This window comes from Python bivittatus, unplaced genomic scaffold (genome assembly GCF_059951505.1).
Source record: "Python bivittatus isolate LINGU-HERP-01145 unplaced genomic scaffold, Pbiv_v1 ctg000610_np1212, whole genome shotgun sequence".
In the NCBI taxonomy this organism is placed as follows: Eukaryota; Metazoa; Chordata; class Lepidosauria; order Squamata; family Pythonidae; genus Python; species Python bivittatus.
The window spans coordinates 30,848,661-30,920,749 of NW_028277088.1; the positions used below are offsets into that span (position 1 = coordinate 30,848,661).

Here is a 72,089-nt window from a genome sequence, read left to right on the forward strand (position 1 = left end):
AGAAATCTTTTTATGATTCGATTTTTTGGGTTTAAGGAATGTTGGCCCTTCCTGCCAGGTCTTTAGTTATTTAATTTTGGGCTAGGGTGGAGGACTCTTGATTCTGTTAGGTCTTAATCTTTTTAGGTGAGCCCATTCTTACTATAATTTAGCCATATGCTTTGATTGCTGTTTAAGAAATACAGTGGTAGGGTGAGACAAATGGGAAGCTTTGACTTCCTGCTGACATGGGGGTGGGGGGTGGGAATTTGATTTCCTTCTCACAATGAAAGCTTTTTTTTTTTTTGGTGCCTTCCAGTTAGTGTTGACTCCTGGAGACTGCCTGGACAAGTCCCTGCAGTTTTCTTGGCAAGATTTCAGAAGTGATTTGTCACTGCCTGCTTCCCAAGGCTGAGAGAGAAGGATTGGCTGAAAGTCACCCAGCTGGCTTTGTGCCTAAGGCAGGACTAGAACTCACTGTCTCCTTGTTTCTAGTCTGGTGCCTTAAACACTACACCAAACTGGCTCTCTCAGCACCTTATTACTATTAATATGCACCCTCTTCTTGTTCAATGACCACAATCCGTTCCTTAAATTAGAAGCAAAATGGTCACTAAGTGAACATGTGGCACAGAGGGAGGGGGGAGAGAGACTGCAAAGATCATTGGTTGCTGCTGTCTCAATTAGATAAAGTTCTCTTGTACATTTACACCAGTGTTACTCTCATTCTGGCATGCATTGTTGAAAGGCCCACAACGTTTTGTCATAAGTGTATGTATTGATCAGAAAATGATTTTTTTAATTACCACTGTATTTGCAAACAATCACTAAATGAAATAGCCGCTAAATGAAGAATGGCTGTATTTTGCAAAATAATTCTCGTAGAAACCAACTTAGTTTCAAATGAGTCAGGTGATCCTTCATTTATATATTTACGGGCTCTTCCTCACAGCTGTGTTAAAGCATCTTCCTCCAGTCCTTGAAATGGCAAAAAAGTATGCTGGCAAATTTTGCATGGCTCCTATTGCTGAACCCTCTTCTGCCTCAGTACTGTAGTGAAGCCAGGAAGTGGTGCTGTTCTTATAATTTTTATGAAGAACCAGTTAAGGAAAATGAATGGTGAATTCCCTCACTTTGTTCACCCTTCCAGCAAAGGACACCACTGGCAAGAAAAACATCCACCAATTTTGTTCCTTAACATGAGGTGGGGCTAGGAGGAGGATGAATTTTAACAGATGGATAGAATAGCGGCTTACGCCATGTATCAGAACTCGCTTTGGTTTTGTACATATGTTTTCTGCAGCTACATCTGAAGGAGGCCTGGCAGGTGATTGCTGGGTTCCTTTTGGATGTGGGGTTAGTTCTATTCCTCCCATAAAAAGGGACTGTCTTCCAATCTATCATGAAGATAATAGTGGGGAGGGGTAAACACCCTCTTTAAGCTCTGCTTAAAAGATTAGAAGTAGGCATCCTTTGCTCTGTGCAGGAGACTCGGTTTCTAAAGTGGTGGTGAGAAGAGAATCAAAGCTGCTCTCCAGGTCCTTGGAATATTAGTTTGAATTGTCTGAATTATTTTAATCATCCAGAATCTTTGCCAAGGAGAGAGAGGAGTTGGAAGCAGGCACTCTTCTTTTGAAAACTGTCTTGCTCCTAAAATAGACAAATCACTCAATCAAAATGACCATAACAGGAACCACTAGTAAAAAATAAATACAACAACAACAGAAACAATAAGATCTATTTAAATGGAGCATTTGGTTCCATCTGTGCCAGTGGATGCTTTTAATGCTGCCATTTAAATAAACTCTTACTTGAGAGTAAGCCCCCTTGAATGCCATGAAGGATGAGCTTCAGCAGTAGAAACATGCCCTAGCTCGTAACAGGGGAGGCAAAGTTTCCTTTCTAGAACAATCTATGTAATCCTTTGCATGTCTACATAGAAGTTAATTGAACTTAACAAAGTTTCCTTGTTGATGCTTTTTAAAATCTTAAATTAAAAAGAAATAGCGGAAAGAGATTAGATGATATTCAAAAGCTAGTGGTAGAAATACAGCAGAAGAGGGAAACCTGCCAGCCAGTGGCAGAGAAAACAAAGATATCACCACAGAAGGAAGGGGAAGATCCTGGTCTGGCAAGACAGTGGTACAGCTGGGATTTAGATTCAAGAGATCAGGCTGAGCTGCCACGAGAAGAGGGGAGACATCCAGGCATCTGCAAGAGGAACTGTGGTTTCTAAAAGGAGTCCAAGCTGCTCCCCCTTCCTTCCAGCTGTCTGTGTGGAAGCCAGATGCCCCAAATGACCACTGGGGGGGCGAGAGGTTGTTCCTGCAGCAGTCCACAGAGACCAATGGCACCTAGGGAGATCCCAGCCTTGACCATGTCATCAAGTACACTGCCAAGCCCCTTAGATCATTCATATGGCAATACTTGTGTCTGGAGAAGAGGAAAAATGCCATTTTAATATGAACTGCTACAGACAAATGTAAACTGTGTCTCCAATGGCTGAACAGAAGTGACTTGATGAGGACATGCCCTCTAAAAATGGTTGGCAAGGCATCTTTATGCCATGGTTAGTGTTCCACTCAAGGTCTCATTAATTAGGACTACTAAAAAAAACTGACATGCATTTATTTCAGTTATGCAGATAATTTGAATACAGATTTCCACAGCTCTATTTTTTTTTCAGTTAGAAAAAAGGGTAATTTAGTATGGTCACAGACCAGACAGGGATGATTTAGGATTCAAATATGATGAATCTCACTGGAATTCTTTGTGGCACAGAATTCCTTTAAAATCTATTTCAGCAAGTCATAAGCAATTAACCCTGAAGGCAATTCAGAGTTGGGTCTACACCATCGGTTTCAAACTCACAGTCTATGGACCGCAAACAGCCTGAAGACACTGCTCAACAAGGCCAGGTGCTGAAGGAAAGGATGCCATGGTGCATCTCCCAGGAACTTTAGGACTTGGTTGGTCAGATTGGACAGTCAGCTCTCTATGGCCTCTCATGACCATCAGTCTGGGGACCGCTACCCATTCTTACACTCAGTGGAGGACACTGCTTCGGAGATGGGACTTGGTTATCCAAGCAAGGGCAGGAGGGGAGGTGGGGCTTGGCTAGGAAAGGTAAGATGGCAGACTGGGGCTACCCAAAGAAAGGAAGGAAGAGGCAGCCAAGGAGGAGAGCTAGGTTTGGCCTCCTGCCCAAAGGTCTCTCTGCCATGTAAGGAGGGGGAAGAAAAAGAACAGCAGGAACTGAGCAGCTCTGGGAAGAATTTCCCAGATTATTGTATCTTAGATCAACCCTGTAATAAACAAAATATGGATGTTCTGGTTAATGAAAAATGCTGCCACCTAGGTTGCAAAGTGAAATAGCTCTTTCTCAGCTGTTTCACAGTAGTTTTTTTTTTAATTTAATAAATTTACATGTATGATTCATAGTATATTGCAATATTATTTTCTTCATGTTTGACTAGAGACTTTTGCATCAACGTTTTATAGGTTTTATGTTTCACCAATTAATTGTACCATATTTTAAAATTTCAATAACATTTATAAAACAAGAAAAAGAAAAACTTTCTTGTATTAAGGCCCTTGGGCTAAGGAACTATGCTGTGCTAAAATACGCACCATATAAATTGTAATATTTCAAGACTGAGTTGGTAAGATTGTAAGGTAATTGATATGTATTGCTGTCTTTGGTAGAAATATCCAAATAGCCTATTCTTTTGAAGGTGTTTGAAAAAATGGGAGGAAATCACTGAGAAATCTTTTGTAATGAATCCTGCTGTTTGTTTATTGTTCAACTTTCCTAAGTTATATAAATCAATGGAAGATAGAAAAGAGATTCAATTTTTGGATTTTTATCTGACAGATCTCTCACTGTAAAACACTGGAAAATTAAAGCACATTGTTCATTGGCCTAGTGATATTAAAAGGGTGGGAAATTGCTGCAACTGAAAATTCAAGCAAGCTTTGGAAAAACCCTACAATGAATGTAAATTTACTGAAATCTGTTCACCACTTCCTTTCTTTTCCTTTCCACCATATTAACACTTTTCCTAATAAATTGTGGACAGAAATGCTGCATATATGTGCTTAAAAAATATTTGCTTTTCTTCCTAAGATCCCAAATGCATTCAATTTTTCTTTTCCTTTTCTTCAGTTTTTCTTTGATGTCTCCAAAGAATTGTGGGGGGGGGGGGGAACCTACCTGAAATCTTGACAGAAAAGCAGATCGGGGTAAATATATAATACCGAGCTGGCTAAAATCTGTCTAATACACCTGCTTTTGTTCCAGTTAATTTTTGCTTAAATCCTTTTTTTAATGTAATTCTAAGCATGCTTACTGAAAGTAAATCGGATTGCGCGCACCATTACCAAAAAGAAAGGAAATATTTAACATCGACTCGCTAACATTGCCTTGCTGAGCTTCCAGACCCCTCTTCCTCCTCCACCTCCTCCTTTTTGTAAAGGTCTCAGGCTGTCCGTACACTAGTACGACGCGGCGGCGACGTGCGCCGGCTTATTCTTTGTTTACATCCCCCCTCCTTCCGACCCCTCGGAAGCCCTGTCTGCGAGGAGATTGGCTGAACGGGACGGCAGAGGTATCGCGATCTGCCTCCTGATTGGCCAGGGCGTCGGTACTGGCGGTGGAAGAGCGGCCGGGGGCGCGGCCTGGGTGGCTGCGCTGCCCGCCGAGTCTCTGTGCGGGGGTTGCTCCGCTCGGTCGCCTCCTAGGGTGAGGAAGCGATCATTGCTTAGCGCCGGTTCCTGCCTTAGCGTTGGTTGGGAAGTTCCCGTTTCCTTGACGGCGAGAAGAGGAGGCAGAAGGGGAAGGAGGAGAGGGAGCGGAGCATGGCGGCCTCGGTGTCAGAAAAAAGCAATAAGAAGAAAACAGAGAAGAAACTCGCTGCTCGAGAAGAAGCCAAATTGTTGGCCAGCTTCATGGGAGTCATGAATAGCATGAGGAAGCAAGTAAGGCGGAGGAAGGGAGGGAGGCCGGAGGCGGGGGTGGGTGAACTCTGGGCCTCCCGTAAAGAAACCTTGGCGGAGCCTGTCGCCCTGCGGTGTCCAGCAAAAACACGGGGGTGGGTGGGGGGTGGTGGGGGTCGGATCCCTGCTTGAAACCGAGGCACTAAATCTATGGCAGCACCGGCGGAGCCAAACGAGTCTCTTAGTTCGAGACTCTTTAGCGCAGCCCTCCTCAACGTACCCCCTTCCCAGTGTGGGGTGTCCCTAGAAAGGGGGAGTTGAACGCTTGCACCGGATTGAAGGGCTTGACTTGGCATTCTTTTGTTATTCTGCCAAGTCCTCGGTTAGTGTTCTTTCCGTATTGCAAACGAAGGCGAGGTGCCTGATGATGCCTGGCATAAAGCTGCTGGTGAGCTAGTGGCATTTGAACTGAGGGCACCTTGATCTGTCACTCAGCCTCTTAGGTTATTGTAGTTACTTGTTTCTTATACACAGGAATTGCAATACAGCTGATTTCTGATAGGCTAGAAGAATTGTGAACCATGGTGTGGTTGCATACTCCACTCCAAGCCATTGCATTCGTTGGTATGTGAGAAGATAGGTAAGGTATATTGGAAGAAAGTAAGGCAATTTGCACTTGTACTATCCTGCAGATAGTAATTATAGTCCAATGTTTCTCAATCTCAGCAACTTTCAGATGTGTGGACTTCAGCTCCCAGAATTCCCCAGGAGTTGAAGTCCACACATCTGAAAGTTGCTGAGATTGAGAAACACTGAGTTTATACTAAAGGTAAAAAATAGAGTGTATTCTTTCGGAACATATCCTTCCAGATACCTTAGTGTTCGGGTTATGGTAACATGCTCTACACAGGGCTGCCCTTGAGGAGCATTTGGAAGCTGCAGCTGGTCCAGAATGTAGTGGCATGGGCAATTTTTGGCATCTCTCAGTATGGTCTTATTACACTGCTGCTCCATGAGCTGTACTGGCTCCCAGCAGGCTTCCAGGTCCAATTCAAGTTACCGGTTAACACCTATAAAGCCCTACATAGCATAAGACCAGGCTGTTTGCAGGACTGCCTTTTCCCCATTGTTTCAGCCCACCCCACCAAGTCTAACAGGAGGACATGCTCCAGATCCCTTCTGTCAAACAATGCCATTTTTTTGGATCCTGGAATTGTGCCTTCTCCATGGCTGCACCTGCCTTGTGGAACAGCAACCCCCAGAGATCCAAATAGCCCCAGTCTTGTTAGACTTTTGTAAGTCTCTGAAGACCTGGCTATTTCCCCAGGTGTGTGGGATGGGAGGTTAGGTGACCTCTGTTGATTTTTTTTTCTTCCTAGAGTTTTTCCTGCATGTGCAGGGTCTGCTTTTTTTTTTGATCAACCGAATGTTGATCTGTTGGTTACACCAGGAATTGACCAACCGGCTTGTTACCCAAGCCTGACATCTGGGGCTGAGAGAGAGTGGCTGGCCCAAAGTCACCCAGATGGCTTTCATGCCTAAGGTGGGACTAGAACTCACCATCTCCTGGTTTCTAGCCTGGAGCCTTAACCACTAGACCAAGATGGCTTGGGGTTGTTGTTTTAACCAGAGCATCATGGATTATATGCTGTTATGGTGCTTTAATCTTCATATGCCACCCAGAGTTACTCTTGTGAGATGGGTGATTCTAAATACACAGAAATGCCATTTCCCATCAGAGGGATTATTAGTGAAATCTTAATTAGATCTTGTTTTGGAAAGCTGTGATTATAGCAACTATCGGCACTCTCTAGTAGTTTGGGATACCTTTATCTATCACCCTCTTTCCGGAATACAGGAAGATACAAAGTATCATTATGTATTTGGTGAGGATTAAATTAACATAAGACAATATAGAGTGAATGAAGAATACTTGTAGAATTCATGCATTATACATCTTTAAGTATGATTTTATAAAGCAATAGTTTGTAGTACTTTATAGTACTATTGCTCTTTTTACTACACTCTTTTGAGACTCTGCTATGGTAGTAATAATTTATGTTCTTACTAGATTAATTTGCCATTGAACTAGGTTAAGATATGAGAATCTTTTTGCTGTGCAATCTTGCTTAATAAATTCATACAAGTATCTGAGGGTTTTTTAATTCTGAGATAAAACCGGTATATATCTGAAATTTACTATGCTAATAACTGTAAATATGCATAATGTCAGTTATTAGACATTAACTTTATAGGAGATCTAAATGGAGACACTTGGAACATAGTGTTTTGTTCAATGTCACCTTTGTAATAGAGCAGAATACTACAGTGTTTAGTTCTAAATACCTAAACATGTTCAACAGTTGTAAATGAGACCATGATCTTTGGAACATAAATTAAAAGTCCTTTCAGGATTTTGACTTGTTTTAAAAGCTATTAAATAAAAATATTATTAACTGTATTTTTCTCTATTGTGGAAATGCTAATACATCGTCACAATTTTCAAGTTGTGTCCATTTAAATTTGGGAGAATGGCAGTTTTGTTAAGTATTGTTGCTAGGGTATGACGGTATAGTCCTATGGCTTTTACCAAAGTAAGTCCTATTGAAACTTTGAAATGATATATAGAGAATTTATCTGAGTGTTTGCCCAAAAAGTTTTACTTTTTGTCTAAAATATAATACAAAATCTCAGATGCTTTATGAACTTAAAATGAGTTTCATAGCAACTCTCGCAATTAACAGAAGAATTTCATGAAAAGTTTGTTTCCTTGTTTTGCTGTGCTTGAAGCTGTAAGAGTCCCAAAACTGTAATGTCGAATATTATTTTATCCTATTGAAGTGAATTTGGAATCTGAAAGTATATGAAATTCATTGTGTATTATATGAATATTGCTATTAAAATTTTTAAATGTGGGTTTTACATTTCAGTAAAGCCCATTAACATCAATGGGCTTGTAAATCATTAATGCATTAAATTGGTTTCAGTGGTTCTATTCTTAATCATAACTAAGGTTCTGGATCTATCCTACCATAGTACGGTAAGGTGATGTCGGCCAACATCCTGTTATGCTGCTAGAAAAGGCTGAATGAGCTCAGTGCTTTCAATACTCTCTCTGTGCAGTATCTCAGAACTGAGACTTTTTAAGGTATCTTTTATGTTATAATGCTTGCTTACTTCTTCACCTTATAGGTTTAGTTTAGTGAAGAAAATAAACATCTTCTACCAATTTCTATGAATATAAAAAATACTATATTTCTGTATCAAAACTTTGTGCTTTTTTTGTTCTGTTTTAGAAAACACTGTGTGACGTTATATTGATGGTCCAGGAAAGGAAGATTCCAGCTCATCGTGTTGTACTTGCTTCAGCTAGTCATTTTTTTAACTTGATGTTTACCAGTAAGTTTTTTTTCCAGTTCAGCTTTTATTAGTCTCTTAAAAATATCATTTTATTTATTCTCCAGATTTGCAAAAAAAGGGAAGAATTCTGTAAATAAAAATAGTCTAATTTTACTAATTAATAGATATAAACTATTTTTTCTTCATTGTCTTGAACCTATGTAGCTGGACTAGCAGTTTGCTTAAATGTAGTTCAATTGTGCCATATGAGCTGCTGAATTTTCTTTCCTATGGCTTCCTAAAAGCCTTTCTGAGATGCAGTTAGTGTAGAACAAGTCTTGCCACTATAGCTCCTACAGTCATAATTAGAGCATAACATTGATGCCTTCATTCTTCATTTTCCATGGGTAGTTTAAAACAGGCTTCCTCTTATCAATAGATCTCTTGCAAAAGTAATGTGTCTCCTCCCTGACAGCATGTTTCATGAGGAGAACATGAAACTAGCCCTGCTGGATCAAGCCTAGCATTCCATCTTACATGGTGGCTGGACCACAAGATGTATCTAAATAGACCACAAATAGGAGATCAAGTGTAAATCAGGACTTTGCCATTGTCACTTTGAGCAGCTGAGCTAATTTACTTCTGGCTCAGCTATGCTTCTTGAAGAATGGCAGCATTTCCACTTTGGAACTGAGAATGCTGTGTGGAGCTTGGGGGTGAGCAGTTGTCCTACTGGTGAGAACTTCTGCTTTACCCTGGTTTCTTGGCTTTCCTACAGTTGCTAAGCTGTTATTGTACCACAGTGTTCTCATAAATGTCCTAAGCTGAGAAAGGGAGAGTACATTTTGAAGCTTTGCAATTTCTTTCACTGTGACTAGCTTCCCACCCCCCGCCCCAAAACAAACTCAGTCAGGACAGGGTTTGGGGGTCTGGCTGGATGCAGTACTGCTTTTCAGTCCACTTAGCCAGAATTCTTGGTGGCTGTAGTTATGATAGATGTGGGCTGCTGTTAAATAGTGTTTGGGTGGGACAATAGTAGCTGGCAATGCCTAAAGAGACGTATAATGAGTGTTTCAGAACTGCATCTGATAAGGGCTCCCAAAAGAAACAAGGCTGCCCATTCACAAATCAGAGTAATAGCTCTTCAAGATTTTAAAATTAACTCTTGATAATATTATTTATCTAATTGCAGCAAATATGATTGAATCAAAGTCATTTGAAGTTGAATTAAAAGATGCCGAGCCAGATATTATTGAACAGCTGGTGGAATTTGCTTATACTGCAAGGTAGGTATATCATAATATCTGCTATTGCTAGTCAGCTACAAATACAAAACTAGAAAACTTTGTTTGTGAGATTAAATTGGGCATCCAACTACCAAATATTAGTATTAGTATATCTGTCTCTAATACAGAATGTTATTTTACAATGGTGCAAGAAATATTCACATTAATTTGATATAAAAACATAATACTACAGTTCTCTACATTTTTTAGCTGTTAAGGTTAGGAAAATGTCTTCGGGATGCTTTTTTAAATGCCATTTATAGAATTTAATATAGATATGTATGTGTGTCAGGGTTTATATGTATATATTCTTCTTAAAATGTTTACTTGTGGAAACATCATCATTTTTTTTCAGAATTTCTGTGAACAGCAACAATGTCCAATCGTTGTTGGATGCAGCAAATCAATATCAAATTGAGCCTGTGAAAAAAATGTGTGTAGATTTTTTAAAAGAGCAAGTTGATGCTTCAAATTGCCTTGGTAAGATATCTCCCTCCTGTTAAAGATATTCCAAGATTTCCAAAGCTTGAAATGAAGAATTTTGGCTGCTGTGTATTATATTTTAGGAATCACTTCTTTATAATAATTTAATATATAATTTGGTTAAGATTTGAAAATGCTATATGCATATTTCAAAACATTGAGGCATATAACAAAAGGGTTTCCTTAATAAGGAATAATTAGATTTCAGTTAAACTAAGTAGAACTGTTTTGTTCCGCAAAATTACCATTGAATTTTTTTTTTCTAAGATAATTGAAGTAAATACTGGAGAGCAGATTTTGAATTAGTGCTTTTTTCTAGTGGTTAGCCCATCATCATGATTCTATAGATTAAGGTACTTAATAAGATAGCAGTATTTTGGTTCTTGTTTTGTCAGGAACAAAAAGGAAATCTACAGTATTTTTTTGAGAATCAGTTTAGTGTAGTGGTTAAAGGCTAGAAACTGGGAGACTGTGATTTCTAGTCCTGTCTTAGGCACAAAGCCAGCTGGGTGATCTTGGCCCAGTCCCTCTCTCTCAGCCCTAGGAAGCAGGCAGTGGCAAACCACTTCCAAAATCTTGCCAAAAAAACTGCAGGAACTTGTCCAGGCAGTCACTAGGAGTCAACACTGACTCGAAGGCACAAAAATAACATATAGCATTTTTTATAAAACGTCTCACAAACATTGCACTTTTTCCTCTTTTTTCCACCTTGCATTAGGTATAAGTGTATTAGCAGAATGTCTTGACTGCCCAGAACTGAAGGCCACTGCAGATGACTTTATTCATCAGCACTTCACAGAGGTGTATAAGACAGATGAGTTTCTACAGCTAGATGTAAAACGTGTGACACATCTCCTCAACCAAGATACACTGACTGTAAGAGCAGAAGATCAGGTGAATGCCTATATATATATAATATATGTAGTGGCTGGATAGTGTGGTGGTTAGAGCACCGCCTTTTGACATGGGAGATGGGGGTTCAAATCCCGGCTGGTACCTACCTTATCAGTAGGGGTCCTTGGGCAAAGACCCCCCTAACTCTTCACTTGCCTACCTCGGATATGAGAGTGACAGGAACTAAGAGAGCCATGCCAGCTCAGATGTCACCTGGATTAACAAGGTCTGTGCCAGATGTTGGGGAATCAGGACAATCTGACAATAAGTGGACTACTGGAGCAAACTATACATGGATGAAACAAGAGAACCTGGAATTGATGGAATGCTACTGCAAGAGTAGACCTAGTAAGAGGGGATATATGAAATGTATGAGGGAACTACGGTTGGACAGAATACCTACATCCACATTAACTGAGAAACAGATAGTTACCTAACGCTTCAACATAGTGAAGAAAAAGCTGCTCTCACAACTTGAGATAGACCAACTATACATCCCGGACTCAAGAAGACCTAGAAGAACAACTGGATGTGCAGCTGACACCTGAAGCTGGAATGTCATTGCCACCCCCTCCATTACAGAGCACAGGCATAAGATCCTGGATAAACTAGCTACAATCAACCCTTGAGACGGAGTACCAAGAAGTACCATCAGATAGCATGCTAGAAGATGCCAATAGAACCCTCATAACAATCCTTACTACCACCATAACTCAAACCAATTAACTGGTATAAGCTACAGCTGCTATAATCCTGAAGATGCTTGGCTACATGATCAAGAAGAACAGCAGTACATTCCCCCCCCCCCATGAAAAATGAGGTTGGAGGCTAAGATAAAGGCAACTCAGAGAGAAGTTAGTCAGCTGGTGGAGCTACAGAAAGGTGTGGAGATTAAGGATAAGGCTCGGCTACTGAAAAAATACAAGGGCCTGACTCCATCTGAAACCCTAGAGAATGTTAAACAAAGGCTCATAGCACTGGCTACCAGGCTAAGGAGATACACTAGAGAAGCAGAGGCCAAGAAGATAAATGCCGTGTTCTCCAAAGAACCATCCAAGGTGTTCTCTCAACTGCAGTACAACAACACAGTAACAGCAGAGCCACCAACAGCAGAAACTAAACAGTATTGGAAGAACATATGGGAGAAAGAAAAGACACACAACACCAGTGCAAAGTGGATGCGGGACCTGAGAGCAGACCACAGCAATCTCCCAGAACAGGAACCAGTCACCATCACAGTAGCAGACATCCAGCAGCAGGTCAGGAACATGAAGAGCTGGACAGCGCCTGGCCCAGACATGATCCACACCTGCTGGCTAAAGAAACTAACAGCAGTGAACAAATGCTTGGCAGCACAGATGAACCAGCTGCTAGCAACAGGCTCCCACCCAAACTGGCTAACACAAGGAAGGACAGTACTAATCATGAAAGACCCCCACAAGGAAACAGCACTGTCCAACTACCAGCCAATAACCTGCCTCCCCGCAATGTGGAAAGCCCTATCAGGCATCATAGCCGCCAAGCTATAGGACCATATGGGCCAGAACATGAGCACAGCTCAAAAGGGCATTGGAAACAACTCCAGAGGCTCAAAACACCAGTTGCTCATAGATAGAGCAGTCTCCCAAGACTCAAGGTCTAGACAGACCAATTTGAGCAGAGTCTGGATTGACTACAGTGCCACACACACCAATGACTCAGTGCCACACACATGGATCTGTGAATGCCTGATGCTATACAAAGTCAACAGGACCCTAAAGACCTTCCTCAAGAACTCAGTGGGACTGTGGAAGACAACACTGGAAGACGACTCAAGACAGCTCACACAAGTGGCCATCAAGTACAGCATAGACCAAGGTGATGCACTGTCCCCACTGCTGTTCTGTATAAGCTTGACCCCCCTCAGCCAGATAATCACAAGGACTGGATATGGATACAAGTTCAAGAGTGGAGTTACCATCAGCCACCTCCTCTACATGGATGACATCAAGCTGTATGCTAAGAGTGAACAAGACATCGACTTGCTGATTCACCTGACATGGATTTATAGTGAGGATATTGGGATGTCATTCGGATTGGAGAAGTGTGGCCGGATGATAGTAAAGAGAGGGAAGTTAGTTTAGACTAATGGGGTGGCACTACCAACGGGCCACATAGCAGACATACAGCTACAAGTACCTTGGTATCCCACAGTCACATGGGAACCACAATGAAGAGGCAAGGAAGGCAGCAACATCCAAGTACCACCACCTAAGACAGGTCCTTAAGAACCAGCTCAATGGGAAGAACAAGATCCATGCCATCAACACATACACCCTGCCAGTCATCAGATACCCTGCCAGTATAGTGAACTGGCCAAAGGGGCACATGGAGGCTGTCAGTGCAAAGACCCGGAAACTCCTCAGATTGTACAGAGGTTTCCACTCCAAGCCGGAAGGAGGGTGGGCAGGGTCTGGTGAGTGTCAAAGCCACTGTCAGCAACGAAATCAAGACCATCCAGGAGTAAATCAGTAAGATGGCACCCAAAGATGAGCTGCTGAGAGAATACCTGAGGCAGTAGCAGACATGGGAGGATGTTCAAGCAGAAGAAGTGCCATGGCAAGACAAGACCCTGCTTGAGATGTACCATTGACAGATATCTGAGGTGGTTGACATTGGGAAATCCTAACAGTGTCTGGAAAGGGCTAGACTAAAAGTCAGCACTGAGGCACTGATCATAGCAGCACAAGAACAGGCACTAAGCACCAGATCTATAGCAGCAGGGGTCTACCACACTAGTCAGGACCCAAGGTGCAGATTGCAGAAAGAGGCCTCAGAGACAGTCCAACACATAGTGGCAGGGTGTAAGATGCAGGCAAGAACAGCATACACTGAACGGCACAACCAAGTAGCTGGCATTGTATACAGGAACATCTGCACAGCGTATGGGCTAGACCCCCCCCCCCAAGTCCAGATGGGAGATTCCACAGAAGGTTATGGAGAATATCAGGGCTAAGATCCTGTGGGACTTCCAGATCCAGATAGACAGGCAGATACTGGCCAATGAACCAGACATTGTGGTAGTAGACAAGGACCAGAAGACAGCGGTGGTGATAGATGTAGTGGTGCCAAGTGACAGCAACATCAGGAAGGAGTATGAGAAGCTGGAGAAGCACCAGGGCCTAAAGGAGAAATTAGAGAGGATGTGGAAAGTAAAGGCCAAAGTAGTCCCAGTAGTGGTAGGAACACTTGGAGTGGTGACTCCTAAGCTGGGAGAGTGGATCCAGCAGATCCCAGGAACAACATCAGAGCTCTCTGTCCAGAAGAGTGCAGTGCTAGGAACAGCTAAGATACTGCGCAGAACCCTCAAACTGCCAGGCCTCTGGTAGAGGACCCAAGATTGATGAAGACACATACCACCCATAGGGGTGAGAAGGGATTTTTTTTTTCTTAGAATTAATTTACTTTTAAGATATATAATCCATATTTAAGTATCAGGGAAATAGAAATGTTTCCTATGGATGTAAATAGCTGCATACAAATATATGTATGGGAACTTCCAAGCAAATTTCTGGATGTTTAAACCCTTCCTTTTCACTGAAATGCTATATACCTTCTCATGGTTGAAGGAATTTGTAGTACTATCTCCAAAGTGGTATGAACAACTGTAGCCTAAAGACAAACTAGGAGAACTCCAGTATGTTTTCAGGAGTGGTTGAATGTACATGAAATATCTGCAGGCATAGTAAATGTTTTTTCCAAGCTTATATTAAAAGTGCTAATAAGAGACAGCAGAGATTTAAGAATATGATTTTTAGCTGTTGATATATCTGATTATGACAATTACAGATCCACTTGTGTCAGAAAAAAAAATTAAGAACAGAACCAGTACCAAATTAATATCAAAAAATTTTAATAAAATTTAAAGTAACAACTTCTTCTGTTATTCCAAGCTCATCTACAGAAATATGTACATTGTTTAATAATAACAATTACAAAATACTTGGCTCAGGTAGGCTGTTGTAGCCACTGCTAGTTGATTCACAGTTCTGAAGTTCCATATGACTATAACAATTTTAGCAGTTAAGGTAGAACAGCTATTATTAATATGAAAATTTGCTTTCTGAGATTCTTTGCCAATTTTGAATGAAAAAAGGAACTCACCAATTGAGATTGACAAGTGGTAACAGAAAAAAAATGTCTCAAGTAATAGTAACTTCTTCTGTTGAAGGTCCAAACTTAAGTTTGGAGTTTGAAGTGGAGCTTCAAAGTTGCTTATTTTAAATAAGAATACTTCACCATTTCTAAAGTAGACTGCTGTGTTTATATGTCTAGTCATATATCTTTCCCTTCTTAATTTCCAGGTTTATGATGCTGCTGTCCGATGGCTAAAGTATGATGAGCCAAACCGTCAACCCTACATGGTTGACATCCTTGCTAAAGTCAGGTTTCCTTTAATTTCAAAGAATTTCCTTAGTAAAACTGTACAGGCAGAGCCACTTATACAGGATAACCCAGAGTGTCTCAAAATGGTTATAAGTAAGTTTATCATCTTGATGTGTTTTCAACATTCTAATACCAATTTCCTCTATGGACTGCTTATTTCACCAAATAACCCTATGAAAACCACACCTTCAAAAGAGCCAATTCTCTCCTTTGGCGGGGGTGGGCAAGAAACTAAGTGATTTTAAAATTCTCCCAGTTCCCCCTGCCCCACAAAAATGTTCTTAAACTTTAGTCCTACTTTCAGGGAAATCTGCTATATCACAGGCGATACCTTCCTTGAATTCCAAAAACATTTTTTAAGAAGTCCCACCCCTGGCTTGGACAAGGATGATTTGCAGTACACTGCATCTTCTAATCGCAGAACGAGTAATAGTCATTGCTGTGAATGTTTTTTTGATAGCAAGTTCCACTGAATGGAACTTCAAAGGAACTAAGTATTTTGCTCAGGGCTATCTGCACAAAGCATCTTACGAACCAGTTGTGCATTCTTGAAATGATTTAGCTAGGATTATCATAGTTTAGTTCAGTGCAGGTTGGAATAATTCAGTTGATTACATGTTGTTCTGCCTTTAAAAATTTCAACATCAGCTGGTTTAGGACATAGAAGCCAGACTGTTGATTCACTATGGTGAATCTATCTGCGGCATTAAAGTTCTTCACTGGGTTTCATTTTGGTTCTGGGCACAATTTGAGATTATCTTCTTGAATAACACAGGATTAGGCAATGTGAAATACTGCCTTAATCCTTACGGTTTCTCTTTTGTAGCAAGTGTCTTGCTTGTGAAATTCCCTCCATAGAATCCAGGTACAAATTTTAGATCCATGTGTTTGCCAATACTCCCTCATGCAGTTAGTACACCTCTCCTTCTCTTTGAAGACAAAATGGTCTGGTACTTTGGTGCTCTCTGTATGTTATATGTCACAAAGGACAGTAATGATCTTTCAGCTTTACAAGAATGACTGGAAAGGAAAAAAACAGTTGTGGCCTTGCTTCCTGGGAGCTCTGCACAAATTAAAACTACTGTTTATGTTCACGCACATTCCCAGTGACATGCAAGGGAGAGGAAATAAGCAGTGCTTCACAGAAGGAAGAAACTGATGTGGTCTTTTATTTGATGACCCTTGTATAAAAGGAAGAGATTACATATGTGCACAGAACATGTTTTATTCTTACAAACCTAATACTGTGTGTGAGAGAGTACTAGGATGGGCATGAATATGTTGCCTTGTAAGAAGGTTTCATGGCCACTACTGCACTACAGTGTAAGAATGATACTTGCTAAATACCTTTCCCTAAATTGCTACTCAGTGTACAGTAGGCAGAAGTGGAGAGGGTTATGTTTCCTCGCAAAACCAGTTTATTCCTTCACCTCTGTTTTCGAGAGCAGAATTACCTCACATCCATTTGTCAACTTCTGGTTCATCAATCTGGATGGCAGCCCTAGTGTATAAGAATTCTTTACCCAATTTAATAACTATTTTTTAGGAATAAAATACAGTTGGAAATATAAGAACATCTGTGAAAGTATCTCATATGTTAAACACTTCACAGGGTTAAGATAGAATTGCTAATGCTAATATCTATGCCAACATAGCCTCAGTGCTGACATGTCCTTCATCTGTAAATCTACAAGCCACCATCTGTGACCATAATGCAGATGAAGGCACCATCTAAAATGCATACTAACTAAATTATATAATAACTTTAGTTTTTTTTATGTGTTTCCATGAAATGAAACAAAATTGCATAGAAGATGCTCTCATCTGAATTGATAACATGGCAAAATAAAATACTAAAGAAGTGTGAAAAAGTTGGATTTATTGTAACATTTGAAAAATTACTGAAATCAAGAAGAATCTTGCTAAGATTTCCATCCTCTGTACACTGAAAATACTGTGCCCTTCTAAGAGGCAATTGGACACTGAATCTTTTCCCAACATTCCTGATGGCATTAATTTCATATCATCATTTGAAAGGCTTATTCCATAGCAAGTTACATCATCTGCATACACTTTACTTATGTTAGTAATATATGAAGGAATGCTGTGTCAGATTATTATGGCAATTCCCCTGGTTTTGATAGAGTTGATAAAATGTTTTGTAATATGTAGAAAACACTATTTTCTAATATTTTCTACACATTACAGAAGGTATACATAATACTTATTATGCCTTCTTATGCTGGAAATAAAGATGTAACTTTGAACTGTGTAGAATCAGGATTTTTTTCCTTTTGGTGTAGGTGGAATGAGATATCATCTACTTTCTCCAGAAGACAGAGAAGAATTGGTGGATGGTACCCGTCCAAGAAGGAAAAAGCATGATTACCGCATTGCCTTGTTTGGGGGATCCCAGCCACAGTCATGTCGATATTTTAATCCAAAGGTAATTCTGATCTTTCAGCATTTGTATGGATTGGGTGTACAATGTAAAAGTATATTTAATGTATAATCTTATATTGCTGCAGTTTGTGGCATTGATCTGTGTTATGGTTACTTTATTATTATTTTTATTTCAAGCAATACCTAGGTTACCTATACACCAAAGGAGTAAAAAGCTGGGGGATGTGCTTAAATGGCAGATGTTCGCTGTTACATAATCTCTTTTATATTGCACAAAACATAAATATTATTTTTCCTAAAATAGATCGGGACAGATTGGGCTCATAAGGAATGATGCATTGGGAGATTACAGTTTTCTAGAGTACCGCGCTATTTTGAGGTTGCTATAGCAATTTAACACTTTGTAATAACTTTTTGGGTTATTATTAGGAATATGTATCTTACATATTCATACTATGCATTTCAATCAAAAAGTATATGAGCAGTATTAAAGGCAAAATTTTGGGTCATGTTGAAAGTCATATGGGAGCCCGAAAGAGAATATTCTCCAAGCCCAGTTAATTCCTTTGTGATGATCCATTTGGGTCAGGGAGTTCTGTTCTTGAAAAAATCAGGATCCACTCCCCATCTTCTTTCTAACTGCAAATAGCATTTTCATGATAAAAATCCTGCAGGAGAGAGTGATTCAGCAACGTCCACCATGGCTCTAATCCAGAGGTTGGCTACTTGGCCTTATATGCCACATGCAACTCCTAGCATCACATTTGGAGCTTCCAGAACCCCAAAGAATGGTCAGGGCCAAATTCTTGCTGAGGCTTAAAACACACCTCAAAACAGCCGGAAACAAAACATTGGACCAAATGTTCTCATTTTGAGGGAATTTTTATGGGATAGCTCTTCCCAAACCCTGCATGCAATTTTTTTAGCTCTGCCAACTCTGTTGTAGTTACCATATAATTTACCCATAGTTTTTGTGGCCCCAAGCAGGGCACAAAGAGAAGAAAGTGTGACCTCCAAAAGAGATTGCCATCCCAGTTCTAGTTCTACATGTTATTAGTACTGAGAATGCATGAAAAAGAAACAGTTACACCTTTGAAGTACTTAAATCAGGTTTGTTTATCTGTAGATATGATTTTCAGTTGTTCTGAGATTTAGTATTTTTATGCAGTACAGAAATGTGGTTGTTAATGGTGATTGTCACACCTGCCTACATCTTCCTGCTTTTAATAAACTTTCTACACACTGTTGAGATGGCAGAATGACAGTTATATTATTTGCAGTGTTCCAAAGGGCAATACATTTTTTTCAGTAATCCAAATAATGCCTACTTGCAGGGCTTCACTTATTTATTTATAATACTTCTGGGACATGTTAAAAAGATTTCTTATTCCCTGAAGCTCACAGTAAAGATTGTAATAATTTAAATGCTCTCTATAGATAAATGCCAGGTCAGTTCTATTTATATTTTAAAATAGACCTTATGTGTATATTTATGTGTATATTTAATATACACATAGAATATAAATCATTCTACATCCATATTCCAGGGATCTAGAATGGGCTCATTCGGTTCAGATGTGCTTTTGATTTATAACCTTTTCTTCCTGACTCAGCAGGTGGTATGCATTGAGATCTTCTTCCTATGTGAAATCATTATTGTCCTTTTGTTACCTTGCTATTGCATTTGACTGCTTCTTTCAGACACATGGCTCTAGAAAGTGCAGCTTTATTTTATGCATTTCTCATTAATTTCAATTGGGTGTGCTTGGGCAGTTCTCTTGATTGCTGAAATTCATTATGTCTATGAGTTTAAGTATCTCTTAGCAGTGCCCAAAATACCTATAGCTCTAATTTATTAGATTTAATAAATCAGAATAGATTATATATCATTTGTGGTTTAGAAACTGAATTTTTGGTTGTCATGCCAACAGGTTCTTGCAGGTTTATCTAATTATAATTCTTAAGAAATATTCTTATTACTGTATTATACTGTCTCCTTTGGTATTATGCAGTTTATTTTTAGTGTTTTTATCTACTCTGATCCACTGTCTGAAAAAACACATAACAATTAATAATACAATTGGGACCAGAGGTTTCTCAGATTTTCAGTCACTTGCTTTTGTCCTCTGTTTACCTCCACAAATAATTGTTATTGTTGCTCAAAACTGAAAGAAGACTTCAGACTAACACAATAATAATATTCATTGCTGAGAGTGTTTTGCTGGAGTACTTACATAATAAATAATAGCTACATATTGAATTCTTCCAACCATGATAAAGGCTGTAAAAATGGCTAGATCTAGTTTCCATAAGCTTATGATCTGTTCAGAATTTAAAGCAATCAAAATGAAATGTGTGTCAATTTCATATCTCTGTGCTCCCATTTCTCCTCCAACATAAATTAAAATTATATCAAAGCATTGCCCATTTTCAGAATACAATCATACACATGTAATCCATCGGCTGGTTTAAAAGGTCACGTATTACCTTGAGGCAGTAAATGTTTCTCACCTTAATATAGCTTTTGGGTGGGGGATGAGGTTCTAACATGAACAGAAACATGCATGTTACCCCCAAATCCTTGATAAAAGGTGGAATAAAAATAAAATATTAATGGTCTCAAAACTTTTAAGACTTTTTTTTCAGAAGGGCATAGCTGAAAATATTCTACATAGCCTTGATTTATTTTTATACAGGATTACAGCTGGACAGACATCCGATGTCCCTTTGAAAAGCGGAGGGATGCAGCTTGTGTTTTCTGGGACAATGTAGTCTATATTTTGGGTGGTTCCCAGCTCTTCCCTATAAAACGAATGGACTGCTACAACGTTGTCAAAGACAGCTGGTACTCCAAATTGGGTCCTCCGACCCCTCGCGATAGCCTTGCAGCCTGTGCAGCAGAGGGTAAAATTTACACATCTGGTGGTTCAGAAGTAGGTAAGACACATTTACGGACATGGCTGGGGGAACTTTAAAAGAAAAGCTACATTTGGTACTGTATTGTTGCAGAATATTTTTTTTAAAAGAAATAGATTACAGTAAGGATAATTGTGTCGGTTTCGATCCCGCATGATAACAACAGTAGGACTATGTGCATTAATTAAGCAACTTTCCTCTATAAAGTTTTTATAAAAAAAAAAAGATAAAGTTATTATTAAAAAAAATTAACTTTCCTCTAATGGAATTGAAGGTTTCACAACTTGGGTTATTTTCTATACATACATACATATATTATTTTACTTACATGGGAATAAATTTTACTCAACTTATTGGGTTCACTGGACCTTTATAGGACTATGCCATTGGTTTTATTAATGTGTTGACAAACATGTGAAATAGAGCTCTTTTTTTTTTTTTTTGCAAAGCTTTTTGATGATTTTCCCAATTAAATTTTTAGAACCTTTTCCTCATACGTGTGTGTATACCTGTGTGTGTGTGTGTGTGTGTGTGTGTATTTGTCTAAACACAGAAGCAAAAATACTTTGCTTTGAATTTAAATTTCTGTCTTGTTACTCATGGTAATAAATTAGGCTTCATCTATCACAGGATACATACCCAGATTCCCAGCAGCATTATGTTATAGGCAGTCAAATAATTTGTTTTAATTCTTTCCTGGGCTTCTGCTTTAGGAGCAGCATGTAATTCCATGCACTGCTCCACTGTACAGGTCGTCCCCAGGTTAAGAATGCCTGGGTTACAGACAATCCATAGTTAAGAATGGAGCCTACTGCAGCAAAATATGAGTTAAATACACAATGGTTTGAGTTCATTATGCGATACTACTAATACAGTACTATACAATAATACTGTTCCAGCTTACATGGAAATCTGACTTAAGGACAGACCTTAGGAACTGAAGGGAGGGCATGCATATCTTATTTCACGAGTTTCCTCTGTACTAGCGTGGCAAAAAGATTCTCAGATTTTATTCACATTAAAACAGACACACAAACCAGTATTTTCTCATTTGTTCTGTCTGTACCTCTACTGAGAATTCCAATAGAAAAAAGTGGCTTTTTTCTTCCATTAATTAGATGCTGTTATCAATAGAACTGTTATCAATAGAATAATTTGATTTGGTGCTGAGAAATGAAGAGGGAGATGTCAAGTGAACATTCCCTGGAAATGGTGTGTCAAAATTTGGGCACCTCCACTGAGAGTTTATTGTCTGTGTTATTTGCCTACTAAGAATATTGTGAGATTATCTTAACAGACAGATCATCCGATTGCCTAAGTGACTGTACTTGTCTGTTTGTTTGCTTAAAGGAAATTCTGCTTTATATTTATTTGAATGCTATGATACAAGAACAGAAAGTTGGCACACAAAGCCCAGTATGCTGACTCAGCGGTGTAGTCATGGGATGGTAGAAGCAAATGGCCTGATTTATGTATGCGGAGGAAGTTTGGGGAACAATGTTTCTGGAAGAGTCTTGAACTCCTGTGAAGTTTATGACCCAGCAACAGAAACGTATGTACTGACTTCATTCCCTGTCAAAAACCTATATTGGGGGGGAGGGGGGGAGGGTTGGGTTTCTTCACATTGTGAAACTGCAGAAAAGTTTGATTTCTAAATTGTGCACCCCACCCCACCCTTCAAAAAACTGAAACTACTCTGTTCTTGTTCAGCGAGGAAAATGTAAAATAGCTACCCAAGAAGTGCGTCAACTTAGAACTGCACTCCGTTTTAAGTGGAGCAGCACCTCACCTGCCATGCTTTTTGAGATAACAGAACCAGCTAACTATAACTTTCCTTTTTTAACTCTAGCACTTGATCATATTTAATGAAAAGGAAAATATGGTATGACATTGTGTATTTTAAATATTTGCAGGTGGACTGAGCTGTGTCCAATGCTTGAAGCCCGAAAGAACCATGGGTTGGTGTTTGTGAAAGATAAAATATTTGCTGTGGGGGGGCAAAATGGCTTAGGTACGTATTAATAATTTCTTTTACCTAACTGCCATGAGGCTATATGGACTGTCGCAGTATTGAAATAAAGTAAAAGAAAGAAAAAAACCCTAAGACCTGTTGTCTGAAAGATAGACACCAACACTGTTGGTGCTTGCAGCATGTGAAAATGTATCAGCTTTGTAGGGCTGTCACAGTATTTTAGGCAGATTGGTATAAATGGGGGGTTGCTTGCATAATGGTGAAACGTTTTAAGCACCTGCAGGCTTGAATGGAACAGAACGGAGTTGAGTCAACCCTCCCCCCATTCTGACTCACCAGAAACAGGAACTCTAAAGTGCCCTTTCATATTACCCCTGAGCCTCCTCCATATTAATTGTACATCAAAACTTCAAAACTTTTCAGAAAGGACAAAAGCTATATGCCCCCACATGTTAATATAGGATATCATGTAATATAAATAAAAAGTAGATGCTAGTGACAAAATAGTGATCAAAACATTTCCTTATAAATATCTGTAGCTATATTCTGATCATAATATTCATAACAAATTAACAAATTCCAGTTTTGTTTTGTTTTTTACATTCCCAACCTTCCTTAAATCAGATCTTTGTTATAGAAATGTGTAGTCATTAATCTGCATGTTTTGTGATACCCGTTTTTTAACGTAACTTTATATCCCCAATATATCCTGTAAATAGTCTTTTAAGTTGCAGTTCTATACATATTTATTTGGCGGTCTGATAAAATTTGTGGAACTTAATTAACAAACATAGATAGTATAATTTCAATAATTTTGTGGCTTTATGATTGCATTTTAACACCCCCCCACCGCTTATGGAAGTTTTGTGTTCATAATGAAGCATGAAGCATAGCTCAGACATAAGTCTATCATTATTCCTTTTACTTAATTTTAAAGAAATTATAGAATTTTAAAATGAGGTTCCCTTACAGCATTAAACATTTAAGATTTTAAGGCTGCATGCTCCCATTTCTTAGAAGTAAGTTCTATTAAATTCTGTGAAGACATATTCAAGATATTAAATTAAGAGAAATTATTATTTCACAATAATTATTCCATCAACTTTATACAGTTCAAATGTTACTTTTCACCTCTAGGGCCTATATATTTTTACATAATATTTCTGTAGTTGACTAAATGTTGCTTATTTATTTAAAGCACTCAAGTAGCTTATAATTTAGTATGTTGGTAAAGTATTTTTAATTTTTTGGAAAAAAGATTTAATCCTAAAATGAATTATTATGGCAAACTTATATTTGCTTAATACTTTTTTTTCCCCCTTCTTTATAAAGGTGGCTTAGACAATGTGGAATACTATGACATTAAGATGAATGAATGGAAGATGGTTTCTCCAATGCCATGGAAAGGTGTAACAGTAAAATGTGCTGCTGTGGGTTCCATAGTTTATGTTCTGGCTGGATTTCAGGGTGTAGGTCGCTTGGGGCACATCCTTGAATATAACACTGAAACTGACAAATGGATAGCCAACCCTAAAGTTCGTGCTTTCCCGGTGACCAGCTGTTTAATCTGTGTAGTTGATACTTGTGGAGCAAATGAGGAGACATTAGAAACTTGAAGACTTTAGGATTATCACAAAGTACTGTTGAAAGAAAGAAATTGCTACTTGTAATGTTCTACATTTTAGTTTTGTCTCGTCAGTCCGTACTATGGAAACATTGGAATGCAATTCTCCATTTTTATTTCAGCTGTTTGCATAATGTGGGTTTGCTCATTCAAGTGCTGTTATTCAATTACCCTTCTATGCACTGGAACTATTTCAAGTGTCTCCAAACCAAGATTGAAGACAAATGAAAATGTCTGAAGATACACAAATGCAATTTTCCAAAAACAAACCTGTCTAATGCACATTGCAAATTATTTCAAGAATAACTTCCTGAATAATCTTCATTTTTCATTTAAAACTCTGAAATTCTTCAGGTAGGAAAGGTCCTGAAACAAACTATTAATGGTTATTAATGCTGCATGTTTGCTTGAACCAGTGTTCTGGAAAGATACCTTCTGGATTACTTCCATGCCACCTCATCACAGAACTCAAGTTCTGTAGTTTTGTGTCCCAATGTTGAAATAGTTAAATTAATTCCAATTCTATTAATCTTCTCTCTATACTTAGCTGACTCCAGTAACAGAGGATATCTGTACATGAGCATTCTCTCTTTTTTAATGCTTGTATCATATAACTAAAATGGTGTCTAGCAATAGGCAAATAATTTCCTGGACAGACATTCTTAATTCCATCTGTACAGTACTTTATTCTTTCTAGTACAGTTCTAGTATATCCTTTCAACCACACACATAGGACCTGGTGCTTTTGCTAAGTGCATCTACTTTCTGAAATATTACAAGTATAAACAAGACTATGCAGTAAATTTCTTTTTCTATTTGCAAGGGGGTATTGGAGAACTTAAGAATGAAAACAAGCTTGTCCTTTAGATGCATACTAGAATTTTGGCACATATGGGAAAGGTATGCGTGTGGACAAGGATACTTCAATGGAAAAAGTTAGACATGTCTTTGGCAATTTCCGTTCTTCAAGTTTTGTCCTGAACTGCAATCCATTTTATTTTGTATTTTGTATTTTAATTGAAATCTATGCTATTTAAATCTGCATAGCTCTGATCTGATTTCCTTTCCTTGACTGACATAAAAATTCATACTCGTTTCTTACATGTCAAATATAATATTGCAGTGGACGTTTCAAAACTATAATGTATGTGTACTTTAAAAGTATTTATAAACTTGCATGTGAGAAAGTGAACGATAGCACTTATGTATAAAACATTTTGGGGTATAAACATACATTGTTTTGTCTAATTTTTCTCTACATATTTTAATCCTTTGCAGTCTTGAGAGAGGGAGATACTAATTTCTTCTAGGTTGAAACATTCTGTATTGATTAAGGTATACTTTTGTGTAACTTTTAGTATTGGCTTTTTGTCATGAAAACCTGGACTTAGTATTTTAAACAGCTCTATGTATGCTTGCAAAGAGGGATACAAATTTAACTTCTTAAGGACTCTTTTATGTTGGGTTTTAAAACAAATTCTGAAGCACACTGACATGCATTTTTTTCTTGAATTAACAGATTAGTGAAGAATAAAATAGAATATCAATAATAGATTTAATTCTTACCTATTAAAGCAATGAAAATGCAATAAGGAACTTACCCAACTCATTAACAAATAGGGTTCCTTTATTGTGTATCTTCAAACAAGGACAGTTTCATAAAAACAGTATAAATTAATACAACTTGTATTGTTTTCCATAGGTTTATACTTCTCCATGTTATTTATCTAGGCAGAATGTGACAAATCTATTTCACTGTGAGGTCTTAGTATATGAACATTAGGTGCAAAAAGTTTTGATTGTTTTTGTGTACTGGTGGGTATCTATTGAAAAATCTTGTATACTGAATAATTTTGTTATGTATCAAAATTTTGGAAGTGAAGCAAATACCTCAATGAGGCTTTGTGGGTCAGTGAATTTTATTAAATATTTGTTCTTAAAGTTGTGGTGTTTTTATTTAATATTCCTCATATCAGCAGTCCAAGCAATCTTGCATGGAAGATTGGCTTTATCCCATTAAATAGCACCCTAATGGCATTAGGACCCGGCTGTTTTCTTGGGCCTTGACCTAAGGTGGCTGGATCCCCACCCCAGATGTTGATGGTATATGTTCTGTATAGTTTGATGGATTCACCATCTTATTCTTTTTCCTTATTTTCTAGTCTGGTTCTGTTTTTATTATATTGGTTTTTATTTGTTTATTGTACTTTGAGCCATCCAGAGTCACACTGGAGTCAGGCAGCACCAGATTTAATTAAAAAAGAAAAAAATCTGTAATATTGCTACAAATTCTGTTGTAGCAATAGAAAATTGCAGTCCTTTTCTTAACTGTGTCCCATACACGTAGAAAGTTGTTGAATAGTACAAGATGTTAGTGGTTGAAGCCACTGTTTCTGGTATAGCTTTTTCTAGGGATGCAGTAAACCAGTTTGTGAGATGAGCAGATCTAAACCAGTTTGTGAGATGAGCAGATCCCAGCATCTGTGCCACTGATTTGTGACTCTTGGATCACATGCAGGATGTACTATGGAGATTATTTTGGCAAAATGCTAATGCAGGAATCTTTTCATTCAGTGGTCCTTAATTGGGGAGCCACCTGCCATATATGGATTATGAAAGTAAAACAATCTCACATATACTCCAAACCTTGGTTTCATTAACCATTAGGTTCATAAATATGCTAAGCCAAAACAAAGCAGATTGCTTTATGGCTTAGCGTGATGGGTGAACTCAGTATTAGATTCCTGCACAAAATTATGGACGTGATGGATGTGGCCAATCACAAAACATCATTCTCCTAGAAGGCAAAATAACTTTGTGAAAAACCTAGGTATGTAGCAAAGATGGAAATCTAAGCTTAAAAAAACAAAAGCACTCTACTATTTTGAACACAGTTTCCTGCCCCAATAACGTTTTCATGGAAGACAAACTCTAAATTCAGAGATTCCTATGCCAAGTTATGTTAATATTTGGCTTCACAAATCACAGCACAATATCAGTTTCACAGAATACAGATTGATGATTAAAATTAAACAGTTGAAGCACCAACCACAGACAATATTCCTGACAAAACAGTAAATAAAAAATGGTGAACATCAGTACCTCTCCCCACCAATCACAAAGCACTGTCCTTCACAATTACTATTCTCCAACCAGACATGAAGCTCTGTCACTGTCTTGCTTTACATTTCTTTGGGTACAGCTCAAAATGAAGCTTAATTATAGCTTAATTGAACTGTAATTACCTGCCATTTTTATTTGGATCTAAAAACATTTCTGGAAATAAAGGTGGCATTGGAGGCTGATGCTTTGGTTTACAGCATGTTATCTTCCAATTTAAAAAACAAGGGGCTGGAAATTGACAGATTTCAAGAGAGGTGTCTCTGGGAACCACGCTGGAGGTTGCTAATACTGTATATTGTATATGTATATAATACAATGTATGCTGTTACAGTCTTCTTTTAGTACAGAGGTAGACTTCAGGTTCTATATTTAATTGCAAAGATGTTACTATGATATGTCTCAACACTTTCTTTTCAGGATTATTGAATGTAATGCCAAATTGTATGCTTCCAACATAGATGTAAACAATAGAATTCCAGGCAAGAAAATTAGGGGTTAGTTCAGCTCTCTGTTAGGGGCACAATTATAATTTAACAATGGCTACATTTAGAAGATAAGGCCCTACCTCTTCAATAGTTGTGGTGAAATAGACATTTTTACAGTTACACCTTCATAGAACACATTGCAGCTGCCAAAATCCACTTCACAATGTATCTATTACTATACTATTGGCTTCTATCATTTGGAGGCCCTCCAAGGAAGATAAATCAAATGGGACAAATTGGGTCATAAAGAAAGATGATAAAACACTGAAACACTACCATCACTTTGTTCTGTATTAAACTACTTTTTAAAATGTTATTGCTTTGCTAAGAAAAAAGAACCAGAAATGCAAAATACAAAATAAGAAACAACAAAACAAAAAGGGGAGAATTTATAGCAAACAACTCAATTTTTAAATACACCATTAAAACACAATCACATAAAGTAAAACTGATCAATCTTTCAATTTTGTCACTAACCAGTTCAAAAGGAGAGTGAACACAAATCCAAGATTTTACTACTCCAGATTTACAATGTTTCTACAGTAACTAAAACCATTGTTATTCATATATTGGTAAGTTGCAAATTCAATTAAATATATACAACATATTTCTATATCATAAACCTTGTAATTTCCCCAAACTTCTATTGATAGACTTAGGGTACTAGATCAAAACAAGATGACTGTTTTGATCCACACATGCTCTGGACCACATTCTGAAATTAAAAGTTAAGCTGCTTAAAATACCTCAAAGAAATTATCATAGGAATCCCTCTAAATACATATATCAATCTTCAAGAATTATTCTTTTTATACAGCTTATATCTTTCCACACATGCCCATAAGAATAACCATCTGTCTATATCAACACTAATCTATGATGAACAATGTGAAATATTTATATCTGCTTATGAAGATATTTTCTTGGGTTCTGATTTGAATTCTTACAGATAGAATTTAGCAACAAGGTGTTATGGTGCCTTCTCATACCAAAACAAGCTTTATATTACTATTGAATTGAAGTAGAATGAAATCTGTTTAAACCTATTTCCCACCATAGACATTTACATGTTCTTGATAAACCAAAAAACTCATAAGTAAATAGCCCTTTTTCACTCATGCTCCTGGTAGACGCTGGGAATTTGTCACTTAAATTTGAAGGCAAAGTAAGATAGCCTGTGCATTGGATTAGGAGTGTCTTCCCCTTTTATCCTCAAAGCTTTTTTTTATTACTGAGAGGCCATTTATATGGCTTATTGGATTTAGTAAAAAATGACTAAAAATAAAGATGTATTTTGGTTATTTTGAACTACAAAATTACCTCAAATTGGGAAACAAGTCATTTGAAATTAATGGACAGAAGTTCACTCTTAGAAGTTTTATATCCAACCAGTATGTGTTTGGTTGCTGGGCCTGCACAACACACTACACTAAAATACGTTTGACTAGTTTGTGACTGAGCATGTTGTGTAAACAGGTTTTCCTGCCCCGTTTCCCAACCCCTCTAATTTAAAATACAAATCTAAAATACAAAATAAAATAAATGAAAGTGGGGATTGACATTAACAGCACAATACGGAGAGTTTCTACTGTATTATACTTGCTGGATACAGCCTTTAAAGGCACACTAAATTCCTACCACTATATATTTGGGTGCGTGTTTTTTTTAATTAATAGTAACCAGGAACATAAGAAAACATTATTTGCTAGAACGCAGGCAGGCAATCTGCCGAGGCCCTTCTATTTACTTCCGCCAGGATAGCCTTGTCGTCTTTACGTCATCAACAGGCGCCTTAATCGCTGCGTGCAAAGGCACGTCCCAGATCGTAAAATCTGTTCCGCATAGCCCCAGAGAAAAACATGTGCGCAGCGGATATGGTAGTGGGAGCTAAGATGGGAAACTCGTAGGATCGGCGGTGAGGCGTTGCCCTCTCATGGCTCGGAATTCTGGTTTGGTGTGCTCTTACTTCTTACAGGGCAGCTGCCGTTTCGGTGACCGATGCTGGTACGAGCATCCGCGCAGTGGGAGATCTAGCCAGGCCTTTGATCAGAACTCAGGTGCGTAGGGGACTCGCGTGCTCCGTGGTCGTTAACTCTCGCTGCTTGCGGTTTCCAGGCTTTCTTCTCGCGGGGAACGTTGCTGCTATGTGGACTTACCCGTCAGAGAAGGATCCGCCCCTGCGTTCTAGGCTGCGGACAAGTATTGATTCCTATCTGGTTTGTGGAGTTCTTGGGGCTCTCTGAGCTTGGTTGTTTTCTTGCAAACGTTTCGTTACCCGGCTAGGTAACATCTTCAGTGGTAGAACAGAGTGGGGTTGACAGGGCAAACTACTAAAGTGAGAGCAAACCCCACTCCTTTCTAGCACTGAAGATGTTACCTAGCCGGGTAACAAAACGTTTGCAAGAAAACAACCAAGCTCAGAGAGCCCCAGGGACTCCACAGTTTGACCCTGAGCTACGTATATTCTTGTGATGGAATGGACTTATGAAGGCCAGGCTCAGGGAGATAAGCGTGTTCTTAGCCCCCAGCAGGAGCGTGGGAAGTTCAAGAAGATGAGGCTGGCACCTCCCTAAGGAATTCACGGTGTTGTGGCTGGCTGGCTTGGGAACTAGGGTTCAGTCTGGGGAGATTGATGTCAGGTTCAGCCCAAAGAACTCCAAGAGACAATGCAAATACAGTTCTGTTGCGTTTATTAGCTACAACCTCCAGACAGAAAATCTCCCCAGACTGAACCCTAGTTCCCAAGCCAGCCAGCCACAACACCGTGAATTCCTTAGGGGGGTGCCAGCCTCATTTTCTTGAACTTCCCATGCTGTTGGGGGCTAAGAACACGCTTATCTCCCTGAGCATGGCCTTCATAAGTCCATTCCATCACAATTCTCTTCTGTTGGTCTCTGTCTTGTTTGCTTGTATTTTCCCCTTGATCCCCAGCCTCTTTTACAATAATAGGTTGAAACCAAACTTGGCCATATTTTTTATTAGGATGGTTGATTTTATTTTGATACCGCTCAAAATAAAATTGAGAATTGATTGCCAGAGAATCCAAAAGCAGTTAAGAGAATCAAAACAGACTTCAAAAAACAATAATGCTGAAATCTAGTAAATACCAAGATTAAAACAAGGTTTGTTACAGAAGCAATATTAATGGACAGTGCAGAAAGTAATCTGGTTCTGGAATAGTTGTTATTCAGCCATTGTGTTTGAAGTTGTTATCCTTCTCATGAAATAAACATATAAGTGTTTGGTTGATTTCAGTGGGATCTGTTTTAAGTACAACTGAGTCCACACCGCCCATCCCCCCCCCAGCATCCCATTCATTTAAAAGGTCTCTCCCTCTTCAGCTGCTACAGCAATGTGTAACCATGGTTACAACTATTGAGAAAAGCACCTGATTCCAAAAATGCTGAAATGCTATCTTTTTATCATCAGAGTTTGATGGGCTGTTAAAGATACTCACAGAGAGAATACGCACGACTGAACTGAAAGGCTAGCTGTTTGTTTTGTTTCCATTTAGTGTAAATGTCAGTTTATACACGCTTCTATTGGTCAGCTGGTTGGAACACTGGCTCATTGTGATCTCTGCAAATTCTCAGTATTTCAAAGTCAGCAGGGATAAAGAGGATCACAGTTGAAGTGCTTTGAAGGGATGGAAATATGTGTAAATATCTTAATTTACAATATGGAGTAATTAAGCATGACACAAGAAAGTACAAAAGCTTGTAATGGTTTCACGTAATGTATAATGTTTAGTTTTCTGGTTTTATTATTTTTTTTAGAAGAAAAGCACATTTTGCACATACACAGTTGTGGGATTAAACCATCATCCTGAGTTTAAACAGATTATGCTTTAGGTTCCACTGAATTCCAGATATCCATAGGATTGCAGACTTAGAGACTGAAGAATAATAATCATAATACTGACAGTCTAAATCTTAGAAATGTAGCTCCTTTCAGCCAGCTTTTGTTGAGGTTTTCCTCCATCACTTGCTATCGTACCCATTTAACCATAGATCCAGGACTTGAAACTGGGGCCATGCAAAGCATGTTTCCACTGCTGAGTTTTGATTCTTTTCTTTTTTGCTATCTTCTTCTGTTTGATTATATTGCTTGTTAGCCTTCATTGCAGGTCTCAAGGATGCTTTATTATTGAATAATGTTTCCTCTCTTTTCAGATGAATGGTAAAGCTGTCTTAGAGCATTATCTTATGAATTATTTCAGTCAGTGACATCTAACATTTAAGAAAATAGTACAAAATGATTGCACACATGTTTATTAGAAGCAAATCTTAGTAATTTCAGTGGGACCTGGTCACAACTAACAAAGCTTAGGACTGCTTCTAGAGAATCAGTCCATGTTAGAATGATTGTGTTTTCTATACGTGTTGGATTTGTATCCTGCCAAATAGTCTTTCCAAGCCCATCTCTGTTATTTAATTCTGTGGTATAGGTTAAATTACTTTTGCTCCAAAGAAGATAAATGTTTGACACACCTTGTTCTTTTCACCCAAAGGCTCTAGCAGAAGAGGAGCATGGAGTGGGCAGCGCCAGCATTCCAGTAGTTTACAGACATCCAGTTTTTCAAAATCTTCTAACTGGCAAAGTAACAAAGATCCCAGATTCTTGAATTTTTCTCAGAATAGGTTTGCTGCATTAGATTCGAGTGAAAATGTGAATAATGATATTAAAAATGAAGAAGAAAAGCTTCTGTAAGTGGCATTTTTCTATTCCTTTATTACTATTAGATTTAAGGGTGCAGTTAAAAACAACAGTCCTAAACTCTGTGTCTGCGATCCTTTGCCATGGTTGTTTATACAGTCTATTGAACTGAGTATTATAATTGCATACAGAATATGCAAATTGGCCTGTAGACCATTTTGTAGGTACACCTGGAGGCCCATGGTGGTAGGAGACCCTACCAAATCCCACTGGCAGGGTTTCTTGATAGCAGAGCAGCACTTCCATCACAGCTTACACTGTCTGCCAGACTGACCAATTTTAGATCAGATCCTGTTTCTTGCATTTGGGAAAGAGAAAAGGATTGTAGTTAAGCCTTTCATAAAATTAACTAGGCTTATTATGCTCAGTAAGTCTTTGATTTGTCTCCATGTTTAAAAACAGTGAAACCTTAAGATTAGCTTGGCTTTGATTTCTCATCAGTTTAGTTTTATCACTTTCCATTATCATTTATTCAGTGAAATAATAATGAAAGACATGGAGATTTGGGAATCTTCAGGACAATGGATGTTTTCCACCTATTCACCTATGAAAGAAAAACCTAATATTTCAGGTACAAATTACTCTGTTGTCAGGTCTCATTGGATGAGACATTGCATATCTCTGTGTAACTAAGGCAGTATGGCTCAAGTGGGCATTTACACTTAAATGCTTTATGCAGTTTAAGTCATTTTTCAGTGTCCTTTTGAGACTTAACTGTAGTGATTTTTATATTAAACCTAAGAAGGAGCTATAAGTGTACCTATGAGGGTTGATTATACATTTCATATGAGTAACAGAGAATTAGCAAGCCCTTTTTTCTTCCATAGTAAATCTGGGACTAAGAGTTAGAGAATACTTTAAATCTGGTGGGTGAATGCATTTATGCCCTTCTCCCATCTCCTGATTCTCCTCTGCAAATACCTTTATGCCTGTACAGTATTTGTCTGTCTCTCTCACATATGCTCACACACCCCCTTCAGTGTGTGGCCAGACTCTTACACTCACACTGTGAGCTCCATTGGAGGGGCAGGCTAGACAACTTGAGAGCTATTAACAGGAGAACATGGAAAGCATATGAGCTCAATCATTTATTTTCCTTTAAACTACTATTGCCTGGTGAATATAGAGATCTGTCACTATAAGATATACAGTATTTAAAACTTAGGCCAAAATAATTTGGACCAGGCACCTTTATTCTAATATGAGGACAGATTTAGGAGACATGCATATGTGTGATACCCAGATCTCACATCTCAGGTAGGCATCTCAATTAGATCTAGAGTGTGCAATTGATTGACGAGGGCCTACACACTTTTTAGAGGGGGGGAAAAAAAAACTTCAGAGGACAGCAGGAGGTGTGGTTGGCAATATGGGACAGTCACTGGAAGATGGGGCAGAATTTTTGACTCAGGTTTTGCAGGGGCTTAAGAGACAAAATGAATGTAATAGTTTTCCTTATTTGCCTAATGAATTATATTGCCAATGAGTCTTTCTTAAGCACAAACTGGTCTATATGTATATTTACTAGGCTTGCATTATGGGGATAAAATAAATATTTCCCTTTCAGGTCTTTGATTGATGTTATTCTTACAGGTTTCCCCGACTTTCTACCAGAAGAGTTGCGCCTTGAATATTATAACTGTAGAGCAAACAATAACATACAAACTTATGTAAGTGTCTATATCATTTAGTATAGAAGGCTGTGGTTTGGAGTAATTCTTTTTTTCAGAAAGGTATTTGAAATGTGAAGCAGTAATTGAAGTGTCTTACTTCCTCTTTTCAGATCAGTTCAGTCCAGCAATTAGCTACTCAGTGGAGAAGTCGATTGCGTGAACTGAAGAATATAACAGCCTCTACTAAAACTGCACTGGTGAGAATAACTGGAAAATCAAAAGTGTTCTTGGTTGTATTTATTTTTTAAAATGTCATATGTCATATTGCATATTTTCATTCCTAATGATTTTCAAAGCATTAATAATTTTTGATATTATGGCAAATGATAGTACCTTAATAATATACGTGTGTCTGTGTTGAAGAGTGGTGATGGCAGCTGAAGAACTAATAGAGGGAAGACAGTCCACCTGCAGTTGCTACTGGTTTGTCTCAGTGATTGAAGGATTGCGTTTACTCTGTAACTGCTATAGTTGAGATAAGGGGGCTTAACATAGTTAGCAGCTTTATAAACACATTTAAAATGAATTTCTGTAGACAAGATTTTAGGTGGTGTTCTCAGCATTTGTTTTATTTGAGGGCATTTGGGGGGTTGTATAGAGAAATAACTAATGGCATAGAAATGTAATAAATAAAGAAAATAATCAGGATCCCCATGGAGTCTATCAAGTGTTTATCTGCTGCTAATCTGTACAGATTGTATCCATGGCAGATAAATACTTGTCTGAGTTTTCATGTTGAGCCTGGCGTGATTTGTCTGTTACGAAGGAGAAGTCAGATAAGATAGACCTCCCTGTGCGGTTAAGCAAAAGGTTTACCAAGTTAATAGATGACAGTTTGAACATCATGTTCCCTCCATATATCCCTCTGGAGGTTTAGAAACTGGAGTAGATTTCCAATTTCTCAAATGTGAAGTATTACCTCACCTACAGCCTTTAGCAGGCAGGTAGATGCTTCTCTCAGAATGAGGTCATATTCAGCTTCCTTGCCTCGGTTTCTGAGAAAAAGTGCTTTGCTTTCTTTGCCTCCTGCCTCCCTGCCAGCAAATTTATAAAAGAACCCAGGCTTACTTCTTGGTTTTAAAAGATGGTAATTGCCAAATTGGAGGATAAAGGGACATCGTGCTCTTCAGTAACAGAAACGTGAAGTTTCTCTGGAATAGGGTCCAGGAAAAAAAATGCAGCTTGCCGCTAAAGCAAAATAAATGTGAAATAATATTTACAACAACATAAGTAGAAAAAATTTAGATAATAAAAATAATCTCATTTTAGTATGCATGTACATTTCAAAATATTGAGTCTGAGGCCATAAAACAATATGTGAGATGTAGAACTTTTATTTGTTTTTAAGATAACTGAATTGAAGAAGGTGGCTAGTCACCAATCGCCTCCATTTGGGTTTGGAGGACAGCAGACATCATCTTTTGGAACGTCAAGTAAGAGATTAATTTTGGCTGATCCATTTTATTGCATGCTTCATTTTGATAATCCTAGTTCCCCATTTACTGCAATTTTCTTTTTCTTAATATTGCAAATGTACTTACAACTTTTTCTGTATGCTACAATTGCAGACTTTCCTGTGGATAAACAGAATAATGTTCAAGCCTTTTCTTTCAAATCTCCTTCTGAACTTGCCACTGTCTCATCTGGAAGCACACCTATATTTGGCAGCCTTTCTAATGTCCAAGGTGCCACGTTTTCTTCGGCTGCTCCCCATACAGTTGGCTTTAGTAATCTGCCAGTTTCATTTTCGTTTAAAATGGCTACAACTTCAGATGGAATTGGAACACCTGGATTTTCTGGATTTGAAAAACCTTTTTCTGCAAATCCTTCACCAGACATCACATCGGCTACACTATTTGGAAAAACAGTTGCTCCTTCTGACTTGAATTCTGCAAATATGGTCTTTGGAGAATCAGCAAATTCTCTTGCAAGTAATGTTGCACTGACATCCCCAATAACCCCAACCAGCAGTACTTCAGAAGAGTTATTTACCCCAAAGACAGAGCTATCTGCAGAAGAACTGAAGCAGTTTGAAGCTAAAAAATTTACCTTAGGAAAAATTCCTTTAAAGCCACCACCTGTGGAACTTCTTAGTATATAATACATTCCACAGATGTTCTTTCTATTCGTTTTTCTAAGTATGTTAACAAATGTACTTGGACTAAATCCTTGGACTAAGATTCATATTCCTTATGGGTCACCAACATTGCTTCAGATTTAATTCATTTCTATTAATGAATATTCTTGATTTATTAACACTAAAATGGAAATTTTTAATTTGAAATTATTCCACAGCAAAAGACAAGATTTAAATAAATGTTCAAAATAATAGTTATGACTTTTGTTTAATCCTCTGAAAGTGTTGGCTGATCACCTTGAGGAATATATTTTGCTATTGATCTAAAATATGTTCCATAACCTCAAAAGCAACTTTGCCCTAATGTCTGCTTATGAATCTCACTGAGCCATCTGCCCGTGAGAAGTGATGCTAGAATGTTGACTTGTTTTTCTGATCCTCCCAGTTCTTATGAGCTGGTTCAGATATTGGTCCTAAACAGCCATTCAGTGGTTTTTTATAATATTTTTATTAGAATTGTACATGGATAAAAGGTAAATACAAACCTAGAAAATATATACAAACAAAAAAGAAAAGAAAGAAAAAGATATAAAAAGTGACTTCCCTTTCCCTCCAAACAAGTATATTTACAATTGCTCACGACCTTATCTAGGATTACAAAAAAAAAAAAAACCTCTTCTTCCCATTTGTCATCCCTTAATAATAGTAAAATTATAAAAAAATCTTACCCAGCAAAAGCAGTAAGAGTGCCAGAAATAACCCATAAATTTTAATCTTAAATAAATCTATTATGCATTTTAACTATAACTTTCTCAGTTAAGTAAAACATAAAAGATTTATCCCCATAGGCATAAAAAATACCAACAATAGTAACATATACAATACTGTACAAAAGTTTTAGGCAGGTATGAAAAAATGCTATAAAGTAAGAATGCTTTCAAAAATATATATTGTAATTGTTTATGTTTATCAATTTACAAAATGCGAAGTGAGCAAACAGAAGAAAAACCCAAATCAAATCAATATTTGGTGTGACCACCCTTTGCCTTCAAAACAGCATCAATTCTTCTAGGTACACTTGCACACAGTTTTTGAAGGAACTCAGCAGGTAGGTTGTTCCAAACATCTTGGAGAACTAACCACAGATCTCTTGCAGATGTGGGCTGTCTCAGATCCTTCTGTCTCTTCATGTAATCTCAGACAGACTCCATGATGTTGAGATAAGGGCTCTGTGGGGGCCAAACCATCACTTCCAGGACTGCTTCTTGTTCTTGACGCTGAAGATTGTTCTTCATGACATTGGCTGTATGTTTGGGGTCATCCTGCTGCAGAATAAATTTGGGGCCAATCACACACCTCCCTGATGGTATGGTATGATGGATAAGTATCTGCCTGTATTTCTCAGCATTGAGGACACCATTGATCCTGATCAAATCTCCAACTCCATTTGCAGATATGCAGCCCCAAACTTGCAAGGAACCTCCACCATGCTTCACTATTGCCTGCAGACACTCATTCTTGTACCGCTCTCCAGCCCTTTGGTGAACAAACTGCCTCCCGCTACAGCCAAATATTTCAAATTTTGACTCATTAGTCCAGAACACCTGCCATTTTTCTGCACCCCAGTTCCTATGTTTTTGTGCATCGTTGAGTCGCTTAGCCTTGTTTCCACATCGGAGGTATGGCTTTTTGGCCACAATTCTTCCATGAAGACCACTTCTGGCCAGACTTCTTCTGACAGTAGATGGGTATACCTGGGTCCCACTGGTTTCCACCAGTTCTGTGCTGATGGCACTGCTGTACATCTTCCAATGTCAAAGGGAAGTAAGCATGGTGTATCTTTCATCTGCTGCATTAGGTTTCCTTGGCTGACCACTGCGTCTAAGGTCCTCAACGTTGCCTGTTTCTTTGTGTTTCTTCAAAAGAGCTTGAACAGCACATCTTGAAATCCCAGTCTGCTTTGAAATTTTTGCCTGGGAGAGACCTTGCTGATGCAGTAGAACTACCTTGTGTCTTGTTGCTGCGCTCAGTCTTGCCATGGGGTATGACCTGTGACATGAAACTGTCTTCCACAACCTCACCTTAGTAGCAGAGTTTGGCTGTTCCTCACCCAGTTTTAAGCCTCCTACACAGCTGTTTCTCTTTCAGTTAATGACTGTGTTTCAACCTACATATGAAATTGATGATCATTAGCACCTGCTTAGTATAATTGTTTAATCATACACCTGACTCTAATCCTACAAGATCCCTGACTTTGTGCAAGTGTACAAAGTGTGCAAGTGTAAGAATTGATGCTGGTTTGAAGCCAAAGGGTAGTCACACCAAGTATTGATTTGATTTAGATCTTTCTTCTGTTCACTCACTTTGGATTTTGTAAATTGATAAACATAATTACAATATATATTTTTGAAAGGATTCTTACTTTACAGCATTTTTTCACACCTGCCTAAAACTTCTGCACAGTACTGTATATCTTAAACTAAATTAAATAAATCCCTTTTACATTCTAACCTATAATTTTCTCTAACAATTAGGACATAGAAAGTTTATTCCCATATGAAAAAAATCTTTAAACCCTCATTAGACAATCCTGGTCATAAGAAAAGATTCCAATAGTAAAAGCCCAGAATCACAATTTATACAACTTAACCTTGATCAGATAAGTCCACTTTGAATTCCTTTTTCTTCTGTTTAGAAGAAAAATTCCTTTTTCTTCTACTTGATCTTCAGTAGTTTCTTCAAATAAAATCCCACATGATAATCTCTTATCATTTTCTCCCTACTTTCATACTTCCATTCTGTGGATCCAAAATAAGATGGCTCTCAGAGTCACTCTTCTGATTTATAATCTGAACATCCCCTTTAATTGTTCAAATATCATCTAGTATAACTTGTTAAGTCCCATCCAGTTTCTTTCTCCATGTCATTTTAAAATCCCATTTCAACATCTTCTGTGTCTTCCAAATTTCTTTTATAGTCTGTCAGTTTTTTAAAGTCCATTTTAAGATCCCTATTCAAATCATCCTCAGCCTCTGTTTTATCCAACAAAGTCTTTTCTTCTTCTATAACCTCTGTTAACTCTACTTTAGGCATATCAAAAAGTTTTTAAAATACTTTAAAACTTTTAATACAAAGTCCTGAACACATTGTTCCCAAACTAACTTAAATTCTTCTATAGTAAGATAATGTTTCTCTGTTGTGTTAATAGCTATCTTCTCCTTTAATTGCTGTCTGGTTTCCTCTAGTTAACCTTCAAAGTCCAGTCTTACCTTTTGTTTCTTTTCAGAGTCAGAACTTTCCCACAGTAAGTTTTCTTACAATTAATTCCAAAATCATCAACTATATTTTTATAAAATTTAACACAGTCTATAAAAACTATTCTTTCAAATCCATCTGGCCCCTTAAGTGTCCACAGTCAACATTTTAAACTCCCTTTTGCTTTTCAAAATTTTTTTTTTTTCCCTTCTAATCTTTAAACTTACATCTCCTTTCTTCAGGGATGGAAGGAAATTCTTCTGGTATGCAGGAACCTGCCCTTCAGAAGGTTTTTAATTCCAAATAAGTTGTTAATAGGTTGTCAATTAAGAGAGGAAGTGTATGCAAATCTAGTGTCCTTTTGAAGGCTCCAAACCACAGCTTGGGTTCAATGTTTTCCATGACTCCCAGAACGCTTAATCCGCTGGAGATCATGCAATTTCTTCACAGGGAGCCTCTGTGAGGAAGGTCCAGTCATCTCCTTTATCTGGAGATGGTTCTGAAGAGCTGGATCCTTTGCCAGCTCCTCTTAACCACTATGGCCATCAGCTCTGCAAAAAACAGAGCTGTCTTCAGTCTGCCATTATTCCTCCAGAAGTCAACAGCCATTCAGTGTTAAAGATTAAAGCTTTAATCTCCCCCTATCCAGGCTGACACTTGCCTTCTTTATCCAGCTGCAGGAACCATTTGGGAAGCTGTTGCTTTTGTAATTGAGTAAGTTCAGCATGCAATGTTGGCCAAACAAAAACTATGGCTATTGCAAGGAAGTCATCTTCAAACTATAGCTTAGCCCTTCCCAAATTGGGATACTTTAGACCAATGTTTCTCAACCTCAGCAACTTTAAGGTGTGTAGACTTCAACTCCCATAATTCTTCAGCCAGCATGCATGGCTGGAGAATTCTGGGAGTTGAAGGCTACACACCTTAAAGTTGCTGAGGTTGAGAAACGCTGCTATAGATAGGCTTACACCACATCTCTTGTAATTCCCACTGGGAAGCATGAGATTTACAGACTTGATTCACACATCATATTTGACTTTGACTGAACTGTGCTTTATGGCTAAGCCATAATTGATCAGATTTGCACAATGTAAGATAGAATCAAAGTACATTATGGCTTTGTGTGGATATATGAATCCATTCATGCCAAGTTGGGGAGGGCTTTCTTTCATTAACCATAGCTGAGATTAAATATATTACTTGGAATATGAAAACATAGTTCATCATAAGCAGAAGAAGAAACATCTGATTATCTCATGCTGCAGGGCAGGCAGAGAGCACCAATCTGGCTAAGGCTCATTCTTAGAACAGTAAACTCTGAACACAAACTTCTGTGTAAAATGGTGCTGCCAAGATTATAGAACACTAGGGAGGCCTATAACTTCTGCATGACGTAGCCACATGAGTATAAAATAACAAACTTGCTGAGGCTGTTAATAATGTATCCCCATTCCATGCAAAAGAGGAAAAATAAAAATAAAATCATTCTTGTGCAACCTTACCCTGGTGTCCTTCATGTTGTTTGCATTCATCTGGTTGCATACTAAAATATCAGAGTTTCCTATGAAGGGAAATGCAAAGCTGTTGAGTTGCTTTTCCTGTTAAAAGATTGGTGAATATCCAAATAGCTGCTCCCTTTGAAACTGAACACTGCAGTGGCAAATAGAATGCCTCAACCTGCAAGAAAAAGGACAAAAGCTGAAAAGAGATTACATGCTCTCATACCTTTTCTGTTTCCATGTGATTCCTTTGAAATTACAGAATATGGTGTACTTAATGTTTGCCACTGTGGCCATTATGGAATAGTGGCTAAGGTGTTGACTTTGATCAGGAAAATACAAGCAAATTTCCAATCATGGAGCTCACTGGCTAACTTGTGGGTGATCTCACTCAACCCAATATACCTTACTGTGTTTTTCTTATGGGATTAAAATTAAGGAGCTCCCAGCAAAATGGTGCGATATAAGTACAACGTACAGTATATGTAAGTTGAGAATACTGTGGTTTGAATGTCATTGTTCTGAGCAGTATTGTAAAAGAAACTTGGTCTGAAGCTATAGATCACTATATTTTTGTGATGCAACTAGTAATGACAGAGTAACTAGTGTTAACAGTGAAACTGGTGTTGATTAAAATGGAAAGTAAAAGATACAAAATATTTTTCTACTGGAGGAAAATTCTTTAAAATGGAAAGACATGAATAGCAAAAGAGGGATTCATATCTAATTTTGAATAGTTCATTACCCACAAAACCAAAGGGGAGCTGAGAAGATATATCCCATGCTGTAATGGAGGAGATGTCAAAGGGACTGCAATTCTGAGATTTTTTTTTCTGCAGATTGGGAACAGAAGCATTGAGTAGAGCATTTTAGTCATTCATGAACACTTACCTCTCTTTGAGATGCCAATAAAGCTCTTGAGTTTATATCTGACAGATCAGCATGAAGGAAGTCATAGGTTGAGGAAGAGAAGAAGAGACCATGATGGAATGCCTACTTCAAACTAGCCATTCAGTGAATGTCATTTCTTTGCATTTCCATTTAAAAATAAAAGCATACCATCTGGCTGCAGATCTTTCATTAAGCTGTATTTATTCATTTTGGTTTTGCTTTTGTTTTACAGTGCAGCTTACTTTCAGATACCTTTGCAAAGGATTTGCGGCCATGGTCCATAAACTGAATAATGAGATCCTTAGAATGGTGCTGGACTTCTTTTTCTTGGGGAGAGGGTATTAGTGTTTTCCTATTTAATTACCTGACTAGGGAAGCGGAATTCTTGTAACAAAATAAAAAGACTTGGCTGATACTTATTCAAAGCTAAAAGAGTTATAGAGCACTAGAGGAATGCATTGCACACATTGGGAATACAAAGAGAGTGCATTCTGTAAGGCAAACCTAATTGCTTTTATTGACAATCACTTTATGAGTGAAGGGAGTGGGGCAATTAGACTCCTCCGTTCATAGTAAAGCATTCACTGAAACATTTTGGATCTCAACATTGAAGGAGATTATTGCTATTCAAATTAATTGCCCTGTGCTTTCAACTGAAGAGGGAACAGCAACTAAGTAAAGCTGTAATGGATAAAGAAGAACTTAATTAATTACAATATTGGCTCCTGGGGATTTCCAAAGCTTTTCAGTAAACATACCTTCAAGGAAGAAGTTCCTTAAAGGTTATATGGCAAGGAAGGATGCATTTTTTTAGAGTAGCCTTCCTTAGTTTGATGCCCTTCAAGCTAGCTGGGAATTTTTGGAATTGTAGTCCCATGCCATAGATAGATAGATAGATAGATAGATAGATAGATAGATAGATAGATAGATAGATAGATAGATAGATAGGTATTCTAAAGCGCTGTGACATGTCTGAAGAGATATATAGCTACAGTATGCTATAGTGTGTTGAGCGATGGATGAATAGCCGTATCACTGGGTATTTCCTGATCATGACCCCTCCACTGATGTTCCCTCTGTTGAATCCAATTTGGCAAGCAGCCAGAGGAAAAGGGTAGATGGCCAGAAGTTCTTTTTCTTTTTCCCCTTCCTTGATTTACTGCTCTCTTGACTAGAACTGACAACTGAAAAGTGTGAGCAAGATATAGGCAAAATAGGGCCAGGTTTTTGAGGATGTCAACAGGTTGGCTCTGGCAGGTACCTGATGATACCAACCTTTGACACCAACCCAGTTACCCCTCCCAAACAAACACAAATGTCTTGACGATCCACTTTCCAGCATGTTCTATGTTGATCCTGCAGTATGTATTAAAATATTATATTTCAGATACACAAGCTGCCACCCTATGGGATGATTTATTATTCTACAGCAACTTTCTCCAAGAGATTTGTTAAGCTACAATTTCTAATATGCTAACTGGGGAAGGGGACTCAGAGGGCTTGTTGTCTAACCCAACTAGAAGGCAAGAAGTTGGGGAAACTGCTCTACAAAGTTTAATCACGCCTTTAAAATTGCTACTAAGATGTTGCAACAGCAAGCATGTGCATTTTTATTGTTTAGTACACTGTGTTTTCCCTGCTAGCAAGCTAGCCACATTTCTATAAAGCCTCTAATGAATTACTCTTCTAGATCACATGAAATGTAGTCCCAGCATATGCTCTGTCATGTGTTCAAGGTAATTAGATTACTTCTGACTACACAGTAGAATCCCAATGGTCCAGACACATTTTTTTTCACTTTTGTCTCTCTGCCAATATCCTACAGGAAATTGTGGTTTCAAAAAAAGTCAAATGAGAAAAAGACCCCGTAGTGTAAGAGCAATTTGGCAGACTGAAAACCCATCTTAATTATCTTAACTTAGCATACTGTACCTATAGGCTGGCAATTTAATAAAGTTATCTCTTTAAAATTGGATGTTTTCCTACAATTTTCTCATTATTTTCTTTACATTCAGTACAGTATACATTTTGAATATACAGTCCCCAAAAAACCCTTGTCCTACAATGAGAGGACACAAACACCCAAAACACACTATTTGCACTAGACACACTCCATGGATGGTGGTGTGATCAATTTTATAGAGACTACATAGGCATAGAATATAAATGGAGAGTGAGAGAAGGAATGTAAAGGAGAAAACAATTTGGTTAAATTCTCCATTGGAATACATAAGTAGCCAACTAACAGAGTACTAACAGCATTTTACAGCTATGTTTATTGGGTAAAGCTGCTATCCTATGGATAGTCTTTCAAAAGTAAGATCTATGAAACCATTTACTTTTGATTTCAACCGTCCAAATTGCAACATACTGCTTTAATTAAGGTCCTTCAATCAGATAAAATCAACCTTTGGCTTTTTATTAAATGCATACAAAACATGCTTTGTCAAAGGGGGTCATAATTAGGAACCATCCCTGCAATGTGCTCCCCCACCAAAGTAATAAAAAACCAAAAATATGGCTACACAAAACACCTTGTTGGAAGAAACACTGGAAAACCTGAAATTCACTGGTTTCATACAGAAGCAGCAACCCAAAGCTACCTGAATCTGGCTCTCCTTCCTATTTAATGTGACTTTCTATGCTTCACAGCTCTGTGAGCAGCCCACCCCCAACAATATAAGTGGCATGTGTAACGCCTGATGTTTCCAAAGCACTGATCAGGCGTTATGTAGGCAGATGCTACGTGAAAGCCAGGCATTTTCCTGCAGCCCAGGCCAAAATGCTATGGACAGTAGTGACCAATGACCAGAGGGGAGGGAGTGTGCCTCCAGTTACAGAGGAGGGGCCATGCCTCCAGTTGTCTGAAGTGACCAATATGAGCTGGGTAAAATTTAAACTTTGACCAGGAAGTGTATAGATGACTTTCACAGCAAAAACTATGTCAGGAGAAGAGGGCAGACATGACTTTAAAACTGGAACAACTTATTATGATTTTAAGCTGCCTCTGCTCTGAGCTGGGGATGAGACAAGGCAACCATGAAGATATGTCATCTCTAAACAATTCACAGAGCATCTTTATGCTTAGAGGCCCACAAGGATGAAGATTGAATCTTCCCTTTCTCTATCTAGAAGTTAGATTATGCTATAAAGAATGTGTCTGATAAAGTCAGAACAAGCTAGTTCTAAAACTTGTAATGGATCCATAATAAGATGAAAACTATGATAATGGTAAAATCACTACCACCACCATATAATCACTAAATGGTGTGGCATCCAGCTGAATACAGGATAGTTTGTTCTTCTCAAAAGCTGAGTGATCTAAAACAAATAATATAGAAAAGTAGATCTTCCTTTTAAAAATACTTAAAGGCAAGATATATGGAACATAAAGCCTGCTGTAGCTTATCCGTAGATATTGAAACTTCCTCAGAATTGCATTAAGCAACCTGTTCAGCTGGAGTCTGCTGATAGCATTTCCTCAAATAGTAGGAAATGCAGTCGCTCTCGCCCTTTTCCCCATGTAGACAACATAAATACAAATAAAGACAACAAAAATCCCTCCATGTCTGAAGAACCATGGCTTTTTAAGAGGGAGAGGGAGTGGTAAGCAATTTTTTTTCATCTTCAAAGTTTTGAAAACTGAATTCTTTTAGCAACATCCTGTAATTCTATAAAACATGTTAGTTAAGCTAAAATTATGCTTCCTGCCAACATACGAGCAGGTTCCTTCAATAAATATACTGCCTCTTCCACAAATGGGAAAGGGAAAACCTTTGTGAGTGTAAATGAAGGGCCAGAAGTTTATTTCTTTTTTTTAAAATTGCAGTAACAGTCTCTGAACATTGGGCTCTCTTTCTTTAAGAACCCAGTTTTTCTAAGAAAGCAGAACATTAGAGAAGATACAGTTCCCACACTGGCTGACTTGTCTTTGTGCTGCCAGTCCTTTCCTTCACTTTCTCTGTGCCATTCTCCTCCACTTCTTTTGGTTTGCTTTTGCTTTATTCTTTTCCTTTTTCTATTCTCTTTCTTGATTATTAGTTTTTGTTAGTTCTTATCTTTCTGTTTTTTAAAAAAATTAAAATTATGCCTGTCAGCTGATGGGAGCTATAGGACACTAGACTGGATGATTCCCAGCCATACTACTGTCTGGGTAAAAGGGTTGGTCACCTGGCAATCATGTGAATGCCATCTAAACTCCTGAAGAAGAAAGGATATGTAGGGAGATCATAGGAAACAGCTGACCATGTCTAGTCTCAAATTTGTAACATAACATCACTTTTTTTTTTTTACTATTCTTAGTGTGCATACCCCCCTCGCCCATTTATGCAAATATCTAGTGCCGATTTCTTATACAGCAGTCAAAGGAGTCCTGCCAGGTATTTAAGAGCATTTCTTGTCTGAGATGTAAAAAAAGCACCATGACAGAAATGATGGTATCCAACAAAATGCAAAGAGTTCTTGTTTCAGATTGGAAGTTAGCAACTAAAGTGATGTCTCACAATTGGGAGCTGGTAAAAAAAGCAATTTTGTGTCATCTTTAGTGACCCTGAATCCAGTACAGCGTCTGGCTGGATACTGTAGGAAACTGGCTGGTGGACGACTTAAGCTTTTAGACAGATCTTGCAACCTTTTTGTGTAAAATCTGCCCACAGATTCACATGAAAGGAAAATACATCTGTTTCTAAAAATTAGGTGAGACATTGAGAAAGGGAACACATAGATGAAAGCAGGAGAGGAAGACAAAGAACAATTCCGTACTCTGGTATGTTTCTCTATGGCAGCCATTCTCAAACATTTTAGTCTCAGGACCCTTTTACATTCTTAAAAATGAACTTAAAAAAGAACTTTGGTTTACATGAGTTATATCTATCAATATTTACTGTATTAGAAAATAAAATTCAAACATTTTAAAATATTTATTTGAATTTGCAGACCCCTGAAAAGGTCTCAGAGACCCCTAAGGATCCCCAGACCACACTTTGAGAACTGCTGCTGTAGGGCAAGGATGTGCAAATTTGTTTGAGGGCCACATTAGGTTTTGCATGGCTTGTTAGTGGCTGCATTTCAAAAGGGGTCAGGGTCAACTCTCAAGATTTTGAGTGGAGAGTTAAGCTTTAAGGCACCCATTTTGCCCTGTCAAATCCCTTGCCCACTACAAAAGCTTGATAAATATCCTGCTCACTTTAGGGAAGATTCTGCAGACTGCAAAACTGGGGCTAACAGGCTACACCAGGGTTTTTAAACCTTATCAACTTTAAGATGTGTGGACTTCAACTCCCAGAATTCTGAAGTTCACCCATCTTAAAGTTGCTGAGATTGTGAAACCCTGGGCTACACTTTTTGTGCTCCTGCTTTAGGGGACTGATATATAATGTCCTTGAAGTACACGTGGTCCTGGAGTGAGAAACCTTCCTATCTTGGTAATCCTGACTTCATTAGTACACAGCTCTTGGAAACACCTGTGATTCTCAACTACTCTCTTTTGAACAAACACCATTCCTGGAAAGTGCAGAACATGTCCATCTTTGAATCACTGTAGGAATTAAAATATTAGTAGACAATACAATAAATGTTCACGACTCCTCTGTTAAAGGTGCAAAATTGCATCAGAAATTCCTGAGAGGCAAAACTGCTGTGTGTCTAAGCAGAGTTGTATAAGAATCCCAGTGAATATTAAAAGTGAGAGGAATGACTCATAAGCACATGAGCTGTGAGGGGGGGAAAAGGGAGGCAGAAAACACAAAATCATGCACCTCTTCTTAATCCAGGGCCATCACATGATGAGCCCCAAGATCTTAATTTAACCAGAGAGAGGAAGAGAGCAGGGAAACATTATCCCCAGTCTTGCTTTGAAGAGATCAGAGGAACACCAAGTCAAGTTGTGCAAGTTCTGTAGTTTGGGTGTCTGTATCTATTCAGCATGAAGTGGGCTTGCCTCTTCTTTCTTCTTGGATACCTGGTCACTGATGAACATGTTCTGCCTGCTACAGCCTCCAAACGTGAGTTCCTTGCTTCCCTTCTTCCTCTCCGTATGATAATTGGCTGTAGCATTGCCAGTTCTGGGGGGGGGGGGGGATCAGTTGTAGTGATGGCAGTGGGGGGCGGTGGGGGGTGGCCTTACTTGTGGTGTTTCTCTACTACACCACAAGATGGTCTGTAATTCTGCATACATGTTTATGTAGAAGAAGTTCTTATTAAGCTCAGTAGAGATATTTCAGAGGAAACATGTACAAGATACATGTTAGAGCAATTGCTCCAAATTATTTACTTCTCAGCACCCTTTAGCCTTTGTGTTATACTTAAAGTCCCATATGGGAAACAGAGATATGTTTATATTTTGTTTACTCCTAGCTTATACACAGTGAGGATTGTGTTCAATGTTAGTGATTTTCAGTGAGGAATAGGAGAGAGGGGGAAAATGAATCCTACATTACAGAGTACATCCACTTGTGTGCATGTGGTATATATGTGCTGTGAAGCTGCATTCTCTATGCATCCTCAAACTTCGCAATAACTGATTATGTAACGGTAATTGTACTGGTGGCAGAAACATTAAAGACCACTGGACGAGAATGTCCAGATGACAAATTCTCCCTATTTTTCCTAGAGATTGTGACTGACAAAGAGCCTGTTTCTCTTGGGATGGCTATTGTCTCCTGCAGGGCTGACCCTCGTTGCAAACAGTGTGACCACCTCTTTTCCTGGCAATGCATTAGTGAAACACCAAACTGTCAGTCCCTTCGTGGTCTTTAGGAGCTAACATATTTGCTAATTCTTTAGATAAGCAATAATGACCAAACTACATTTTTTTTCAAAAAGCCAAGTCACTTTGAGAAAGGAAAATTTTGAGATGCAAAACAGCAGAAAAACTACACAGTTTGCCTCCTTATGTCTTTGAAATGCTTGCTTGGGAAGACAAGCACACATTCTGAATTCTGCTGGTTAAGGAATTATTGGGGAGTGGAAAAACATCAAGGGGAAAGATTAATCATACTCTTGGGCCCCTTCTTTCCTTTAAATTTCTCCCCCAAAAAGCAGTTAATTCATGTTCTTGTTAAAAGTAATGGGAGCATTGTTTGTGCATTACCATGTGACATGCTTTTGACCTCTTAAGGACAAACATGAGTCATAGTTAGTTTGGCCCAGCAATGGACAGGCTGAACCCATTTGAGAAACCCCAGAAATATTTGTAGAAATCTATGTACTTTGAGTTTACAGTATTAATCTCCAATAGCTAAGATTTTGCCCAGGAAAGATGAAGAGCCCTTTAATTTTCTGACTCTTTCCAAGAGGCAGCCTGCACACTTGGGGGTGTTCTCAGCCCACTTCTATTTTGACTTGTAAGGGAGTATCAGCAAGACCTAATTGTTCTGCTAAACCCAGAAGTAGGCATCTTACAGATACTATAGCTAAGGATGGTATTGGGCCACAGGCAGCCATCTTAGGGCTCATCCAGACAGCTGATTTCACATGCTTTTCACGTGAAGCACAACTTGACATAGCAGAAATGCCCACCTCCTTCCTTCCTTAACAGTAGCTATTTTGGGAACTGACAAGCTCATAAGAGAAGTCAACTCCATCTGCAGCCATCCTCTGTCTTGCCTCACCTTCCCTTTGGGTGAGGTGTGGTGATGCCAGTAGGGCCAAATGAATATATGGGGGCTGATCATGAGCTTCCACACACAGGCAAAGAGAGGCATGCAACAAATGTCCAACTCAAACTCAACTCCTTACATACTTGCATGTCATGTCACAATGCAAATAGAAAAGGGCGGAGCTCACACTGTGATGATGCACATTTAGTCATTTTGGCATCATCATGATTAGGCGCAGCCACTTCTGGGATTGGTTACCAATTAAAACCAAATTTTTGCTCATGCTGTGTTTTGTACAGCCTAGCACGTGAATGCTTATGTATGTGTGTGTGTGTCCTGTAACAATGTAGTAGTGTTCTATCGTATTTGGTGTGAATCTGCTGTTTAGCTTGCTCAATATCTCTCTCAAAAGATCCCGCAGAGCAGATTTGATCACACTACTTAGATTTGGTAATAAAAAAAGTTTACAAAGTTATGTAATTCTTCTTTGGATCCATAACAGATAACATAGGATACAATACATTCCAAAATCACTCAACACAGACTTGTATTCACACAATGAACTAGAATTTTTAACCATGGTTTCTTGAACAAATCATAATAATCTGATTCACACATGTTAAGCAACAATGTGTACATTCACATTATCCTTACTGTACACAGAAATTAACAAACCATATTATGACGTAGTGTAATGAACCACTAGACCACGTAGTTTTTGTCAAAGCCAAGAGAGCTAAAATAAAAATGCATTACTCCCATGATTTAAAAAATATAAATCTCAAATAGAGGACAGATCGTAACCCAAATGAACTTGAATACAGGACATGGGTGTATGGAAAATATTCCAAATAAAATAAGTCAGGGAAAACTCTAACATGCATCAGTCTAAACTAGAGCATCAACCTAAATTAGTTTTTGTCATGTTGGATAGATTAAGTCTTTCTTCATCTGGAAAAAATTTGTGTATTCTGACACATGAGTTTTTATTTTAGTGCAGCTCTTTTATAACAAGAAAAAAATCTATTTTTCTCCTTGTTGAGGCTTAAACAGAACCACTTTATGAAACATTCTGTGTTTCAATAAAAGAGTCACTCTAAATATTTTTCTTAATTATTTATCTATGAGTAAGATAGGACCTTAGCAGTTTCATTACAAGAAGTGCTGTTTCACGCAAGAGGTTAGAAACCGCATTATCTGATTCTATGTTTTTGGGAGAAATTATTACACAGGTATTTAGAAATTTTATTTCTAAAATTTTGCTACAGCTCTCCAGTCAAAGTACAGTAGGTGTACCTCTAAAATGGATGCAAAAACCTAAAACCACAATCACTTAAAAATTGCAGAGGTTAAAGTAGCAGAGACTAGTTTATGACAAGCGAAGCAATTAAAAGCTCAGGAGAATAAAACAACGATTTGCCTGGTGCTAGAAAAATAACTGAATATGCTCCATCACAGTTCTGAAAGGTTATGAATTTGTTTTCTCTGAAGCAAGGGGAGAAGTAATGTAAATGTGAAGTTACTACAAAGACAGCAGCAGGCTTTTTTCTGGGTCTTGATTTAGCGAGGCAAGGAATGAAGTAGAAACCAAGGATGAAAAAAAATTACATTTTTTCCCAAAAGGCTGGGTTCACACATATCATTTAGTCATAATTTCCATATTAGTGCTAAAGCAGTATTGCAGAAACTCTGCAGACCCAAAACTGTTTTGAATTGAAATTAAGTTTGCACGCACACGCACACACATGCTGGGTAGAATGTTTCCTGGTATGCCATATTCATGAGATCCTGTCACTATTTATTATTACTAGATAATCAAACCAAGCATATTCCTGATCATCAGATTATCTTTTAATATTTGCTCCATCCACTCAGTCTGGGAAGAAAACAGTCTCATTGAAACAGCTCAACTACTGTCCCACCAGCAGCCTTAAGTGAGAAGAACCAAGGAGACGGCACCATCTCCAAATATCATTAGAACATACTTAAAAACATAAAAGTTCATAAACATACTGAGAGATGTCAGATGCGTAAAACAATTGTGCCTCTTGTTTTAATAGAGTAGCTGGCCCCGGCTTCAAGAAGCTGGCTCATCACAAGATCATCCAAAGTCAGGACCCTCCTGCCACCAACTCTCCAATCAGCAGAGACAGTTTCTCTCTGCAATGTTATGTGAGAAAGACCTTGAGAGACAGGGTGAAGAGATGCTACCTTGGGAACGGTCAGATAAGAGAGGCCGTAGCCCACAGCTGCATAATGGATGGAGAAAGAGGCTCAGAAGGGACCTTCCCTAGCTTCTCAGGCTGTAAAGGAGATGGTAGGGGATTTGTACTTTCAGACTTGCAAGGTTCTGTTGATGTAGCCATACAATAAAGTAGAATTAGCTCATTTGGTCATGTTCCCCATCTCATCTACCTGGGAAGGCTGATACCCTCCTTTCTCCATGGATCCAATAAATAAAATGTAAATTGCTAGTTATAAAGAGGCCATTTGCATTAGGAATGGTGGTGGATGAACTCGGTGGAAATGAATCCCTCTCTCTAAGAGGCCAATGGCCATCTATTTCACACCCTACAGTCAGAAGAGGCTCCTTGAAGGAGCAAGCAGTACATTTCACAAGCACAATACAGGTAGTCCTCATTTAAGGATGCTAAATGGGACTGGAAACTCTATCATTAAGCAATGCAGTTGTAGGTCAAAAACCCACATAACTGCACTGCTTAGTGACAGCAGTTCTGGCAATCCCAGTTGCAGTTGTTAAGCAAGGACCATGTGGGTTGTTAAGCAAGGACCTCATGTGACTGTGACTTTTGATTTCCTGCTGGCTTCCCCATTGACTTTGCTTGTGGGAAGCTGGCAGGGAAGGTCACAAATCATGATCATGTGACTGCAGGGATGCTACAATGGCTGTAAGTATGAGGTCTGGTCATAATTACCACTTGTCCAGTGCCATCATAAGTTTGAAAGGTTGCTGAATGAGTGGTCATTAAATAAGGACCACCTGTACGCACTGAAACAGACCAATGTTCTTCGCTCCCTTGATAAAGACCCTGAAAGCCACAGCATCCTTTGCAAAAGTCTCATGTCGCAGCAGGGGTGTGATAAAAAACGTCAAGATGGCAGCCATGATAATGCAATCACAGCTCCGCCAGTTTTTTGGGTGCCATCACCAATCCCAAATTCAAACTAATGCAAATGCCAATTTTAGCCCTATGTCTTATACATAAACCAAAAATATGTAGAAGTACAATTCAAAGACTACCACTAAGCATAAAACTTTAGACCAGTGCTTCTCAACCTTGATAACTTTAAGAGGTGTAGACTTCAACTCCCAGAATTCCCCAGCCTGCTTGCACATCTGTTGAAGTCCACATCTGTTAAAGTTGAAAAGGTTGAGAAACACTGCTTTATGGTAACCCATACCTTCACACTAAAATTAATCTGATAAATCAGGCTAATTCTCATAGGAAGATTTAAACCTAAGACTTACATATAACCAAAAATTATGCCATAGACTAATTGTAAGACTTGTGATAAGCATAATAGCTCACAGTAAATCAAACTCTAAGATCTCCAACCCAAAGTTCAACCTAATGCTAGTTTTAATTTTTAACCCTCTTTCTCAGATTAGTACTAAACTTGAAACTACACTGTGAACCATAACCTCACTCTAAAGTTAACCTAGGGATGCCTAACTCTAAGTAAACCTTATGCCAATATGCATTTTTAAGCCTAGGGGTTACTTTATACATAAAAACTAAAATTGAGCCTTAGAGAATTCTTAGAGTGGCACTAAGCATAAAACCTCACTCCAACACCATTCATCCAAGTGTTATTAGCAAGCAATCTCAGGTAGCCTCATCCTAGCCCTAAGTTTACTTTAATGCTAATAAGAATTTGAGATGCTAAGATTTACCCCTAAGAAAAAATGGTGCCTTGGGATAATTCTGAGACTAGCACTAGTACTCTATAACCTCACACTAAAATTAACCTGAGATACCAGGAAAGCCTAACCCTAACTCTAGGTTCAATTTAACCCTCACAGGAATTTTTTAAGCATAACACATAAACAAAATAATGCTGTAGCTCTGTGGTTCTCCAACTGTGTGCCACGGTGTCCCAGGATGCCACAGCAAACCCAAGGGGTACTATAAGGTTTTAAAAGTATTTGCACCATCCATTTGCAAAGGTAGGTTTTGGCAGTCTTTTGGCTTAGGAGGTGCCGGAGAAAAATACTGAGACACTAAGGATGCTGTGAACCAAAAAGGTTTGGGAACCTCCACCATCAGCTAATTCTAAGATTTCCACTAAGAATAAAAATGTGCATGAAACCAAACCCTCACACTAAAATTAGCCTATGATCTCATGGAAGTGTAAACTCAAACCTAAATTCTTTTTTTTTTTTTAATCTAGGTAGCCTAGTAGAGGATTTTCTTTTTCTTTTCCCCATATAGTGGGATTTCTTTTCTTTTCTTTTCTTTTCTTTTCTTTTCTTTTCTTTTCTTTTCTTTTCTTTTCTGTTCTGTTCTGTTCTGTTCTTCTTCTCTTTTTTTGGTACAAACAGATTAGGTTTCTTAAACTATATGTTTTTTTAATATAACATTGCTATTTAGTTAATATATAAGAGTTGAATGAAAAGTAATGTGTCTACTTCTATAACTTTAATTTAAAAAGGATATTTTAATAAATGAAATAAGAGAAAAATCCCTGAAATGAGCTCTTTTGTTACCTGTATTTACTTCTCCACATATCGCCACTATTTACTACACACTTGCCAATGCTGGGCAAGCTTCTTAAGGCCTTCATGAAAGAACTTCCCACTATGTGTCTTCAAGCAGATCCTTTCCACCTCTTTATTTGAGTCAAACACATGCCCAGGAAAGTATTCCTTTAATTTGCAGAAAAGGTGGAAGTCACATGGCATCAAATCTGGATTATATGGCGGATGGGGTAAGACAGTGAGATCTACCTTCACAGTTGTCTCTTGGGTGGTTCATGAGGTATGAGGCCTAGCATTGTCATGTTGCAGCAAAATTTCCAACTTGTGCTTCCAAACTGCTTAATCATTGTTTCAAAGTTCTGAGTGTTGCAATGTAGCACTCTGAGTTGATAGTGGTACCAGTGGAAATCCATGTGAATAACACCATCTGAATCCCCTCAAAATGTAATCATGGGTTTTCCTGCTGAGGCCTGGGTTTTGGTTTGTTTTCCCCCACAGTTGATAATATTCTGTGGACTAACACTTCATTTCTAGGTCATTATGAAGAGCCCATGTTTGGTTAGCTGTCATGAGGCTGCCAAGAAATTCCACCCCTTCTTTCATAGTGTGATGATTGCTGGCAGATTTAAACTTTTGAAGTTTTCATCTCTGCCATCAGCATGCAAGGAACTCATCTTGCACAAAACTTCTGATATTGAAAAGCATCAATAATGTGACCCACATGATCCTGTTAAATGCTAAGCTTAACTGCAGGTTTCCTTAGAATGATCTGTCAATTTTCCTTAATCAGCTCATCAACCTTTCTCAAGTGAAACTCTTCAGGTGCTGTCATAAATTATACATTTTGTTCTTAATCACACAAATCAGCTCTTCCCAGTTCACCATCTTTATGGTTTTTTTGGGCCAAGTGACACACAGTATTCATGTCAACACAGTCATCACCATAAACAATCTGCATTTGGCAGTGAATTTCAGTTGGGGGGACTCCTTCAGGTGTCAAAAATTCAATTACAGTGTGTTTCTTAAAGCACACAAATAAGAGAACTGCAACCTTTCCTCACAGCAATTTCCTGTCAACTGAAGTGAAAGAACAGGTGCTAAAAAACATGTCAGAGCTTCTAGTGCATCAGTCCTGCCATCTGTCAGCAACTGAATATTGGAAGCATTACTTTTCATTCAACCCTCATATAATACCATAAAGTAGTAAAGTTTTTTTTAAAAAAAGAAATGTTAATATTTTTGAATATTAATGAAAGAATTAAAAAGAAGAAGAAAATAATCTTCTGTGGCAACTCTATTGGTCAAAATGGGATGTGCGTCAAATATCCTGCAAAACATGATATTTCATGTGATTATGGAGAGTGAACAGACTTTCATCAGTGCACATAGCTACAGTATGTACATTCAACTTCGTGTACATGATTAAATACATAGTGAATAGGGGTACTGAAATTCTGTGGAGAAGTGATTGGCACACGTGTTATGCTTCCATCCATGTAAGCATATTGGGGAATCGCACAGCTTTCTTGAACATGGAGAACCAAAACTGCCACAGTTCAGCATCAGATATTCCCATCAATACAGTATGGTCAGAGAGCTGGGCCAGAATATAAGTCTTGATACAATATCTTCCATCCAGAGGCAGAATTGCATAACTCCTGAGAAAAGCTACTTTCACAGTTTTCTGTATGAGCATATATACAGTACGAACATGGGTTCAGCATCACATGTGAACCTTCTTTACAAGTGTAAAACATTCCTAACTTTATTGCATGCATTTAATTTTTCTTTGTAGAATTTCGAGATGTGATGACTCATGGGACAGCGACTTCTCGTAACAAGTATCACCACAGGCTAAATCACTGGTATTCTGACCATAATAACTGGAATGAAAAGCTTTACCCCTTCTGGGAGAAAGGAGACCCCAGATGGAAAAACTGCTGGAAAGGTAATTCTATGTGCATGATAGAACAAAGACAGACAGGGAAAGGCAATCAAGCTGAGGTTAATGCAATTATAGAATAACATTAATGATACAGTATAAGTGGAGCTTGGCCAGAATTATAATTTTATTTTCTGTAGAACAATGAACAGGTTTTTGTTTATGAAAATATTTAGGGACATGGTAGCTGTTTTACACAAAATAAGGGCAGTCTGGGTCCATCTAACTGAACATTATCAGACTTGTCTTCTCTGATCCTGTCCACATGACTTGGGCATCATGCATTATCCAAATATTTGGAGTAATGAGAGTTCTGGCTTTATAGACATACATACAGTTAGTCTTACGTTAGGCTGGGGCTTGCTTTTGTATTTATGTATAAAGTTTAGGGTTAAAAATACCTATTGGAATTAGCATGAATTTAGGGTAAGCTTAGGATTCCTTGAGACTTGTAGTTAATCATACCCTGAGGAACAGCGGTAGAATGAGGAGTTCCGTTAAAGCAGCATTTCTCAACCTTGGCAACTTTAAGATATGTGGACTTCAACTCCCAGAATCCCCCAGCCAGCCATGTATATGATGTCAGTTTTCGAGTCAGGTTTTGGACTCCTCGTGACTGCCTGGATAAGTCCCTGCAGTTTTATTGGCAAGGTTTTTCAGAAGTGGTTTGCCATTGCCTCCTTCCTAGGGCTGAGAGAGAGTGACTGGCCTAAGGTCACCCAGCTGGCTTTGTGCCTAGGCAGGACTAGAGCTCACAGTCTCCCTGTTTCTAGCCTGATGCCTTAATCACTACACCAGACTGGCTCTATAATGTATATACTTGCAATCAAAATAAAATGACAGTGGGAGAGGTAATGGGGAATCTGGTGTACCACAGGTTTCTGGTCTTCTGTGGAGGAAAAGTGGAATAGTAATGTAATAATTTTTTTTTATATATATATATATATATATATATATATATATATATATATATTGCTTTTCAGGGGGAAAAGTAGTAGCCAATTTGACCAGTGATAGCCCAGCTCTGGTAGGATCCAATGTGACATTTACTGCAATGCTAAAATTTCCCAGATGTCAGAGGGAAGATAATGACAGCAATATAATATATGATCGAAAGTGCCTAAACGGTAAGTAATTAAATATTTTATTACTGTTGTCGTTTTATTGTTGTTGTTATTTTGTTACAGTATTTTACTGTTAGGGAAGGTGTAAGATGGGATTTTTCTGCCTCAGGGGTCAAAATAACCTGGCTAGCTTTAGGTATTGTAGGTACTGTACTAGTGACCTTATTAACTTGAAGTGGTAAGTCTCTGCGTGTCCAGTTTGTTGTTCTACTTCAGACAATAAAACATCCCCATCAGTCCAGTAAGCTCTTAGTATCTATGTTTAGGATTACAGCCTTGATAAACTTGATCCTGATTTCCCAATCTGAAGTTTTCCACATTCTGTTGAAACGAACGAATTAAATTCCAACATACGAAAGGCACCAGATTGGAGAAAATGCTTTAAAAACTTGTTTCTTTTTTCCTATTTCTTTTCTTTTTGTTTTTAGATTCTTCAGTTTTTTCTGATGAATATGTTTATAATTGGACCCAATGGATTGATGACTGTAGCTGGCTAAACTGCACATATAACAACAGCTACGGTGTTTTCCCAGATGGAAGACCGTTCCCTCGCCACCACGGCTGGAGGAGAAGGAATTTCATCTACATATTTCACACACTTGGTTAGTCCTTAAAATGTAGTTCCACCTTTGAATTTTTTTCTTAGTACTTGTTTATATAGCACTATCCAGAATTATTTGCAAGGGACCCTATTGTTAAGGGTTTGATGAGAAAAAATTGGTAACTGTGTGAGAAAACCATTGGTTCAGAGCTGCTCTGAAAATAAAGAAGCTGTTTATTGACTGTTAAGTTTGGGGAAACGGGCATATTTCTCAAATTCACAGCATTTCAAGTTGAGATAAGGTATGTTGACATGTCATAGTAAATCATCCTTACTATTTTTTCCATAGGAAGTTATCCAACTGATGCAAAACACCTCAAAAAGACAGTAACCTTGAACAATTTTACTGAAGTGAATTATAATTATAATTATAATTGTGTGTGTGTGTGTATGTGTGTATGTATGTGTGTGTATACTTATATATATATAAGTAAAATGCTTTTTAAAATCTCTAAAGGACTTTCTGCCAGAAATGAGCACTCTGGTCATCTATTTATGAAAGTGTTTTTGTTTTTTGTAGTATATTTATTCTTTTATCCTGACTTTCCATTCTGAAAACACACAAGGCAACTAATGGCATAAAAAGAACCAAGGAAGGAAGGAAGGAAGGAAGGAAGGAAGGAAGGAAGGAAGGAAGGAAGGACAAGCCTTTAATATATACATATGTGTGTGTGTGTATGTATGTATGTATGTATGTATGTATAGGCATCTAATTTTTTTAATATTTCAAAGCTGGCTGAAGAGATGTTTCTTACCTGCCTCTTCTAACAGTGGAGAGAATGGGAGGCAAATGAGACTCCATAGCTTGGGAGTGACAAATGTGTCACAGGGAAATCAGATCTCTAGAAGTTTTGGATTTGTTCTTATCATCCCTGAACACTGGAATATGCTGGCTGGGGTTGAAGGGAGGCACCAGGTTGCCTAACTCTTGTACCTATTTTGGCTTCAGGAAGAAACATTTCCCATACTTATTATTTGCAATCCATTTCATTAGCAATTAAATGTGGAACCTTCTGCACCTGAAGTATGTTGATTGATTATGTGCCATCAAGTCATTTTTTACTTCTAGTGACCATATAGATAGATTTTCTCCAAGTTGATCTATCTGTAACTTGTTCTGCCATGTCTCCCAATGATGCACTCATCACCTCTGTAACTGAGTCCATCCACCTTGCTGCTGGTCGTCTTCTTCTCCTCTTTCCTTCACCTTTCCCAGCATTAGAGCCTCTTCCAGAGAGCTGGGTCTTCACATACTATGTCCGAAGTAGGATAATTTGACCCTGGTCATTTGTGCCTTGAGTGAGAACTCTGGGTTGAATGAAGTATGTGCTCACCATTAATTTATGGCTCTTCCCTTTTATTTTCTGTTGCTTAACTCTTGTTGATTTTAGAGAAAGCTTAAAAAATGCATCAGTCAGGCAGTTAGACAACAACTTCTTGTCTCCTTCCAGTGAGAATAGAATAGACCAGCAACTCCACATTTGGTATCCCCAGACATGACTGGGGATAAAAAAACAATGACATCTAGTTGGTGAAACCATATAACGGCACTATCCATATAAGCAGTATATGGATATAAGTATAACAGTATACCAATGTAGTAAAGAGTTATTGCAAATCAAAGCTAGCCCAGTTTAGTTGAAAAATTTACTACTGCTGTGAGCTGTCAAGTGGTTTGTGCAAGTGTATAAATGATGGGACATGGAAAAGGGACCCAATTATGGCACTAGACATAAAATGGTAGAATCATGTGCACGCTTCTGGACTGTTTATAAGAAAGACTGATAAATATGCAATACACTTGGAAGCATTATATTTATTTATTTTGCCCTTTTGATAGAGTGAGATGTTTCCTCCTTTGGAAAAGAGCAACTGTGTAGTCTTTCCAAAAAATACAGAGTAATTGAACCAATAGTAATGCCATCTTTTTTACCTTTTACTGTTTTGCAGGCCAGTATTATCAAAAGAAAGGAGGCTCATCAGTTATGGTGTCGATCAATACAACAAATATCACTGTTGGTAAACAAATAATGGAGTTGGTAGTTTATAGAAGGGGTTATCGGTCATATGTACCAGTAACCACAACAAATGTTATTTATGTTGTAACAGGTGAGTACACAAGGTTAAGTTGTAATTCATCATATGTGGACGATTTACATTAGTGATGTATTGATTTCAGGTTCCAGAATTCTCAACAGTATCTATACTAAGTGTGGAATTCTGGGAATGGAAGTTTACACATCCAGAGAACATTGGTTCTTCTAAACAATCTTCCTTCCTGCCTTTTTTCAGGAAGATTTTAAGACTGAAATATACCTATATGTGCTTATGTATGTGTGCAAGGGTGGGAAAGTTTTGATGAAAGGTTTATGCAACACATTTGGCAGGCAAATGTGACAACATTCCTTGGACACATCAGTGCTTTTCTGTTAAAAACTATGATTCTAGTGTTATCTATTGTGTGTTAAACTACAATTTCATCTTTTTTGATACTTTTAATATGCAGATCAAATCCCCTTCTCTGTGAAAATATCCCAGAAGAACAATCGCAATGTTTCAGACTTTATCTTCATCAAGGACATCCCCATTATGTTTGATGTTCAGATTCATGATCCCAGCCACTACCTGAATCATTCTGCTATTTCCTACCATTGGAATTTTGGGGATGGCAGTGGTTCATTTGTTTCTAACAATTCTGATTCAACACATACATACACACTTCTGGGAAATTTCAGTGCTAACTTGTCTGTTCAAGCTATTATACCTGCACCTTGTGGGCCAGTGACAGCTTCTCCTTTATCTACATTTCCAGGTAAGTGTCTATGATAACTAATATCCACCATACATACTTGCTCATGCAGACACATTGGTCTGGTTCACAAATCACACTAAGCCAATGTACATGGTTTTGTTTTGGCATAGTGTGTTACATAAACTCAGCCATCATGGAGCTCATCAGAAACATGATTTGTGACATCATATAGTGCAAATCTAGTACATTGGGGTTTATTCGATGGCTAATATATGAATCCAGCCACTAGTTGCTTTTTATGGGACTTAATTCATCTCCTTTCCTCTACCTCTCAATAAGCAATTGCTCCAAATTTGCAAAAATGAATAATTTGTTGATTGTCCATTTCTTAACATCTTATGCTTTCTTCATAATTCTGTGCTGCAAACTGGTACTCAGAATAAGAAAAGCCACTTATTTCATCTGGACTTTGCTATAAGAGGTAATGTTATAGTTAGGCTTGTGATGATCGGATTGTTACTCTCTGTTTACTGGAAAAAACCATTGCTCTTCTGGCCATTGCTGAACAGGAAGAAAGTATGATCAAAAATAAATGCCAATCTTAGCTTGATCCTCAAATGCAAGTTAGATGGAATGGAATGACAATAAGGTTATATGTGGGACCACCTCTCCCTGAGGGTATCATCCCATCTTACTAGGTTGGATAGGGTAGGTGCACTCCAGGTCCCTTCCTGCAGATGTCATCTAATGAGATCTTGGAGGTATGGCTTTTTCATAGCCACACCAGCCCTTTGGAACAGCCTCCCACTGAGATTTGGGGGCCCTCTACCCTTTTAGCTTTCAAGAAGGCCTTGAAGACCTGGCTCTTCTCCCAAGCACTGGGCTAAGATGGAGCTGGGTTGTGGGATTAACAGTTGGAAGAGTTCTGGCACCTTGGTGGGAAGGGTATGGTACATTTTCATGTTGTTCTTATTGGTTGCTGTGAGCTGCCTAGAATCACTGAGATAGGTGCCATATAAGATCTTTAAATAAATAAATAAATAAATAAATAAATAAATAAATAAGAAGCTTTCCTCATCCCTTGCTTGCTGTGAGCTGCCTAGAATCACTGAGATAGGTGCCATATAAGATCTTTAAATAAATAAATAAATAAATAAATAAATAAGAAGCTTTCCTCATCCCTTGCTTGTATTAAACTTCCGGTGAGTAAATCTCCAAAAGAACAGGTACATAATACCAAAACCAAGTAATATAAAAGGCAAGAGCCAACAATAGGAATTTATATTCCAAAGGAAACAGTTTGTTAATAAACTGAATAATTTTCCCCATAGTCAGAAGATAACTTAGTTCTAATTCCTGAGAATGGGTATATGGTACATGTGGATGTAGGTCTGTATATGAAAATATGAGAGTCAGTGAATTGTAGTACACTTTTTTATCTTGGTATAAAGATAGGGTCCAAATATTCTCCTAGCTCTAAGATGCAGAAATCCAAAAAGTCTTCCCACAACTCTTTTCTGTTTTCCTTTTTTCTTTTAACAGTAGTTACCCAGTTCCCTTCGAATGCAACTCCCACCTCTCCTAGTTTAACTGAGTTGCTTACAGGACAGCCCCCTGTTGAACGATGCAATATCACTCGATATGGAACTTACACAGCCTCACTTACCATTGTAGGTATGCATCTACACCAGTAAAGAAAGAATATTGTTTTGATGGATACTGTGGGAAGTTTTTCCATTTTTATTATATAATTAAAATGGCTTTCGTGCTGCTGCTCTGGTAGAACATGTCTGTATGCAAAAGGCAGAATATCTGAAAGCTTTGTACCATTTTGGAACGAAGACTTAAAACAATATTGTTTTATTTTGTTTGTTTTGAAAACCATTTTACTAATAGTGTTACGGCTAAAGGTTTCCTTCCATGAACAAAAGGAGACTTCTTTTTACAGTGGGATTTCTTTGGTTGGCTAGAGTTCCTTCCATTCACAGAAAGGAATTTTTGGATCCAACTCTACCAATTAGCTTTTGTAAACTATTTAACTGAATAGCTCATCAGTAAACTTTTGTATTTGGCTGGGAAAGTTCTTGTCACTTTGTCTGGGTGTCACCATACACATTATTTTAAACCAAAATCCCAGCATACTGTTGTTACCTTGTTCAGTTTTGTCACTTGTTCAGGAAGAGCACAATTTCTGGGTTGATGCAGTAAGTTAAAATTAAGGACACATTCTGAAAATGTGATGGCTATCCCGCTGAATTCAAAGAATTATTTATATTTAATGTAAAAGAAAGTTGAGTCCTAATCTTATGGTAACACTCTGAACATATTGATGTGCATATCCTTAGGAGTAGTAGTAGACAAAATTCTCATTTTTTACAAGAACCTGAGATCAGCCACATATACCTAGTATTAAAGAACCTCAATCCAAAGATTTAGTTTCAGTATCGGAACTGACCATAATGAACTCTTTTTAAAATTCCTGCTTTGTAACTTAGTATGTGATTGTATGGTTGTATGGAAGAGAGACATGACTGCTGTTTGCAAACTTCCCTGCCGGCTTCCCCCAAGAAAGTTAATGGGAAGCCGGCAAGGAAGGTCGCAAGTTGATGGAGTAAGTCTCCCCCCTCCCTGGGCCTCTCTTTGCTTGCACACACCCTGTGCCCACTTTCCTCAGCCTCCCTACGCTTGCACACACACACATGCACCCCATACCCTCTTTCCATGGTCTCCTTGCAATCACACACACATACCCCATGCCCTCTTCCTTGGCCTCCCTATGCTTGCATGCACCCCACACCCTCATTCCACAGCCCTTCTGAGCTTGCACCGTGCCAAGCACTCCCTCCCCTGATTCCCATGTGGCCTGTGCCGGGCCTTCCCCTGTGGCATCTCCGCACTTCTTACCTGGGACTCCTTCCACTTCCCACTTAATGACCCACACATTTTGGGTTACTATGATAACCAGGACTGCCTGGACTGTCACTAAGCAATGTGGTTGTGCCTTACAACCACATTGCTTAGTGACAGCAATTCTGGTCCCAATTGCAGTCATAACTTGAGGACTACCTGTAATTCTCTTGCAGTTAGGATCTAAAAGTAATACTTCCTTTCCTTTCTGTCAAATTTTGCATTTAAAAACTCCTGGTATGTTGTCAATGGCTTTCTTTTGACAGAGGGGATCCTTGAGGTAAACATTATCCAAATGACAAGTGTCCAGATGACAGCTACTCAAGTTGGAAACTCAGTGGTTGATTTCGTAGTAACCTGTCAAGGGAGGTATGCTTTTCCATACATTCCTTGCTTTTCTTCAAAAAACCTATATGTCCTGGAATACTAACTTGAAAAAACCCCATGCAGAAGACCAAGGAACATGAGTATAACTGAATTGTTTACCTCTATAAGTACTCTAGTCCATCATGTTGGTGTATTGCTACACTCCAGAGAAATTAATTGGCTGAGAATTATGGGAGATGCAGTCCCACATGCATGGATGATGCTAGATGTAGAGGAATGTAGAGATAACCTTGACAAAGTTATGCAAGAGCAGTTAAGGGAGATGAAACCACAACTTAGTCCTGGGAAAGGAGAAAGCATGAGAAAGAAATTCAAAATAACCCCACCTTGATTCTCTTTGGTATAAGAGGGGACAAACTCTGTCAGGCTTTCAATATTCTATTATACCTTAGAACAATAAAGTAGCATTCTTGTAAACCTGAAGTGTCTGCTTCCTGCCCTGGCCTACCTCAAAGGGCTGACACTAGGCTGGAGAAAGCTGAATCATACCATTTGTGTAGCTAAATCATGTACCTTGGCACCTGATTTTTCTTCTGGTCTTCAGCAGGTGCAGCAACTAGCTGACCATGTCTGACCTTGAAAAAAATTGAGCTGGGTTGGACCTGATTAATACCAATGCCTGCTTGACCTTAGCCTAAAGCCCCGAGCAGAAGAATGGTGAAATGTTGGCCATTCTTTGCTGTTTCTTTTAACTAAGTGAAATTGACAAGAATTTCCCTTCTAGCTCAAGTGACAGAAAGATTTGTAAAATTTATATGTGTGTGTGTGTGTGTGTGTGTTGTGTTTAACACAACAGTAGAGGAGTGAAATGCTTTCCCTCCCTTCCTCCTTTCCTTCCCTCCCTTCCTTCTTTCTTCTGGGTGAGCTTGACAAGAGTTCTGCCAAATTTCCTTTCTAGCTCAAGTTACAGAAAGAACAGGAAATCTTCCTGAAAACGTGTGGGAGGAGAAAGGAAATGAGGGAACCACAATTCATGGGCCATGTTAAGGCCAAAGTGGAAGGGGGCTGAAATCCAGGAGAGGTTTTCTCAAACTGGATTTATTTCTGGCCAGTTTGCAAGATTCAGTTTACAAGATACAGACAAGTTTCTAAAGGCTGCCACATGGAAAAGCCCTGTGTATTCTGTTTTGCAGTTGAGCTGGCTTCAATGTAAAATATTCAATAAACAGCATACTAGGATTTATAGAGAGAAAGACTCATTGGAGCATAAATATTTTTAGAGGGCTTAAAAGAGATCCCCTCCCTCTTTCCCTGTGAATAATAATATCCGTAGTGTAACTGCAACATTTGACTCCTCTAGTCTTACACTAGTTTGGTTAGCTTTACTGTGTTTAACTAAGATGGCATATTGTTTTAAATACATATATACTATTTTTAAAAACAATAATAAATTGACTTGAACCATTTTGGGCAATGTATGAAAAATCAGTACAAAAATGTTATCAATCAGTCCACTGGTTCTATAAAACCAAAACTGATTAGCTATCCCATCTCCTTCTGTCTCTTCCCCCTGCCTAGTCTACCTACAGACGCCTGCACATTAATTGCTGATCCCACATGTACGATTTTACAGAGTGAGTCATGTCACCCTGTTGATGTTGCTGATGTGTGTTTCCTGACCATAAGAAGAGCCTTCAATGAATCTGGAACCTATTGTGTCAACATCACACTGGCAGATGCAACAAGTCTAGCACTCACAAGTACTCTGATCTCCATCAATGGAGGTAAATCCTGACCTTTTTATTAGTAGCTGGTATGATTATTTCACAAGAAATGTTACATTTTAAAATCTAGGGGATGATGCGTACTTGACAGATTGACCGATGCATGTAAGAAGGCAGAATCTTTTCACAAACATTCTAACATTACACTCATACACAAGTAGAGTGTACCTGAGAGAGAAAAGTGCTACTTATGATAAATGTGTGCACCAGACCTTTTCATCTGAAGTTCTTGGTCCTTCTAATTCCTATTATCACCCCAAATATGAATAATGATTCTACTAATGCTACACTTTCTGAAAAATACTGTCTGCATTTGGTAATGTATGAAAAAAGAGACTCAACCATTATGTCTTGCGTGAGAAGCAGTGTTGTGGGAAGAACTTTTTGGTTACCTTTCAGGCTCAGCCAAGAATAGAAAACAAGATCTCAATAAACAGAAGTAATGCAGCTGAAATAAGTGGCGAATGTTGGTGAACTATTGATTTTTCCTTGTATTTTATATTATATTTATATTATTTATTTATTTGGTAAATTTATATAGCCATCCATCTCACAGATGTGACTCTGAGTGACACACAAAGTTACAAAACAACAAAATAACCAGAACAAAAAACAAAAATAATTTTAAAAAATATTAAGAACAAAAATAATTAATCCTCATTTTATATCTGTCTATAGAAATATACATTTTGGGTGTGTCCTTTAAAAGACAGGTATGGTGAGTCCAATGAAGTGGGAATGTCAAGTATGTAGACTGTGAACATCTAGAGAATTATAAGAGTATATTAATCACTGATTAAATTCCCTTTATTCTGTTTTCTTTAACTTATTCTTTAAGCTGAAGCATCCTTTTCAAGGACAGCAGAAGGAATTCTGGTTACTTGTGGTTTCTTGGTGGTGTTTGCTGTTTTTTTGACCTTCTTCCTTTACAAGTAAGTTGCTTGGCATAGTCATTAAAACAGAATCACCACTGATTTAATGATTCGTAAAACTTTCAAACCCAAATAATACAGATGCAAGTGTTGGTAACAGAAGGTAGATTCTGTTTACCCGTAGGTAAAAACCAAAAACCCATTAGCTTTATCTCTCTGTCTTTACCACTCATGAGATCCAAGACACACCAAGCCACCTTCCTGATGTTATTTTCCTTTCATGTTCCATTTCCCCCCATACTGCTTTTTAAACTATTCTTTTGGTTGATAGGAGCTTCCAAATATTACTGAATAAAGTGTGTAATACAATCATGATTGCTGGGAATAATTTCAAAGTTTGTCTATCTTCTTGTCTGTGAGGGGTTGAGGCAACTGTACTTGGAGTGCTAGTGAGGAGGGGACAATAATAATCCAGCAGCAAAGAGATCCCTCAGAGTCGAACGTGAGTGGCAATTTGAACCAGGATTCTGGCCATAAGTTTGATACTGTAGCTACAGTATCCCATTTTCCCTGCTTTTTAAAAGGATTCACAACAAGGATACATCTGGCGATGGCATAACATTTCTTTCTTTACGGCAGAACCTCTGAAAACATTTACTGGCTGGTTTATTCCATTAGTGATGCAGTAGATTTCTATAAGCATTAAATAGGTTTATATATCTGCTCTCTCTCACTCCCCTCACACCAATATATATTCTCAGCAACTTTTATCTAGGGCTGTACTAATAGCTTTTTCCTGCTGATTATTTTCAAAAATATAAATGGGCAATTTACCGAGGAGAAGAACAATACAACTAAAGAATTGTTGGGTTTTGTTCATATACCAGGAAAGCATTTTAATAATTTGATTTTCACATTCTTTTCAGGAGATACAAAGAATATAAACCCATTGAAAGAAAAATAGGTCAAGAGAAATCTGGTGAAGGACTGAGTGTTTACTTCAATAACGTCAAGGCTGTTTTCTTCCCGGGAGGCAATGAGAGAGACCCTCTGCTGAAAAGCAAGGGGGGAATCGTCTAATTCTCCAGGCTGACATTTTACAGTTGCATATATCTCAAGCTTTACACTGACCTGTAATTCAATGTAGGGATGCTGTTAAAAAGGGAGGGGAGATGGTATACGTGCATTACATACAGAATAAAAGCTATTGTTCAATTCACTTGGAAGTATAAAATAGCATCATGCAGAAAGAAACGTATTTTACTTGCTTATCTTGGATATGCTATAATGTATCAGTTAATAAACCATTTATATTGGGTATTGTATTCAGTATCTTAGATTATTGCAGAGATTTGTCTAGGCAGTCACCAGGAGTCAATACTGACTCAAAGGCATCAATCAATAAGAAAATTGTTTACCCCCAATAAATGTCTGTCTAGTTGAGCATTTTTTACTAAGGAATTTAAGCTTTCACTGACTTCTGCTGAATTTAGAGGAAATTTACTTCTGTGCAAACATGCTAGGCTTACGCTTCAGTCCAGAGTTCCTTTATCTTGTACTCACTCAGTTTCAAAGTAACTAGTTTTAAAATCTGAAAGTTATTAGCTGGACACTTTGGATATCACTTACTGCAGTGGCTTCAAATGTTTAGCTAATAGTTTAATCACAGGTTGGAGAACAATTTAAAGATGCATAACTTTTTGTTCTAATTTCTTTGCTTATATAATTCACTCTAGTTGAAGTGCATTAGAAGAGAATTTCCTCTGTTCTATGAGGAGGAGAAGATGGCAATGTCTACCAAAATAGCCTTGCTTCTACTTCCTAAACATGCATCTTTTTAAAACTGTTTTGAAAGATCAGGTGGGCTCAGACGCCATCTCACAATTGTTGGAGAAAAGCCGTTAAAATGGAACTTGTGAATTTATTTTCATCCTAATTTCGATTTACACATTTTCTCTCCCTTCTCACTTGACCCCACAGGGACAAGATAAATAGGAAATAGGAGGAGGAAGGAGTATTAAGGTATGTTTGCTGCCTTGAGTTATTTATAAAAAATAACAAAGGTGGGATAAAAAATCTAAAAAAAAAAAAAAAGACGAGGTTCATGTCCTACTAAAGCAGGACAACAAAGTACTTCAGTCTCCAAAATGTATTATGGGTTTGCAAAGCCAGGTCAAACACACATGAACAAGTTCAGTAACACTCCATGGACAAGATCCGAAAAACAAAGAAAATAGGGTGTACTTATTATCAAGCAACAAGGAACTACAGATGCGTAAAAACATGATTGTTACAAAGCCTACTTGCTTGCTAAATGTTTGCTGCTACAGGTTGAACCCTTACTGTGCTCAGGAGCTCCAGGCTAAAACATTTATTAATATTCAAATTGCTTAAATTCTTCCACACTATCTATCTACCTGCCTGTGGCCATGTAAGACCCCCAACCCTTTCCCCAGCAGAATACCATTGCATCTTAGCATGGCGTTGTCCTGCACTACTTTATGATCTGGCTCAAACATCAGGTTAAGCCATTTGCAAAGCACAGTGACTGGGTTCACACATCTCATTAAACCATAACCAAACAATTCACTTTATGGTTTAGTTAAGTACAGGAACTGTTTTATTTTTGTTTCCTGGATTTTCCAGTTTCCTTCATAATTTTCCTGGACTCATGGCAAAGTGCTCAAAGGGAAGCACTTTTATCCAAGTGAATCCTAGCACAAAAAACACTTGTTATCTAGGGCTGATTTTAAAAGTATTAGAAAATGTGATAAATTATTTGTTTGGCATGAAAAAAAAACTCATATTGCTCATCTGTCTGCTTCTGGAGATGATGTGGATGTTTCAATAAGTAGAGGGCTTTAGTGTCCAAATTTTGACTCAGGCAGAAGGATATATTTTATTCTGATTTTGAGCTATATTCAGAATGGGGTACATATGACCTTGAATCCTAAGTGGACCTTTTGTAAGCAATAGAGAGTTCTTCCTTTGGCAGACATGAATTACATGTGGAGAATGATATACACGTATTAAGTCTCCCAACTGTTAATCTACTCTGCATCTCCACTTCTTCACATGTGTGTTTGTAAGTGGGCCAAATAAGTCAGCCAGTGCCCACCATTGTCCTAGAGGTTCTGATTTGGAGGAGAATAAATTGATTATTTGAATGCACAAGGTGTGTGACTCTTGCTACACTCATCTTGTACATTTGTAAATAAACAAAACTCTTGCAAATCAGTGATCTTCAAAAAGGAAACTAAGCCTGGATAAATGGTACACAAGTGCCAAGATCTTGGTGTGCATAACAATCCTTATTTGTATAGACTATCGGAGATCAGCACTGGAAATGAGAAGGTATCTCCTATCTTACAGAATTCCAAAAGAGTAATGCAAAAACACTAGAGTTGTCTAACACTGGGAAGCAGCTGAGCCAGGAGCATGCATGCACGCACCTATCCAATCCTCCATCTTAAACTGCAGTCTCGCCTTCCTCTCTGAAAGATGTGACGCTCAAATGATCAAAAATCATCAGAGCAGAAAACAACAAAGCTGGCTTCCAGCAACAAACGCGTAGAAATAAAATGAGGACTACCCTATTTGGGCTGCAAATATAAAGACGACCAATAGATGGCAGCAAAAGGATGTAGCACATTCTAAGTCCGCTCCAGTCTCGAGACTGACCGGCTGCTTGTGCAGCCCAGGTACCGTAGCCCTAGATTTAGTAAAAACACTCCCAAGCCCTTCCCACTCCAGCGTCGCTTACCAAATGGCGCCTGCGCCCGCCGTCCTGCCTGTCACGTGAGACACGCAGCCAATCCCTAAAAGCACTTGAATGTACACCCTCCAATCAGTGAGGAGAGGGAGTTCCCTAAGTGGATTCCGTTTTGGAACGGTGGGTGGTCTCGCGTTCTGTCGCCCCTCGGGAGTTTTCCTGGGGAGTCGCGGGGCGCCATGTGGCGAGGAAGCCTCTGTCTGCGGGTGTTGCAGGCTCTGAAGTCTCGGGGAAGCGTTACAGCGGCTGGAAGCTCCAAAGGTGCTCAAGGAAGGATTGACGCCATGACCCGAGAGGCCGCAGCAGCTTCCACCTTCCCCTCGTGGGCGTCCCTGGTAGGATTACGAACGTTTAGCACTGTGGGGAATTCCGAGCTGCGCGACAGAGAAGGCGGCGCCGGAGCGGAGCTGCAAAACTTGCAAGAAGCGGATAGAGATGGGCAGGAATGGAGCACCAGTCCAGGTATCGGCGGAGCTACGAATCCTTCAGCCAGGAAACGTGGAAGCTAAGTCGACCTTGCGTCCCGTTTAGCGGCAAGGTTTTCATGGCCGCACGACCCAGTAGATGCAGCCGTTTGGCAGGATTGGGCAAGCGATGTATTTATTCTCGCCTCACGGCTCTGGCAGAAGATGTAAAGCAGTGGTAATGTAGCTGTTTTGCACGTGGGAGGTTGCAGATTAAATTCCTGGCTTCTAGCTGAACCGGTGGATTCGGAGGACAACGGATCCTTAAACTCTGATGATCGGTCCAAGAGCTTTGGCAGAAAGCAGCAGGGGTAGCCTGGTACCAGATCAAAGACTAGGAGGGGGAGCGTTCTTTAAAAAGCCAGTTGTCTTCATAGTCCCTGCCCCTTCTGAGTGTATAATTGATAGGGGTGTGGTCATTTTAGTATCCACAGAGGAGACTAGAGCACTCTAGTAAGTGTGTAAGTAAATACCTTTGCCAACGTGCATTAAGCAAGCAATAGCCTTTACCAGGATGGAGTTTAACCCCATACCAGAAGATATTTCACCTATTTATATCAGAGAAGCAAGGCAACATGGGGGGGGGGGGGAGTGTCAGCAACTAGCAAAGTCAAGCAGGGTGGCCAGAGTTTTGAGGGTTGGGCAAGTGGGTCATACTGTAGGAGTATAAAAGTATATTGGGCATTTTAACAAATGATTAACACTGTACACGAAATGCTAATGAAATAATGGATAAATGTCTCATAATGCAATCATTGTGATCAATTTTCTGTGCATCTGAATGGAAAATAGTATTTTACATCGTACATGAATGTGAATCGTGATCAAAAGTAAACATGCTGTTATCTCCACATATAATGCTCTTAAATGGAAATTGACAGTATATATAAAGTGAATTGTGATAGTCTGTTTACCAATAAATCTAATATCACATTTTAATAATGTGAATGCTACATTATGAGAGCTGCTCACCATTAGCGAGCATTGCAATATTTTGTTTTTTTCTGAAATAATTGTACCATGATTGGCAGTTGGGGTTTATTTTTGTACATCAGAAGATCAAAAGCCAAATAGCCACCTTCAGTACACAGAAGAGGCGAGGATGAATGACACATTGGGACTTGTACTTCTTGAGCCAAGAGACTCATCTCAAAGGAAGACACAGTATTCTGTGGCTCTCAGTCAAACAATCAGGAAAAATTCTGAGAAAACCAAATTAAAACTTGCAGTCAGGTGGGTTAGGGCACAGTT

General features: G+C 38.4%; 4 protein-coding genes across 4 annotated transcripts in view; all 4 read left to right on the forward strand.

Moving 5' to 3' along the window:
- The first annotated feature begins 4,700 nt into the window (after window positions 1-4,700).
- On the forward strand, window positions 4,701-26,166 carry KLHL7 (kelch like family member 7). The gene is made up of 11 exons (XM_007435878.4): window positions 4,701-4,956; window positions 8,211-8,313; window positions 9,446-9,539; window positions 9,895-10,019; window positions 10,741-10,916; window positions 15,260-15,434; window positions 17,645-17,787; window positions 20,441-20,681; window positions 22,011-22,212; window positions 22,574-22,671; window positions 23,965-26,166. Exons 1-11 carry the CDS (start codon window positions 4,837-4,839, stop codon window positions 24,246-24,248), a joined length of 1,761 nt encoding a protein of 586 aa, XP_007435940.1. The 5' UTR covers window positions 4,701-4,836; the 3' UTR covers window positions 24,249-26,166.
- A 3,509-nt stretch (window positions 26,167-29,675) lies between these two features.
- NUP42 (nucleoporin 42) lies at window positions 29,676-39,789 on the forward strand. The gene is made up of 7 exons (XM_007442728.3): window positions 29,676-29,921; window positions 32,375-32,570; window positions 33,057-33,151; window positions 34,174-34,250; window positions 34,364-34,450; window positions 35,602-35,686; window positions 35,822-39,789. Exons 1-7 carry the CDS (start codon window positions 29,798-29,800, stop codon window positions 36,352-36,354), a joined length of 1,197 nt encoding a protein of 398 aa, XP_007442790.1. The 5' UTR covers window positions 29,676-29,797; the 3' UTR covers window positions 36,355-39,789.
- Window positions 39,790-47,837: 8,048 nt separating this feature from the next.
- Window positions 47,838-68,151, forward strand: GPNMB (glycoprotein nmb). The gene is made up of 11 exons (XM_007442726.4): window positions 47,838-47,977; window positions 56,089-56,241; window positions 57,219-57,362; window positions 57,788-57,961; window positions 59,911-60,069; window positions 60,467-60,772; window positions 62,255-62,386; window positions 63,886-63,988; window positions 65,525-65,730; window positions 66,569-66,662; window positions 67,529-68,151. Exons 1-11 carry the CDS (start codon window positions 47,899-47,901, stop codon window positions 67,680-67,682), a joined length of 1,704 nt encoding a protein of 567 aa, XP_007442788.1. The 5' UTR covers window positions 47,838-47,898; the 3' UTR covers window positions 67,683-68,151.
- A 2,305-nt stretch (window positions 68,152-70,456) lies between these two features.
- The window catches only part of MALSU1 (mitochondrial assembly of ribosomal large subunit 1), a 10,188-nt gene continuing 8,555 nt past the window's right edge, over window positions 70,457-72,089 (forward strand). The window contains exon 1 of the mRNA XM_088150683.1: window positions 70,457-70,836. Coding sequence (XP_088006809.1) covers window positions 70,554-70,836 — 283 coding nt within the window. The 5' untranslated portion in view covers window positions 70,457-70,553. The remainder of the gene's footprint in view (window positions 70,837-72,089) is intronic.

What these genes read in the sequence shown, in the direction of transcription:
- KLHL7 (XM_007435878.4), top strand. Translation starts at nt 4,837, where the DNA reads ATGGCGGCCTCGGTGTCAGAAAAAAGCAATAAGAAGAAAACAGAGAAG. An exon ending in GTGTCTCAAAATGGTTATAA is followed by an intron (nt 15,435 to 17,644) that starts GTAAGTTTATCA and finishes CTTTTGGTGTAG; the next exon opens with GTGGAATGAGATATCATCTA. An exon ending in GGGGGGGCAAAATGGCTTAG is followed by an intron (nt 22,672 to 23,964) that starts GTACGTATTAAT and finishes TTCTTTATAAAG; the next exon opens with GTGGCTTAGACAATGTGGAA.
- NUP42 (XM_007442728.3), top strand. Translation starts at nt 29,798, where the DNA reads ATGGCTCGGAATTCTGGTTTGGTGTGCTCTTACTTCTTACAGGGCAGC. An exon ending in AATGAAGAAGAAAAGCTTCT is followed by an intron (nt 32,571 to 33,056) that starts GTAAGTGGCATT and finishes TCATTTATTCAG; the next exon opens with TGAAATAATAATGAAAGACA. An exon ending in AGAAAAACCTAATATTTCAG is followed by an intron (nt 33,152 to 34,173) that starts GTACAAATTACT and finishes TTATTCTTACAG; the next exon opens with GTTTCCCCGACTTTCTACCA.
- GPNMB (XM_007442726.4), top strand. Translation starts at nt 47,899, where the DNA reads ATGAAGTGGGCTTGCCTCTTCTTTCTTCTTGGATACCTGGTCACTGAT. An exon ending in TCCTTTATCTACATTTCCAG is followed by an intron (nt 60,773 to 62,254) that starts GTAAGTGTCTAT and finishes TTCTTTTAACAG; the next exon opens with TAGTTACCCAGTTCCCTTCG. An exon ending in GTAGTAACCTGTCAAGGGAG is followed by an intron (nt 63,989 to 65,524) that starts GTATGCTTTTCC and finishes CCCCCTGCCTAG; the next exon opens with TCTACCTACAGACGCCTGCA.